General features: G+C 43.2%; 1 protein-coding gene and 1 long non-coding RNA gene across 3 annotated transcripts; one reads left to right on the plus strand and one right to left on the minus strand.

Moving 5' to 3' along the window:
- Positions 1-565: 565 nt before the first annotated feature.
- On the plus strand, positions 566-43901 carry CFAP65 (cilia and flagella associated protein 65). Of its 2 annotated transcripts, none has more exons than XM_020792174.3 (33): positions 566-694; positions 3201-3277; positions 3489-3670; positions 4459-4561; positions 6149-6315; positions 7206-7399; positions 8221-8366; positions 8740-8968; positions 10946-11211; positions 11347-11547; positions 13761-14123; positions 14655-14792; positions 16254-16499; positions 18149-18373; positions 19126-19284; positions 19562-19727; positions 19828-19956; positions 20715-20931; positions 21111-21239; positions 21785-21961; positions 22482-22548; positions 25171-25281; positions 26277-26468; positions 28976-29134; positions 30946-31089; positions 31863-31979; positions 32627-32764; positions 34877-34942; positions 37131-37345; positions 37969-38133; positions 41298-41585; positions 42784-42921; positions 43515-43901. In XM_020792174.3, exons 2-33 carry the CDS (start codon positions 3203-3205, stop codon positions 43642-43644), a joined length of 5442 nt encoding a protein of 1813 aa, XP_020647833.3. In that variant the 5' UTR covers positions 566-694; positions 3201-3202; the 3' UTR covers positions 43645-43901. The 2 variants fall into 2 exon arrangements, with proteins under 2 accessions (XP_020647833.3, XP_020647832.3); XM_020792173.3 differs by having other exon boundaries at positions 596-859.
- A 5943-nt stretch (positions 43902-49844) lies between these two features.
- LOC144584518 (uncharacterized) lies at positions 49845-54391 on the minus strand. Its single transcript, XR_013538817.1, has 2 exons — positions 54265-54391; positions 49845-50385 (listed from the first exon to the last, which is right to left on the minus strand). It is a non-coding gene; the product is annotated as an uncharacterized LOC144584518 (long non-coding RNA).
- Positions 54392-71838: the final 17447 nt, after the last annotated feature.

The raw sequence follows: 71838 nt of genomic DNA on the forward strand, positions 1-71838 counted from the left end.
AAGATTGTCTTCGGACAAACGCTGGCTCTATGGCTTGAAGAGCGGGATGAGCGCCGCCCCCTAGAGTCGGACACGACTGGACAAAAATTGTCAAGGGGAACCTTTACCTTTACCTAAGGATTGTAGCCAGTCTCAGTAACAAATATATATAAAGGGACGCCAGTCCCAGGTGCTCCATGGCAGCGAGAGGGGAAAAAAAGAAAAGAAAAGAAGAGAGGCAGGATTTATTTATTTATTCCATCGCATAATGGAATAATTATGGGTCGGGTCTGTGCAGTTTGCATTTTGCCCAAGCCTTTCCAGGTTGGCTGTTTTCTTGGGAGGCCCAATGGGGGAAACAACCTTCCAATCGATACTTAATTCACCGAGTTACTTAGCCAGCAGGACATATATTATGCACATTGTTCCTGTTGTTCCAGAGCCACTCTGTCTCTAGTGGTTCTCCACCAGGCCCTACTCCTCAGTATCCATCTCTCCCTATACAGTACCTGAGCTTTCCTTATCAGAGTTGCGACCGTAGAAGAACTGTTCCTCGTCGACTGCCGTAGTTGGTTGCTACGGGAGACGACGACGCGGCTTGCGAGTCTTGGTTTCCATAGCGACTCCGAGCGTTTCACGTTCCTCGCTTGCTTTGATGTTCTCTTCTGTTCCAGGAGAGCCTCGCTTCTTGGAGCCGCGGGAGGGGGACATTTAGGTAGGGCTCCCCAGAGCCCACGGCGGGCACTGCCGAGAAGGTTCATGGGGCCTCGGGCGGATGGGATGCTGGGGCCTCTCCCGCTGCTGCTCCCTGCCAGGACTCCCCCGTTGGTGTGGGGGGCTCCCGTGGGCAATGTGCCGGGACCAGGGCAGGAGCCCAACGGTAGGCAGAGGAACTAGGGCAGCGTGAGGCTTGCTTTGCCGAGGCATGGAGCCTTTTACCCCAGCCGCCCTGTCCCAACGACCCCATGATGCTGCCTCTCCTCCAGAACGCCATATTACAAAGATGCCCTTCGATTTGTATTCCTGCTCTGAGCAGAGGGGGTTGGACTTGATGGCCTTATCGGCCCCTTCCAGCTGCACTGTTGTATGATTCACGCTCTCGTGGCTTATTAGGAGGCGCCTAAAGCGGCCAGCAGGATGTGCATCCCACCCATCATCCACCCCTTACACCTTATGCTGTAGCTACTACCGTTGGTTGTGTTATAAGAGCATTCCTTCCTACGAAGTGAGCAGGAGGGGAGTTCAGAAGAGACCAGCAAGCATCCACCCATGTGTTCACCTTCCTGTTCCTTCTACAGTTTGGACGGGGAGGACAGAAATGAGACTATTAGGAGATAGGTAGCACTTTCAGGTGGCTTCATACAGCTTGTGTGTTGTGTTCACTCAAAAGATAGCTCCCACTGAGTGGCAGTACGGTTTACCCTTGAGTTAGGAAACAGGAACATGATATTGCAAGAGGAGGGCTGACTTTGCAAACTATTGCTTATTCAATGTATTCTCAAAGGCTTTCACGGCCGGGATCCGAGGGTTGTTGTAGGTTTTTCGGACTGTTTAGCTGTGTCCGAAGGTTTTTCTTCCTAACGTTTTGCCAGTCTCTGTGGCCAGCATCTTCAGAGGACAGGAGTTAGAACTCTGCCTGTGTTGTAGTGTGTGGGATAGTTGAGTATTTATAGCTGTGTGATCAGTGTTTTGTCCTTTTCACAAAAACCTCCAGAACGGGGCCAAACAGCCTGAAAAACCTACAACAACCAACTATTGCTTATTCCTTTGGGACTGAATTTTGTTGCCCTTCATGAATAAAAAGGTCACATTTCAGAAACAACAATGGTTGCAGTCTTTAGCACTTCAGATAACATTTGTCCTGCTGTTTGGTGCACTGCATGGGTGGGTTGTTGTTGTTGTTGTTGTTGTTTGTGATCAGGCAATCTGATAGCTAGAGTGAATTAATTTGTTCCCAGAGTACTCTATTTGAAGTGCCAATTGAAACAGTGGCTACAGGAAGTTTCTCCATCGGCACAACATACAAGGCAAAGAAAATATTTTTTAAAATTTAATCTAAGTAATTAAGTGCATCAGTGATAGTCTAGCAGAGGCAAACATTCAATAATTTGACTTTCCTTGCCCCTCTACAGAGGAGTAGAGGAAGTATTCAATCTGCCAATATGTTGAAGTGGCTTGCTTATTAAGCCGCTTCACGATAATGGAAATTGACAATGGAGGGAGCTGGACTAAATAGTGTTGCTTGAGATTGGTATGGCATTTGGATGTGAGGATGGCACCAAATGGCATTTCACTCCTCCCCTTCAACTTCAGGTGACCCTATTTAGACCACACCAGCCCATTCAAAAAGGGCTAGTGTAGTCATAGCCTTAATAAATATAAGAAAAACAAAGATTGTTTCCTTTGAGTGAGGGCTTGGGAAAATAGGGTCATTTAAGATCACTTAGAGGTATGTTATGTCATTTGGTGTGATCCTGCATCCACATGGCATATGCAGCTCAAGTAACCCTATTTAGCTTTCCACCCTTTAAAGGGGAAAGAATTAAAATCCCTTTCCTTGTGCCCTGCTGTCTCTTCCTCCTTCTGAGAGGAAGCTTTAAATCTCTCCCTGAAAAGCACAGCACATCAGTGTTGCCCTAATAGGCTTAAAAAGAAAACCTTTCTGTTGCCTCCCTCTCCCCTTTTATGGAGGAGCAGAGGACGTTTTTAATTTCCTTATATCATTAATGGGCTAAGCTGTCTGCTAAGCTATTTAACAATATTGGGGAATAGAAAATAGCAACCCATCTGTTTTGATGTGATCCCAGAGATTTCATGTGCTAGAACTGAACCAAAACAGAATGATCCTACCTGAACCTAAAAAAGAGTAGCCCCTTACAGGGAGTTAAAAAGGCTATTAGGAATGCTCTGGGGAATAGGCTTTTTTTCCTTACATTTCTGTCATATGGTCACCAACAAAAGAAGTGAATCAGCTCTTCCCCAGTGCAGACCAAACAATGGGATGACTCCCCATCTTGTTATACCTTGAATTCTTTTCAACCTTTGTAATACGCTCCACAATTCCATTGGTATGTCTTAGAGTACAACCTTCTCCTGCTACATCAGCTCTAATGTGCTGCAACTTTATTTATTTATTTGACTTCTACCCCGCCGATCTAGACCAAAGGTCTTTGGACAACTTTCTGGACAACTAACGTGTTCTTTGGTTCTCCCAAATGCAGAGATGCTCACCCACATAGAGAGATACTCAGCAAACTCAGACCCACTTCAGAGACTCTGTCATGGTAGTACCAAGCAGGTAAATAAACTTTATTGCTCAAATGTTAAGAGAGCTCAAATTTAAAATCCGTAATGATTTAATTTTCACTGACATTATTTCAGCTATTCCAGATGGCAAACACTAATATGGATGTAGTTTGTCCTGCTCATTCTTTGGATAAGCTTGAATAACTTGCCCTCCTGAATAAGAAATGAATGGAATTACAACGTTCTTTTCCTTATTTCTTCAGAACCTGATGGTGTCTGTGCGGCGGTCTTTAGATACTGCTGTGAAGAAAAGTAAGAAGAATATTTTCTGGGGTATTGAAGTAGCTGAGGTGCTCATCTGGCAAGGATGGTGTTTGGGAAAAGAATTCACCAAGCACCTAATTTTGAGAAATGTGTGTCTGAAAACCCAGAAGCTAAGATTCAGGTGTGTATACAATATAAAAGGCAGGAAGCTCTGTTACATCTCTGCTCTGCACCTATTATTACAGTAGTTAATAATGATGTGCATGTACGGCAACTCTCATCTTGCTATCCAACTGTGTTGAACAAAACACTGTGGATGCAAAACATATTTCATAGGAAAATATTCAGCTATTTTGAATACATACATTTATAAATATATTATGCAGTCTGCTTGGTGCAAACCCTATTGTCTAACCATTAGGCAGCATGCTCCAGTAATTCCCATAAAAGTAATTCCCGTAAAAGTAGTTCCCAGGGAACTCCACAAGACTTGCTTTCGAGAAAGCATATGTTTTGATTACATGTATGCATATGTGCACGCACGCGCACACACACGCAAACACACACACTTATTTACGTTCTGGTTGTTTATTATTAATTTATTTAAAATATTTTTACCTGCCTTTCTCCTTAAAAAGGACCCATGGTGGCTTACATCATTGAAAGACAATATTTAAAGCTGAAAACAATTATTAGTTTTTTTAGTATCCTACTGTATTGTGAATACATTTTTCCTGTACAACCATACTGGTTTTAGTCATAAACTGGACATCTTTTAAAAATTGTCTTAGCATTTTTTCTAATAGATTTTGTGTTTTAGTTTGACAGTGGAAAATATTGGGCTTTCATAATCTTATTTGTTAATTTCATATATGAGATCACACACTTTATAGGTATAATTTTTGTTCTGTTTTACAAAGAGTCTTAGCATCACCTTATTTCTAATTTCTCTGTTTTGTTTTGTTCCAGACCTCCTACTACACGTTTCTTCATCACCATTTTCCCACAGCCCATTATTTTGAGTCCTGGGATGTCTATAACTCTGCCCATTATCTTCCGCCCTTTGGAAAAGGTAAACTAGGGATGTATTTACTTCTTATATAAAGTCATCAACTAAAAGGTGTATTACAGCAGCATTCTGTTTGATCCTCCTCTGACTTGGTGGGGCAAGGAGAAAGCAGAATGGTATTGAACTGACTAGCCTGTGGGATGGTTGAAATGATGTGATGTCCCCTCCAAGACTTGTGAGTTCTACTTCTCCCAAAATTTATTCTCAGTTTCCTTTCACAAATACTGTATACAAATCCCTGTTAAGGCTTAAGTTTCTTCATCTCTGGGGAGGGGGGGGGAATCTGAATCTTGGAAAATTAAGAGAGAACCTCTTATGGGCAGAATACTGGTCCATCAGTAATAGTGCAGTGCCATTTAGCTATCTTGATCCTTTTGGAGAAAGCTGGAGTATAAATGCAATAAATAAATATCCTTAATATTTACAACTCTGGTAAGGTTACAGTCCATCTGCACAATTCTCTCTATAAAACATGATGGGTTAAGTCTGGTTTAAAATTCACATAGAGAAGACTCATTAAAATGAATGGGAGTTGTTAGCTGACATTGGTGTAAGTTCCAGCTATTTTAATGGATCTGCCCACAAACTAGAGACTAAAATTAGATTTATCTCAATGTAATACAGGTTTCCCCTTAACAATTTGTCTGGTCGTGTCCGACTCTAGGGGGCAGTGCTCATCTCTTGTTTCCAAGCCATAGAGCCATTGTTTTAAATACAATTATCTAACAAAATTACAAAATGTAGCAGTTCATGAACTGAAAGCAACATTTGTTCCTGTTGTCAATGTAAAGTGTTGGTAGTAACCAAGTGTGGTGTGGTGATGGGCAGGACTCAAGAGACTGGGTTCACAGTTTTGCTTGGCGATGGAAACTCATGAGGGTTGGGTGGCACTGGTAAACTACTATTGCTTAAATATCTCACCTTGAAAACCCTATAAATGAGATCTGACTTGATCACATGTAATGTGCACAATAACATTTGGAGCCCTTAATGACTAGGACCACAGAGCCATCTTGAGAGTCTTCACCTGTATGAACATGCCTGAATCTAAAGATTGTTTCTTAAAGTACTGGTCTTTTATCCATTAATTAAGATCTGATTTGAGGGTAACAGGAGCAGGGACCTTCTTGATGATGGTATCACAGTTGTGGAATTCTTTTTCCAGGAAGTTCAACAAGCTTCTTCTCTTCCTTTTCTCAGATAATATCTGAAGATTAATTTTATAACTTAGTGTGCTGTTTTTATTTTTTCTGTTGTTTTAATTCGTCTAATTTTTTGTGGGACTTGATAGTGATTTTTTTAATTGCTACCATATGTTTGTAGTTTTTCTGTGACGTTTTATGTTGTCTTGAATTACTTTTATGTAAGCCACTTTGGAAAATATATTTGAAAATGGCCGACACAACTTAAAGAAATAAATTGACTTAATTGCTAGCAGCACTGCTCATGCACAGTGCTCTGTACTTACTACCTCTTAGGATGTGTGATGGGCAGCTCCTGGTAGACATCTGTAAAGGGGCCTGTCTCATCTTTGTGTTTGGTGCAGAAGAGGTGTTCAGCCCGATTGCCCTCTTCTCACTTCTTACGTAGAAAGAATACGAAGATAGCATCACCTTTGAAAAGCCGGAAGGAGAATTCTCTGTCGTGCTGCATGCCAGGCTACCACATCTTGATTTGCTTTTCCCAGAAAGCATCCAGCTTCCCTTATGTGCTGTTCATGACACCACAGAGGCCTCTTTTACCATGTACAATGATGGGTGAGTGTGCTTGACGGTACATTGCTTACTGAATTTGGGGTTGCATGCATTTCCCCCCAACCGATTATGATAATTACAATCTGTAGTTGCATTATACCTGCATGAAATCTGCACAGTTGTTATCTGATAATTCTTGTTTTTCTTTTTCCTCCACATTGCTTTTTCCTTTTGTGTTGTGTTGTATTTTTTTTATAGTAAGCCAGAGGGCAGAGACTGTATTATTTTTACTGATTTATGATCTGCTCTGAAAGTCTTTCTGGCTGAAAAGTAAAATACAAATGACTTATAGCTGAACCATTTCACTTATGCTTAAACATTTCTGCTGCATCATCAAAATCTCCCACAACCTCTGTGATCCAAAAGTGTAGCTAGTTTCTCTAAAGCAGCCATTCTCAAACCCTCCCCCCCACCGCTTTATTTCGCCATGGCTATAACACTATGAAAGAAATATAAACCAAATCAGGATTGCATAAATTGAATAACTAACCTTATAAGGTGTTGTGTGAAGAATTGTTTCCAGTCTGTGACCTCCTTCAAATGTTCCAGAATTCCCCAGGAGGCTTTATGGCCCCCACTGAGAATGGCTGCTCTAAAGGGTCTCTGATGGGGATCCTGTAAGCGATGGCCTGGCAGCTTATGGCCCTTCAGATTTTGTTGGACTTCAGATTTCAGCTTCCTGCTTCAAGCCATAAACTTATGGGCATGGAAGATCTCCTTGTGCATTTTTTTCATTACACCTTCCACGGGAAACAGGGTGGCAGAGTGTGCACCATTGCTTGCATTCTTATTTTGACAAGGTGCACCAGTTTTTCACATATTTTTTGGATACTTTGAGAAATCCTCTACAGTATAATGGGAGGGCTTTGATTTACATTGTACATTTCTTATAGGGATCTGCTGACATGTTTTAGCTGGAAGGCACCAAAGTCTTTCTGCCTTCTGCCTACACGTGGCATTTTGGACCCTGGAGAAAAGTGTACAGTGAAGGTGATCTTTCAGCCTGAGATGGCTCTAGTGCATGATGTAGTGGCAATGTGCAGTTTTGGAGATACTCAGGAGAAGGCCATCAGGCTGAAAGCTGTTGGTAAGAATCATTAGAGTCTAGAAGCAAGGGCACACAGCATGAAATATAAATGTTCCCCCATAAGTTTTATGATTTTCTTGTTTCCTGCAACACTGAAACCATGTGTACTAAAGAAGGCATGTGACTTATGTCCCTACCCTCTGTTCTTTAGAAGGTTATAGTTCATGGTGTTCTTAATTGTCTTAATGGTCGCATGCCACAAGCAAGATGCACCAATGTAAACATTTTGTAAATGCCAGTAGCACTACAGTCATAGTCTTTATGTATCTTCATTAAATTATGCCTAGTGACTTGTGAACTGTAGTGCCTATTGAACAGTTAGATATCGTCTTTAGAATAAAATTCACGAATGTTAGGGAACCTGCTCTTTTTTTCTGAACATCCTTGATTATGGAATACAGTATGGGTACTCTCAACTCCAAAATGGAACCAGCATTCCATTTCCCAATTCTTTTAGGCACAATCTCCACTTTTTGCAATGCTGGCCACTTTCTACATAAATATTGCTCCGTTTCATTATTATGGGGAGTTAGATGGTTCAGATTTTCATGTATGTTATCCTTAATTATATATAATTGGAAGAGCTCTTTTTCTTCATTGCAAAATTTATGGATTGAAAGCTTTTCAGAAGGTAGATTACTAGTCCCAGAATGCTTTCCCTATAATCTGATTTAGCCCGAAACAGGACGATGTTTGGGACTTCTGTGCAAATCCCAATCCACAATTATTTTAGAGTAAAAAGTTCTTATTCTTTCCTAAATTTATTTAGTCTTTGTATTCGCGAAGGCGAATACAACTATTTAGCCTTTCTTTTTCCACAGCTAAACATCCCCATCTGCTGGTGAATGTGCCAGAAGCCTCATGTGAAAATGCCGAGCTTCCAGTTTTCCACGATGTGCTTTGCTTTGGCTCTGTTGCTGTTGACAGCATTTCTGAAAAATACGTGGAGATCCACAATGTTTCTGTGGTATGAAAGCTAATCCTTCAGTTTGATGGAGATACAGTATTCTCACAAATTAAATGTATGCTTACATTCTCAAGAATGCGTAGCCAAGTTCTGCTTTGTCTCTGCATAAGGCAAGCCCATATTTTACAAAAGTTTGCAGCAGGTGGGTCACAGAAAAGTAGGATCTTGTCCAAAATCTGAAGTTTCTAAATATGCCACATGGTGAATCAACCATATGACTTTTACAGCTTCACTCAAGTATTACATGGATTGTGCAATTTGTGTGCAAGTTCTTACCTGTACAAGAGCACCAGACTAAGCTATGGGGAGGGGTGGAAGATGCTGATGAGAGGGATCCGTTGGTGAGAAGGATTTAACCTTGCTTTTTGACCAGGTAAATGCACCATTCAAGATAGAAAGAGTAAAGGATATGACACAACGTGAGAGTGATCCTGTCTTCTCTTGTGATGTTATCCAAGCCTCCATTCTAGCTCGTGGATCATTAGTTATCCCCTTCAAGTTCAGTCCACACACTGTGGGTATGAAGAGTGTGGACTATTTCTCTGTTGTGCCACCTGGGAAAAGTGGACATTCTGTGCTGAAGGTGACAGGATCATGCAAAGGTACAAGGCAAAGAGAATCCATTTGCTTCCCCATGCTATGCTGAAGCATATGTGTTGGTAATTCACTCTGGATTGCAGCAGACCTAGGTTACAAACCATGGTGGGAAATTGGGCTTATGCTACTTTCTGGTCTAGGAATGTGCACAGTGAAAACTTTCATTTTTGTTTTGTTTCAGGTTCTTTTAGGGTGGTGTCCCTTTCTTCCTTTTCCATTCAAGCACTGGCCTTTTCGTTAAAATGAAAGACACCAACTATTTTTGGTTCTTTTGTTTCATATCCACCCATTCTTCCCCCCCCCCCGCACTCAAAATGGCTCAAAAAAGGCGGAGGCAAGGCAACAGATAATCAATCTTCTCCTAACACTGTTAATAGTACATGTGAAAGAAAAATTATTACCAGAACTATTTAGGTACTAGTTTATATAGAAAGTCTCTGGAAGTGCCCACCTGCCAGTACACATCACCACCACAAAGATGCTGCTTTAGCCAAGATACTCCACCGTAACCAGCAACAGTCTTATGTGCAAAGGGGAAAAAACATGCTTGGTCACTAATTATCTAATTTAAAAAGCAGTAAAGCACCCAGAACTCAGAAAAGAGAAAACAGCAAAAATACCCCCCAATGCCTAAAATATGGGATGATTTCTCTTCCCCTGCCATTTAATAACTTCAGTAGGCAGGCCACCAGGCAGAGGGAGGCAACAGCAAAAATAAAGAAAGAGAGTGAAAATCCCCTCCCCCATTAATAAAAGAACAAAAAATGGAAAGGATCCAAGATGGAGGCAGAGCAGGCTTAGAGCAATCCAAGACGTAGGGCACCAGCAGGAGCTCAGCAGGCTCACAAGGAACAGCTAAAGTTTAAAAAAAGCAGTCCTCATTAATTCCCACACCCTTTTAGAGATTCCAGATTCTCATGCAAATTCCAGATTGCAGCTAGTATCCTCAACACAAGACTCACAATGCTATCTGATAAAAAAATTAAGGAGTTTTTACATATAACAGGCAAAGAGAATTTAAATGAAAGAGGGAAGCAGAAAAAAACACCATTTTTGTGCACCTTTCATTTACAAAAATTAATAGTGTTTGAGAGACTCTTTCAAAAATCAATGAAAGAACACAAAGATGGAAGTAAATGCTTTAGGGATGTGCCATTTGGAATTTTTAAACTTCAACTCTAGGATTCTCCATTCTGGGAGTTCAGCCTCACACTTAAATGGGGCTCACCTGGAAAAGGCCTAGCTGCAAGTCTTCATAATCTAACTTCCTATTTTTTAAAAAATCCTGGTTATCTATCTATCTATCTATCTATCTATCTATCTATCTATCTATCTATCTATCTATCTATCTATCTATCTATCTATCTATCTATCTATCTGTCTGTCTGTCTGTCTGTCTGTCTGTCTGTCTGTCTGTCTGTCTGTCTGTCTGTCTGTCTGTCTGTCTGTCTGTCTGTCTATCTATCTATCTATCTATCTATCTATCTATCTATCTATCATCATCACCCCATTATTACAGAGCACTATTTGAGTGGTGTACATCCGTGGTTCTTAACCTTTGTTACTCAGATGCTTTTGAACTGCAACTCCCAGAAACCCCAGCCAGCACAGTTGGTGGTGAAGGCTTCTGGGAGTTGCAGTCCAAAACTCCTGAGTAACCCAAGGTTAAGAACCAGTGGTGTACATATAAGCTCTTAACAAGCACTGGGGCAGCTTCCTTTTTAAACAGCTAGGCCTTTCTTTCTCCAGGTGAGCCCACATTTAGGAGTCTGTAGGAGTGGGTTTGTCTGGTAGAACTCCCTGGATGGAGATTTGTATGAGTTGGTACATTGAGAGATACCCAGGGGACTGGGACCAGGGACTTTTGACCAAGAAATAAATATAACAGCCAGCTCTCAGAGGGAGAAGAGAGAAAGAATTATTGGAACTCCCTTTGTCAATGTCAACTCTAGTGTGAAACGTGGCCTTACTTGTCATTCCAGGTCCTGAGGTTTCTTTCCAGCACCCCTTTGTCTATTTCAGCTGCATTAACCTTGGAGAATACTTAGTGCAGCCCTTAGAGATCATCAATACCTCTGATGTACCAGCCTTCTATCAATTTGACATTGACTGCGAACAGAGTGTCTTCTCCATTGACTGCCCCTATGGGATTTTGGATGGCAGGTCTAGTGTAACACTGAAGGTGACTTTCCAACCCAGCCACCCAATAATTTGCCACCGGCGGGTGGCTTGTCTTGTTCACCATCAGGTAAGAAGCTTAGGACTCTTAAAAGGTAGAGTTGTGTTTACAGTGCAATGTATTCATGAGGGGGAATTTATGAGAGCTGGAAAAGAATGCTGGTCAAGATGGTGATTCTTTCCTTTTATTTCTCGTGCCTCTCAGGACCCACTGTTCCTCGATTTGGTTGGGACCTGTCACACAGAAACAACAAGCCCAGTCATTCTGACACTGAAGCACCTTACCCGCTACAGGACTCACATGGCCAGAGGACTGACCTTTTTCCCACCCGATATCCTAGGCACCATGCTGAAAGAAGGCAAGCTGTTGATGGATGAAAATGGAGCTCTTACACTCCCCCCAGAGGTAAAAGCATGCTTGCTACAAGAGCCAAGTTTACCCAGTCCTGCTGCCTTGAATAGGGTAGTGTGTCTTGTGCACATTCTGTTTTGCATCCACTTAATGGTTACTTGTAATCATAATCTCTAGGATATTGGTATTCAGTCCAGAACATGGAAAGGTTACTCGTTGTGACTGCCATTCCTAGAATCTTCTGTCAGATTCTGTGAGCCATCCAATAAGTAATATTTTCATTCTGTATTCCATACTTTTTTTTTTTAAAGGAACATTTCCATTCTCTGGTAAGAACCAGGGGCTGTTTGCTTTCATGCCTCCCTTTTGGGGCTACATCATTCTGAAATCAAAAAGATATTTAGAACTGCAACATTGGGACTTCTGGCTTGACGTCGTGACGAGACAGCAGCAGGAGGACAGAGCTCTGTCCCCTGGGCTGAATTCTGACCCGTTTTGGGACACCGCAAGGTGTCGGAACCACCCTGGAGGGGTGGTGAACTGGGGGAGAAAGCCTGTTGATCACGGGGGGCGGCGGCCACCCCGGTTCGATCCAGGAAACTCCCTAATCAGCCAATGGGCAGAAATAAGCAGCTTCGGCGAGCTTCCAAGTCGCTGGCAGCCGGCTGAGAGAAGCAAGGAACAGCACCTGGCATCGCTGGTTTTCCATCGGGTGAGAATTCTTTTGCAACTAATTGCCTACGTACCCCTATATATGGAAAAAAAGAATTGCTATCTTATCTCAGTAACTTTTTAAAGTGGCAGAAAATCTGGTGAGAGGGATAGCTGAAGAAAGTAACTTTTTTAAATTACACTTTAAGAATATTTACAACCTGGCGTTATAAGCTTAAGAAACCTTCCTGCAAACTAAGTGTGGACATTGTTTTGTCTATCTAAAGTGTTTGGAATAATTCCCAGAAGAGGTGGCCTTGAACATTCTGTTGTTGCTTAAGGCTGAAAAACTGTTTATCTCCTCGTGAGCTTCTCTTTGTATTTGGCCAGAATTAACCCTAAAGTGGACTTTTCAAAAACTGTTCCTTGGGTCGAATTTGGTTCAACTCTACATAGCCAAAGCGGAACTCCTGAAATGACTCTGGAAATTTGGAATATCTGTTTATAAGCATCTAGGCAGCAGAAACAGAATGGCACAACAAGGACAATTTTGGAATGAAGTAAAATTTATGCTTCAACAAATATTAATGATCGTGACATCTCATTATGAAGAAGCAAAATTATCCAATCAACATCAGAAGGACTATAGTCCACAAGCAACTGAAAACAATAAGGAAGGAAATGGGAGTATCACAGATGATGTATGCCAAACCAAGCAGCAGCTTGAGAAAGTTAATCTAAGAGAAACAACAGTCTTGGACCAGAGGAGAATACTAAGGGAAGACAAAGGGAAAAAAACCAGCAAAATTAACCAAAAAAAGCCTGGAAGACTCATTGAAGATAGACCAAGTACAAAAAATGGACATAAATCAGATCTACAAAATGGTTTTAGAGGACATGAAAGATGACAGCATGTTTAGAGATATAGCAGGGAATGAAAAAAGAGGAACCAGAGAGGGAATTACCTAGAAAGATGAAAAAAGGGAAAACAAGGAAGGGCCCCTTAATATTGGAAACATGTTTATATTTATCATTTGGATCTGTAAAAGGGTATGTTCTATATATTAAAAGGAGAACTAAATTGAAATAAGGGAGCCCAAATCAGGGTAAAGATGTAATATGGTGACTTTTTATTTTAGGCAAACTAAACTAGATATAAAGCTGGGTCATGGATCTGGAACCACTTTCAATAAGAATGTTATTAGAAGATCTTGAGAACTTTATATAATATGAGAGTAATATTATGATAGTAGCTATACTATATACTAAAATCTGTATATGAATGGTTTGAAAGAAGGTTGGAATTTGGGGGGGATAACCGAGAAGACATTGAGATGTAAAAAAATAAGCAAGTATGTAACACGATGTCTGATAAGCACAAACAATGTAGCTAGATTGGAAAATTAATAAAAAATGTTAAAGAAAAACTGCAACATTGCAGGTATTGATGTCATTCTCTCATTCTTTCTTCATTTCTGGAGATGGTGAGATATGAGCTTCTGAGAACAAGAACGCTTACAGTTCTTAGCTGGTTCACCTCTAGTTCATCATTATTGATTCATTATGACATTTGTCTTCTGCTTAGCCAGAGAGATCTCATCTCCTTTTCTTTCTAGATTCTGGAGGATAAGCCCCCTGAGGAATACCCTGTTACTGAGCCCATGGTTGAATATTTCCATGATGGCGTAAGCAGTGATTTCACCTTGTTTCCTCCCCATGTCAGCCTCAGTATTAAGGAGTTTGATTTTGGTTGTTGTGCAAAACTCCAAGATGTAGACCCACTTCCTCTGTGTGTGGCCAATCACACGAAGGGAAAGATCACTGTGATATGGACAAACAAGCCAAATAGCCCTTTCCAAGTGATCCCAGAGAGTTGTGACATACCACCTCTGAAGACAATGGCTTTCCACATCACTTTTCAGCCTCCTCAACTCAATTCCTTGTATGCAGCAGAACTGGAGGGCTTTGCTTTTTATAAGGTGAGTAACCAGTCTCACTTATATATACAGCATTGATGTTGCATCCATGATCATCCTGGGTTTCTAATAATTTCCTCCGGTCTTGTGGATGATCACTCATTACCTCTTGGCCTAGTTGACCTGGGTTGGCAGGGAAGCTGATAATAAAAGTTGTCTCTAGCAAAACATGAATCCAGTTGTCTAGCTATTAAGGAAAGGTATTTAAAAAGATAGGTGCTGTACTTTGAGGGGAGAAAAAATTGATGCAATTTAAGCTGCTTTTCAATTCAATAGTGTTAATTTGCGCAATTGAGATTTCACACAATAACTTCTTAATGTTATATCTGTATCTGTTTTAAGTCTGTTTGCTGCTTTGGGTGCTAATTCTGGGCGAAAAGTGGAGTAAAAATCAAATAAATGAGAAGATAGTAAGAAGGAACTGATTGTAAAATAGAAATAATGCTCACCCAGAAGATTTCTGTTGAAGGTTATTTCTTGCAGATATAAAGTCTGTCTGTAGCATTACCTCACCCCGTTTCTTATCACTCACAGGTGCTCCGACACTACAACAACATTGAGGAGTCCATCACAATGTGCCCATCCTGGAGCTTGACCATTCGCTTGCGTGGACACACATTTCAACCTGGACGGCAACACTTCATTCCACAGTACACTATCGACTGCCACAAGGTGAGAGGGATAGCTTTTGTTCTCTAGGGAGGAAAGTTGCCCTCCAGAGGCAACTGGCTGCAAAATGGAATAGAGGCACCAGGGGGAAATCCCTGCTCATTGTCGCTTGCGTGTCGGCACAAAGCACCACATAGTCTTTGTTTAGTTTGCCTCCAACCTTAAGAGGTGAGTTGTTTCTTCCTTCCATTTTTCGTAATGGGAACCAGTTGTGAGCAGGAGAAGTCAAGCTTTGCCATGGCTACCCAATGGCAAGAACCTGGGTGTACTGAACAGAAAGGAAGCCTTAATTTACTGTCCATGCTGGCTTTCATTCCACTTCTTCACACTCACAAATCTCTCTGGTGACTTGCAGCATGTACTTTCTAGATGAAGAGGAGATTGGGATGTGTTTCCTGTTATCATCCCTCACCTTGGCTGTCTGAGGGAAAATCCTTTTCTTCCTTTGCTAGTCGTGGCTTCCGAGTTAACATTTCCTGAAGAGTGTCTAAATTGGTTCATATATGACGTAGAAGCCAAAGTACTGCAGTGCTTTTAAAACGAATGGGTTTATGTGAGCTTTTCTGGATTACAATCTACCTCTTTAGGTACATACTATATGCCACACGTGGTATGTGTCTGTTCTTGTGGTAGGGTGTATTAATCATGCTGAAATATACTAGCAGGGCCATCTTTCTGGAAATTGCTAAATCGGCTCAGTGACAGCAGAGGTCAGCAGAGGCCCATTTCTAATGGGTTATATTTCCCATTTCTAGATGCATAAAGCTCTAAGTAGTCTATTTTCTTGTTCTAAGAGTATAGCATGCCAGTTTTGTTTCGTTTTAACATTGTTGCCTTTAACACAGACAGGGGATGCCCCTAGCAAATATTTGTACAAGCTTAGGTTTTTGAACAAAACTGCGCTGATTTTGATTCTATTAGAATATACAAAGACATACATCAGCTGCATTTTGATATGCATCAATTGGTCAGGTTACAACCTTCCTTCTGTGTTTGAGCTTAGGAGAACGTGTTTTTACATATCAAGCTGAAACAAATGTGCACAGCACTGAATGGAAAGGAGTTGAGCTGCCTTTTGCACTTCTAAATACTGTAGTCTATGTACATTCATCTTCCTTTATGCATGTGTGTATAGCCTTAGTTAAACCTTGAATCACTTGCTGTCCACATAATTAATTTCTGTGTACATTTAGCCTGCAGAAGACTTCAGAGTTGTAATCAGAGTAGCAGTTCATCCTTAGTATTTATATTTTGTAAGTCCACTCTCACAAAAGTAGAATGAAAGGTGGGGTAGGGTTATTCAGCTCATGGGACTGTTCTTACATGGCGAGGTGCACTTTGTGTAGTCTTCACTGCTTTCTTCATAAAACAGCACCATGGTCATCAACCAGATCTTCAAGGCACTGTGGATGCTTCTTAGAAAGCAACCTCAGATGTTCTATTATTGCTCTTCTTGTCTCTCAGGTCTTCCCCCCAGTGTGCCAGAGCATGACCACCTATCGTAGCATGCTGATCTCCAATGTGGGCAGCACAGCGATCAGCTTCCGCATGAGCCGGGAAAAGTGCCCCTCTCTCCTGGTGAAGCCTAGCTGTGGCTACATTGCACCAGGAGCCCATCAGATTTTGGTCCTCTCCACCTGCCCAGCGGACACATCCCCACAACAGCACATCTTGTCCATGCAGCTCAATTTTTCATCTGAATTCAATGAGGTAGGAACAAAGAGATGAAGATACTTTCATTTGTTCTCTGTATTACTTCCTTGCCTATTTTGATGTCACTTCACTTTGCTTATGCCATTTTAGGACCTTTAGAAAAATACCTTGTTACTATTTTAAAGAAATAAGCACATGAAGTGTCTGCTTTAAGATTTTGAAAAGAATTATCTCTTTTTTCTATTAAAAAAAGGTGGTAGTCAGCAGTTAGAGTGCCAGCTCCATTCACAGTGGCACCCTATGTCATAAACCCTTTTGTTTCTTTAGTTCTTTGATGTGCAGTAAAGCACATCTGTTGTTGTTATGTGTTGTCAAGTCACATAGCAACCATAGTAGGGTTTTCAAAGTATGTGAGATACTCAAGGAGTGTTTTTTTTTTCAGTGCCACTCCCCAGTGAGTTTCCATGGCTAAGTGGGTATTCAATCCCAAATCTCCTATCCACCATATCACATTGGCTCTCACTACTCTCCTTTCAAAAAGGGGTGAATAACACTACTGTTGTCTATCTTTCATATGGTATGTGTAATGTGGATACTCAATCATGTGGGAGTATTATGTGAATATTAGAATATGATTAATACATACTTTCTTAAATGTTTCTCATATTTCTAATTTGCTTATTTATCATGAAATAAGTCCCGAGATGGCTTCCCTGTGCAGTCTGACGTAATGATTGCTGGTGTTGTCCAGTATTTCAGTATTTTGAAATAGATACGCCAGACTGCACAGGGAAGCCATTGAAATCCACAAGCACCAGCAGAACTTCAACAAAAAAGAGGAAAGTGTGAAGCTCAACAAAACTTGGCTCCCAGCTCTCAAAAATACAGTGTGCAAAAGGTCATCGAACTCTACCCAGCCACAAGGACAGGGGATCACTACACACAAAAGACCAGCTAACGACACCCATCAACCACAGTGACAGATAATCTCTTCTCCTTAACACAACAATACACCCACAACAATACACACTAATCACCCATCTACAGAAAAAGACAAAAGCCTATCTCACAGCCATAAATACTGCACTCCCAAGCCAACTACACCAGAGCACAGAGTGCTGTCCTCTGAAGATGCTGGCCACAGAGACTGGCGAAGCGTTAGGAAGAACAACCTTCAGAACACAGCCAAAGAGCCCGAAAAACCCACAACAACCATTTGTGTGACTGTTCAATTCTTCTTGTATATCTTAACTGTGGTTGTGACTTAAGAAAGTCGGGGCTCACAAGGCAGAATCAGCTGCCTGTGACTAGAAGGCAGGTAGATAGCCATCACCGTATATCAGTGTCCATGACACTAGTGGTTCTACATTCTGTGTGGTGATCGCAGGGGTTGCACAATGGGAAAGAAAGATCTTGTCTGCAGTACTCCAAAGAATAAACACTGTGTATTTGGATTACAAGGAAAGGCCTTCCAACATTTTCCAGACCAAACCCATGAACTCTTTTTGATTTGCAATGTAGTTGAAGACAGATGTTTTAGTTTCATGGCACTTTTAGAACTTCACAAATCAAAGACTTATTTTGGCATCCTTCTCCTTGTACCTCCTCCTTGTATTATCCCAGCTTAGAACCCAGCTCAGCCTTGCTGTGAAAACACTGTGGTTGTCAACTTTGGCTGAAGATTCCTGCTGATGTTTCTTCCTCAGGAGATCATCCTCCAGAGCCAGGCTGAGCCTCTCATCTTGCTCTTAGAAGGTGATGGCAAACTGTACTTCAAGCCCACTTGCGTGGGTACCACCTCCTCACGCACCTGCACCATCAAAAACTGCTCAAGGTTATCCGTGCGCTTCAGATGGAAAATTCAGCCGTCAGACAAAAAGCTCCTGTCTGTCCAGCCAACTGAAGGGACTCTGTTGCCCAATGAAGCTTTGGTGAGTAGCATAATTACAGGGAAATATAGCAGAGTTCTCCTTGGGTTAAAAGTAACAGTAAACACTTGCAGTTCCTAAAGTTGTACCGAAACATATTTGCTTCTGCTTGGGGCACAACAGCAAATGGTAGTACACTGCATTTCTTCAAGCATGTGTAGTATTCAAAGCCAGGCAAATTGTTTTGTCAAAGAGGCTACAGATTGGAATAAGCAATGATTGAAATCCTGTTGTGTAACTACACGAGCACAACTCAACGTTGCACTTGTGGTAGCTCCAGTTATGCCAAGGCAGAAGTGCTATTCAAAAAACACATTGGCAAGAGCACTGTGCAACTGATTGTATCAGGAACCACACAATTGATTGCACAATCAGATTGTGCAATCCTTGTTGTTGAGGCATAAAACGCAGCACATTTACTCAAGTGTAACATTGCATTCCACCTAGACAAAGAGGATTCTGGCCAATACTAGTAAATCAGTTACTGTATCTGTTTATTTGCTGCTCTTTCATAACACCCAGAATCTGCTCCCTATGGTAGTTCTTTCACCCTCCTTAATAGTAGGGACAGCACTAACAATTCTACCTGCAAATGTGTTGCTAGATAATTGAATGGTTTTGGATGCTGATAATGTACCGGAAGGTGGGTCCTTTGGGGGGGGGGGTTCTTGACAGTTTGCTCACCCAGATTCTGCACTCCAGAAAGGCTGATATTCTGGCATTCCTTCACCCTGTTTTCTTGCATGTGATTTCAGGCTCAAACATGGACATTCTGTCCTAGAGAGCAGGTCAAGTACCTTCTGCGGAGTTCAGTGACAGTGTGGAGGGATCAAGAGCTCCTGGATGACACAACGCCAAAGAGCATCCGCTATGTTCTGCGGGTTATTGGGGAGGGATCGTTTGGCACTATAACAGTAAGTGACAGCATCCAGGGCAGGAGGTGAGTACATCATCCTGTTTGAGGAAAGTAGAAGCCCTGTCATGGAGCTGTCCTTTAAAGCAAAGCCTAGGTGATATCCTGGCACCTGTGAAGGCATGGGCTGTAGTCAGTACATATTCCTTCTAATTAGTAGTACCTCCACTTGCTAAGCTGGGTTGAATATCAGTATGGATGAAAATGCTGGCCTGAGTAGGTCCTTCTCCTTTGTTGGTTAGTGGACCTGATCTGTCCCTGTTGTGTTTTCCTTGCAGGCGCAAGAGGAACAAGTGGATGTTGGCAACATCTTGGTTGGCAGCACAAAGTCTTGTGAAGTCACTTTATTTAATAATGGGGCCTGCTCCTTACTGTATGTTCTCAGTGTAGAACAGATGATCACTGGACCTTGTGACCCTGAGGAAGTGGCTGCTGACCTGTTAGGTACTTAAGGGAAGCGGAGATCTTCTGGGCTTTGCAGCAACCCGAAATGTCCCATTCATGCTCATGCTGCCTCTTGCCCCCTCCCTGTCTTCCTGTACAGCCATTGAACTTGACCACTGCAGAGGAACAGTGGCTGCTCGGGGGAAGATCTTTTTGCGAGCAACTCTTCGGCCGGTGCGGCGGCTGCACTACACCTGGACCATCAGCTGTGCTATTTCCACCCCCAGAGGTGAGGTGTGTGGCAGGGATGGGGGAGGGAGATCCCATATCAGGCAAAACAGCTTCTTCTTATTTCCCCATGTACTGGACCTCCACGACCTCCCTAAGGTGCCTTGGAAACTGGGTGGTGGGACAAGGGGTCAGGAAGCTGCAAAGCAGAGGAAACGTACTTTGCCCTTTTTAGCTGCTGCTCCCTCTTCTTTTCCCTCATTCCAGCCACCTCCGGAGAATTTCTGGCACTTGACTTCAGAGCCGTCTTAGTGAACCCAAGGAGGTTGTCTTGTAGTCTGTCAAAGTGTGCTCCCCCCTCAGCCTTGTATATCATTTGTGGATTTTAAAAATATATGTACAATTAAATTTTGCAGCAACCTCCATTGGGCAGTAGGGTGGGGAACTATCTATGTGCCATGGCTTGGGCAAAGAGGAGGATACTCGCGTTGTGTCTGTGTGCTTGAAAAGAAGAAAGAAAGAAAGAGTGGGTCTGTATCATGGGGGCTGCAAAGGTAATGGTTTCCTTCAGGGAGGAAAGCACTTCTCTCACTTGGCCTCTGAAACATTTCCCCAAGGACAGTGCATGGTTACCTGAGATTTGAAAAATGTAATGATGTTGCTGCAGAGGTAGCAAGCTGAGGGAAGATGTCTGGCCTATAAAAGGGTGGTGGTAGAGAGACACTTATTGTACACACTGTTTGGAGAGATTCCAAGTGCTTCTGCCTCTGAGGTTTTCCAGTGCACTGACTGTTTTATATGTTTTTTTCCTGCTGCAAGCTTCAACTCCCCTTGGGGAAAAACAGCCGGTTTGCCGTGTGGTAGCAACAGGCATCTATCCATCCATCTGCATCACAGATGCCTGTGGTATCGGCAGTGCCTGTGGTATCAGCAAGCTGCATCTCTGGCGCCTTTTCTCACTGGACACTCTGAACCAGTATCTGGAGCGAGATCCAACACCACAGGAGCTTACTTTCAGGGTGCCTACCCGCCACAGGTAAGAATCTTGGCTATTCTGCTAGACCCTGAGCCTGTAGTCCCTTCGTCTTTTCCCTTCTTACCCAGGAATGTTCCAGATTTCTTCACACTTAGATGTATGTGTGTGGAAACTGGACTCTGAAGATTGTGTAGCTTGCCAGTGTTTTGTCTCGCGCTCCTTTTTTCTTCGACATGCAGCATTCAGCGGATCCCTCCGGTGTACACTCCTGTCATGCTGGATTTTAACTTTGGTGCAGCCCCTGTCGGATGTGAGCCCTCTGTGGTTGTTCTGATGCTGCAGAACAATGGGGTGATACCTGTAAACTGGTTAGTATGCCTCACTCGTGGTTCCAATGTAGTGAATAACTCTAGTAGCCGGTGATGCTAGGGAAAGTTGATGGCAGTGGGAAGAGAGGAAAACCAAACGTGACATAGAATACTTTAATAAAAGGAACCCATGGAGTTAAGTTAGCGGGACCTAAGCAGGGCTGTTGTTGACAGGGAAGCATAAGTCAGAAGCAACTTGGTGGCACATAACAATAGCAACTCTTTGCCTCTATCTCCGATTAGCAAAACAAGAACCAATTGTTCAAAGTAATAAATATTGCAGAATTACGACACACAAGAGAAATCAAGTTCATTTGGTCTAATTATATAATGTATATAGGATGCAGAATCCATATTTTCTTGGCTATAGACATGTCTTCTATAGCACCAAGTACATCAACCTCTGCTCAGGTTAGGGAAGTATTTCCAATTTGACCATAAGTTAGGCTGTTCTCCTGGGCATGGGCTCTCTGTTAGCTTTTCTTTTCATTGGGAAGCTGTTTCTGTTTCTCTCTTTTGTCTCACATTGACCTCTCTCTCTCTAGGGCCTTCTTGTTTCCTTCTGACCAGAAGATTGATATGGAATACTGGGCAGAAAGTGCTGAGTTTGACCCCAGCGAGTTACACCAGATGCGGATCCAGGATAATCATCTTTTTACTGTCTCTCCCAAGGCAGGAAAACTTCTCCCAGGGCAAGAGCAAATGATACACCTATCCCACAGGTATCTATGACAAACAGTGGTTTCTTCTTTTCCCATGCAGAAGCTGATTCCCAAACCGAAATAACAGATTCATTTTCTGTGCAAACTGTGGTTCCCCAGTACGTGGTCCAGCTGCATGTACTAGATCCATTCTGCTGGGATGCTGTCATGGTTGCTGAACTCAGAAAGAAGAAGGACTTGAAGAAGGACTTCCCCCGAACTCCATTCCCAAGCATATTCTAGATTCCTTAAAACTGAATAAGAATGTTAATTCTGCTTTCTCCAGAGCCTGTTTTTTGAACATTTAAAAGTGGGAGCCTGGAGCTCATGAATCGAAACACTTCTAAAGAGCCCTGTTCTTTCCCAGCCAGATATGGCCGTGCTTGTGTTCGGGAAGCTCTTTATGCAACAGTGCTGTTCTTTAGCAGGGAAATCAGTTGTCCCTAATCTGCTGTTTGAGATGAGGTTCTCCAGCTGAAAGCTTGGAATGGTTTCATCTGTGTGTGTTTCTGATGCTCATTATTTATCTTTCTCCCGCCAGACATGATTTCACTGGCACCGACCGGCTCCCAGTCCTGCTGAAGGTCTCTCATGGTCGAGAAATTCTGGTATGCTTTCAGGCAGAGAGATTTAAAAACTGTCTCCACTGAGGAGGGAATATCAGCTTCCCCTAAAGCCAGTTTAAAATTCCTTTGCTGGTGTAACAACAGGAGGCTGTATGTAATATACTGCTGAAATGGCCTTGTCTGGGATGGGGGAAGGCTTCAAGTTTGCCACTTAATATCTGGGTGCTGCCTGTTGCATACCCAAAATGTATAATTCCTAATTCACCAACTACTGTACTTTATTCCATATGACTCTGGTCACTGGATAGCATAACCCTATCAGTTGAAGAGTTTTCTCTTCAAAACTGTCTTCTCATTTTAAGTCTTCTAAAGCCTATCTAACTTGAGCAGAGGCCTTGCTTTTGGTTCACATGTCCTCTTGATCATTTACAATCATACTAGGACATGGCTTATGGAGCTAAGAGCAGATGACCCAACTGCTTCTTCCTCCTGAGCAGAAATGGAAACCATGGTTTTAAAAGACAAACAAAATGTTGTCTTGTGTTTATACTCAAGGGCCAGCCTTGGCAGTAGGCAAGCTTGACTTGGATACTGTACTAAAGGAGTTTTGGAGTTAAACCCTCGGCTATCTGCATTCACACTGACTACACTTCAAAGGTGTCTTCTTTCATGATGCAACCACACTGGGAAAAATGTGGGAAATGCTATGGATTTGGGGCAGGCTGATTCACTATTTTTTTTGTTAATCACGTAACACAAAGGGAAATGTGAATCAGCCTAGAGTCTCCCAAGCGCCCAAAATCCATAGGTTTCCTCCTTGCTGCTGGGGGCTTCTTCTTTTTAACAATGGATCTGTTTGCATCAGTCCAGATGTTGTGGTCACTTGAAATGATGCAGAAAAGCCACAGAAAACTGCTGCACCAGCACACACTCAGGAACTCTGAGCAAAGCCCATTGGCCGTGTTCTGAAGGTTGTTCTTCCTAACGTTTTGCCAGTCTCTGTGGCCAGCATCTTCAGAGGACAGCACTAGCCACAGAGACTGGTGAAACGTTAGGAAGACCAACCTTCAGAACACGGCCAAAGAGCCCAAAAAACCCACAACAACCACTTTCCTTTTTCTTTTTAACAGCTAGGGTAAGCAAAACCTAAGCAAGATCTTCTCAGTTCAGAAATGGCTTGCAAAGCTGGCAGAAGTCTTGCCAGCTTTGCAAAACATGGTGGTGCCAACGCTGATGCACTATAGCACCCAAATACCAAAAATTAAACACCACCCCGAAAATACCAGCCCCTCCCCCAACAAGAGGAGGAAACAACAGATGGAAAGCCCTGCTGCAGCTTGTTTAGGTGGTTCCTTTTAAACACCCACTCCCCAAAGGGCTGTTCTCCTGTCTCCCTGCGTGGCCACTTAAAGCGAATGGACCTGAATTCCCCAGTGCGACTTCACAGTAAATGAATGTGTATGAATTCATAGTTCTCTCGCTGTGTAGTCACACCTTCACTCAAAAGAAGCTGCAGGCAGTTTGCACTTACCAAAGCAAGCAAAACTGTACAGGGAAGCAGGCTCAGTAAACAATCTTCCTCCTTTTCCAGGCTTTATTGTTTAATCATACTGCTGTAACCATGGCATCTTATAGATGATGGTCCAGGCAGTGGTCTCCCAGTTGCAACCTTCCCACATTTTCCCACTGCTTCTTCCATCTTCTTGTCAAAAGAAAGAAAAATCTGCTGGGGAGGAACAGAAGGGCTGCACTGGAGGGAAAGGACATTGGCAGTAAAGCAGCAACACCACTGAGTGGTAGTTTGAGCCCTTTCGTGGACATGTGCTAGAATAACCTGAGAGTAGCAGGGACTCTTATGCTACTAGGTGTTATATTTCTGTTCAAGCAGCACAACTTGGAAACACTGTAGAATTATTTGCGGGAATGTTGGATAGGTGGGTGGAGGACCAAGCACTCCTTGCCCGTGTTCTCCTTGATCTTAGGGCTCGTCCTTTTTGACATCCCTGGATCTGCCTCAAGTACTGATGCTTATTTTGTCTCCCTGGTTTGCCACACTCCCCCAACTTGCCAGTTGCATTCACATTCCCCTTCTGGTCTGATGGGCACCTCTCTCATGCCCCACTGAGCCTCCACTAAGTGCCCATCACCCTCCCAAGATTTCCTGTGAGAGTACTCTGTTCCCATCAGCCTTTTATTTTGATTTTCCTCCCCTTCAGGGACTATCGTAAGCTGAAAATCCAGCCTATTAAGCAGGCTTTGAAAACACAGGCTTAACTGTGCCTTTGTGCAAAGCTTTTGGATGGGCTCCTTTGGCGCAGCCCGTTTGGCACAAGTCTTGATGGCCTCCCTGTGGGGAAGCGAGTGTCCTGGCTGGAGGCATCCTGCCTAGCCAGTGGGCCAGTGTGTTCCAGAGGCTGTGCCTGAAGGAAGGAGCCTGACAAGGAAAATCTTTGAGAAATACTGTATGGAGGTCTTATAGCTGTTCTATTTTCGTGAAGAGGAATGTCTGGTGCTTTCTTTCATGCTTCTACAGTTCTTCTCTCTCTTTTTGCATCATCTCTTTGACTAAAGGAAGTTCAAGAGATGCCTCGTCCATTTGGGTAACTCAGATATATATATGGATCACACATTTTCCCCTCCTATAATTTTATTCTCTACTTGCAGCTGAATTTCATCGGTGTGACACTGTGTCCGGAGCGCCATTACATCCACTTCACCTCAACCAAACATGTTTTCACACCTATTGCAATTGGCACATACGACCCTCCCAAACAGGTGAGGCATCCAAAAGTCTGTCTTTTGCCCATGGCTCTTCCCTTGAGCAAGGCTGTTGACAGAAGGCATCCCTGGGGGGGGGGGAAGGGTCCTGTGTGTATTTGCAGGAGCCTCCTTCAAGAAGGAACTGGAGACTGGGATGGCAGGGGACTGGAGAAGCATCGTGCTGTGGCAGAACATGGTGGTTCAGATGATAAGGCTACTAAAGCAAGCTTTCCAGTCTCATTTGCAGGCAGGAGGGAAGTTGCAGGGGCCTTCTGGTGCTTAGGAGAAGAGGCTGCTTAGCAATTACTTGTTTATCAGTTGTCTCTTGCAAGGAAAGCTTGTTTTTCATTCATTTTTTCATTCATTTTTCCAGCATATGGGGTGTATCTGATGGGGGTGGTGGGATGCCTGCTGTGAAGGGATGCTTGCATCAAAGAACAGGTGGGTTTAGGAATGAATAACAAGCCCACTTTTTTTGCTGGTGGTTTTTGTAGAAATGCTCCTTCAGCCCTTCTTTCGGAGTTGCCTGAAGAAACTGGAGTTTGGTTTAAATCAGTGCCCTGTAGGGTTCAACCACCTTGAACTGTTTGTGCTGAGGAACTGTGGCATTATGCACAGCTTGATTTGTCAGGACCTAACAGTTTGTTTCATTTGCACAAGACAAAGAGTGAGGAATGTAAATAGTCTGTCAAGCGGAATCCTTGTCAGGCATAACATTTTCCTGAACTGTTCCAGATAGTCTGAAAGGAAATGAATGGCTGGTTAGTTGACACTAACTGATATCATAATTGCTCTCTCAAAGTACCTTTGTTGAGGGACAGCTTTGGAATCTTTGCTGGAGAATAAAATTCAGATTACCTTAAAATATTAACCCATCAGAAAATAGTTGCCAAGAATGGGTTGCCTTTTAAGAGAGATTACCTACTAAGGAGGAGTCCTTCCAAATGGAGATGCTTCTGATCCATGTGAACCCAGTCATATGAGTAGCCATAATCTCTCTCTTTTTGCAGATTTATGAGCTGTATAATGGAGGGGCAACAACAGCTGTATACGAAATCCAGGTGGATGCTCTGTTGAAAGTACAGGAAGAAAACCACAAGCATGCAGTGTTTATGTGCCTGAACCCAAAAGGAGAGATTGGTCCAGGCTTAACAGCCCACACTGAGTGGATCTTTTCACCACTGGAAGCCAAAATGTACTCGGTAAGGCTCTTGACATTAAGACCGGGCAATGTCCTTTGGAAATTCATATCCAAAATTGCACTCCAGTTGTCATCTGTCTAGCCCAGTGGTTCTTAACCTTTGTTACTCGGATGTTTTTGAACTACAACTCCCAGAAACCCCAGCCAGCACAGTTGGTGGTGAAGGCTTCTGGGAGTTGCAGTCCAAAACTCCTGAGTAACCCAAGGTTAAGAACCACTGGGCTAGCCTGTTGTATCACTGCTTCTATCCAGCTGAAGTCTCATCAGCTCACATCTGGCTCCTGGCTCCCTGTTAGTGTGGCTCATACTGAGACTTTAGTTTTTCCAGTTTTAACCAGCTATCACTCCAGATTGTACCACTTTCTCTCCAGTCCTTGGCCTAAGGCTGCATTGCCGTGTGGCAGTTTCTAAGAATGTCTGTGTACTGACACAGAGCTGATGTGTGGCGAGTTACAGAATGATTGTTCCTTTCTGCACAATCAGCCCAAACAAGCCCCCAAGAGCATTTTAACCTTTGCATGATATGCTTTGAGATAATTTTCAATAAGAACACAATGTTCCCCTGCATAGAATGGGTGGCTGGTGTTCCTCCACTTTAAAAGTAAGACTAATTAGATGTGTGCATGTGCATGAAAGAAATGGGGAAGCACACAGCCACCAGATAAAAATACTGCAAAGATAATATTTCAGAAAATGCTAACTTGCAACAATTGGATGGCCTTGTTTTATTTTGCCACTTAAAAAAACAAAAGAGCTGGATGAATTTCTGAAAGGCATAGTTGAACTGTGAGGGAGAGATTAAGGTAAAGGTAAACTGTGAGGGAGAGATTAAAGTAAAGGTGGCCTTGACGTTTAGTCCAATCGTGCCTGACTCTAGGGCACGGTGCTCATCCTCCGCTCCAAGCCGTAGAGCCAGCGTTTGTCTGAAGACAGTTTCCATGGTCATGTGGCCAGCACAACTAGACACAGAATACCATTATCTTCCCACCATGGTGGTACCTATTTATCTACTCACATTTACATGCTTTCGAACTGCTAGGTTGGCAGGAGCTGGGACAAAGCGACGGGAGCTCACTCCGTCGCTTGGATTCGATCTTATGACTGCTGGTCTTCTGACCTTGCAGCACAGAGGCTTCTGCAGTTTATCCCACAGCACCACCACGTCCCTGAGGGAGAGATTACCTTTGAGGAATTAAACAACAAACTCATTTTCTAAAGTATGCAGAATGATATATATTTGTGCCAAAGGGAAAAGCTAGCTTTTATATCATTGATGAGTGTCAGAGGATGTATTTATGGCAGGATGGGTAATTTCAGCAGGGCCGGGGGTGAGTTCTACTATGCACAAATGTCCAAATATTGTCTAAAAAGCTGCCCTTCAATTCTTATTTACATCCGTGTGTGTGTGTGTGTGTGTGTGTGTGTGTGTGTGTGTGTGTGAGAGAGAGAGAGAGAGAGAGAGAGAGAGACCCATTGGCTGCATCTTGTCCACAGCTGTGTTGCAGAATCCACCCCACTGTTATAAGAGCAAGAAATGCACTATTGTTGGGTTATTGACATAGTTTTTTCTCCAGAAACATAATATTGTATCATGGTTGCTAAAAATGTATCAGCAAGAGAAGCACAGTCATGAGGAAGGATATGTGACTGTGATGGATAGATACGAAACAGATAACACACAAGCATTCAGGAAACTGGAAGGACCTTTTTGATTGGTTGGCTTATCAACACTGGGTGGATAAAAAACAACAACAAGGGTAATCATGTTGGCCATTAAGACAGATACCAATATTATAGTAATACTTTAATTAGGCCAACCAAAAAGACACAACAGTCTGTGCATGGGATTGTTTGAAATTTGTTTCTAAGAATGCTTAGCTTGATTTGATTTAGGTTTCACTCCTGGAACCTATTTCAGGGTTCAGTTCTGGCTTGGCAAGTGTAAAAATAACACAGAGAGAAGAACACCATCAAATAGGTGAAGTGAGCAAGCTTTCTTTTCCTAGACTAGGCCTATGAACTTCAGAAGGTCTGTTTTGAAGAATCAATTATTGATTGAAACCTTGCAGAGCAAGGTTTCCTTGGGTCCCGATTTGTTTTTCTTTGCAGCTCCCAGAAATCCTGGCCAGCACAGCTCGTGGTGAAGGCTTCTTGGAGTTTTGGTTAAGGTCTGGGGACCAAAGGGTGGGAGCCACTGCTCTAGAGCATCAGTTTAGAAAATCTCTGAGCAATAGAACAACTCTGTGTTGCTTTGTTTCTCTTTGCTTTGCTAACTTCCTGGGGCTTTGGCTCATACGTCTCTTCCTAAAAATAGCTGGCTAGATAAGAGGGTTTAGCTGTGTATGAGCTCACAGGATAGTTGCTAGGCTCAAAGAAAGGCAGATTTTGACACTTGTATCAATCAAAACAAAGCAAACGCCTGCCTGCTGTAGTTCAATATTCTTATTCTTAAAGTAATTCTTCTTATTCTTCCCATTATTTATTTTGTGTGTGTGTGTGTGTGTCTAGGTAGAGGTGCCCATCCACATCCTTGAAGGGGACTCTGCTCTGATTACCTTCCAAGGAATAGGCTTTGATCCACATGTGATGGGAGAGACAGCACAGTTTGACAAAGTGGTGTCTTCTGCTACAACACCAGGCTCTGCCAAATTAATAGTGCCTGGTCTAGTAAGTGTCAGAGGTTGCTGTCCTTCCAGTACCAACCAAGTGAAACCATGGGATTGAGGGAGCTATTGTCCTCTGTGCATAATTACTTTTGAATAGTCTTATTCCCCTCCCGCAGCTACAACTATATTATTGATTTTAGTGCTGCTGCTTAATTTAAACCAGGCATGCCAAATGAATGTTATTTTTCCTTCTTTTTCAAGCCTCTGGCTGGCTATAGTACACAGCTATTCCTAGGATTGTGCAGGCCAGTGTTAGGTTGCATCTGTGCACCTGGATGCTTTTATACTAATTGCAGTACACAGATGGAGCCATCCATCCATGCAATCAGATTTGTACTTAGGTCAAATCAAAATTGGAGACACTGTTGTTGGTATAGCTGTATTGCCACCTGCATGGTGCTAGGAGAAGTGCTGGCTGGCCTGGTGCCCCACAACCATCACCTTGTTCTTGATTTAGAAGTTGGTAGCTCCTGAAAGATCACTGTGGTAGCTCCTGAAAGTGCAGGCAAAGCTGCCATAACCTCCACAACCAAGGAAGAATAACATGTGCTTTGTAAACTTCCAGTTGGTAGCCTACACAGTTCACAAAAAGATCAACACACTGTGCAAATTAAATACCTCTTCCTTGGTCATTCATTTTGAAAGGATGTTATTTTACCAGGACGATCCCAGATGCAGGAGGATGTCCCTGGTGGTATGATGGCCTCACCAGAGGGATCCCCTTGTGATGTTATGCCATGGGCCTTTAAACAGCACTCTGTGAACGGCTAAAGAAGCTGTTTTTAAGTGGCGTAGTGACTGCTGAAAAGGGTCCCCTGCAAAGCTGGGGATCAATGCCACAGATGTACTGTCTGTGGGGACTGCATGGTGGAGTCAGCATGCCAGAACCAGCCATCTTAAGAAGGTGCAAGGCTGATGTGGAAACTTAGCATGTCATCCAGCCAGTTCTCATAGTTCCTGCTTGCAAATATTATGGCTGTGGCACAGAGGCCTCACAACGTAGAACCGTTTTACTGGTAGAGATTATGAGGCTTGCAAAGTCCAGCTCTGTAGCTGAACATTCAGGAATCCATAATAAACCTGGAAGGGAACATCTGTAATGCAGCCTCTTGGGCCCTTTTTGAGGCTGTGTGGCTTCCTTTAAAATATATATTCACTGGGCATGTGGTGATAATATATTGACAGGCCCATGTCTTCTTGGCAGAGAAATAGGTGAGCACATAAGCTTGTCCCTCAGAAAGGCTGAGGTTTTTCCTTATCTTTCTGTGAAAGTATGGCATTTTAAACCGTACTGAATTGCCAGAGACTTTCGGTAGATCATTTGAACCTTGTGGTGAAACTACACTCTGTCTTTTCTTGCTGGTGCCTCCTACTGGGAGAGAATTCCTGAAATTAAATACTATTTGTATTTGAGACAGTTTTGTGAAATAAGCTAGTAGCTAAAATAGTGAGCCATCAAGTCGATTGTGACTTATATGGTGACCCTTTCCAGGGTTTTCTAAGGATCAATGCACTCAGAAAAGATTTACCATCCCCTTCTCCTGGGAGGCAGTCTGGGACTGTACAGCTTACCCAAGACTACACAGGCTGTCCTCCTGGAAGACACTGTGGAGAATCAGACTCCTGATAGGTATACCTGTTCAGTAAGCTGGGTTTCATGTTGGACAACAATTGGTGTATTTAAAAGTCATGTTTCATGTGCTATTTCAGTACCCAATACAGTATTCACTACAAATACTATGTTCCACTGTGGGTTTGGCTTACTTCCTTGATGGAAGGAAAGGGATCACCCTCTGCTTGTTTCCTTTTCAGACAGTTTACTTGTCTCAGCCCCGGATTTGTCTTGGTAACATCCCTGTCTACAGCAAATGCAGCCGCCTTTTCTTTCTCAACAACGCCTCTGAGAATGAGGCCATTGTTTTTGCTTGGCACACTGGGATTTCAAATGCTACAGCGGTGAGTTCCGTCTTCTGTCTCCTTGTTCTTGGCCCTCCTTGGTCACCTCCTAGCTCTTCTGTTTCCTTTCAGATCCTCCAGATTTGCCCTGACTTCTGAACAGGACTGAAAGAACAAATAAAAATACCTCATAAACAGAAACAGAGAAGCCACAATAATAATAATAATAATAATAATAATAATAATAATAATAATAATAATAATAATAATAATAATAATAATAATAATAATAATAATAATAATAATAATAATAATAATAATAATAATAATAATAATAATAATAATAGTCTGCCAGTATGTCAATTCTGACTTATGGTGACCCTTCCCAGGGTTTTCTAGGTGGAAACTATACAGAAGTGGTTTACCCTTCCCTTCTTCTGGGGGGTGCCCTGGGAGTGAGCAGCCTGCCCAAGGCCACACAGGCTAGATCTTCTTCAAGGAGGCACAGTGAGGAACTGAACCCCCAACCTCTGCCTCCACAGTCAAATACCTAAACCACTGAGCTATCCAGCCAACAAGGGATGGCGAATATACATTAAAGAGAGAGGCACATTATGAATTGTGGTATCTTTTGCTCTTCCAATCAAGTTTTAAGCAGATGTATTCCATCACCATAGAGGCTCCCATTCTGTTTCTATAGTGTTGTAAGCCACATGGCCTCCTCTCCCAAATAAATGATCAGACTTGTTTCCGGATGGAGAAGTGACAGCAATATTTGGTGGAAATCCACTGTGAACTGCTATATATTCAGTGTCACATTGCTTTGTTTCCAGGTATTGAATATCACTCCAGAGACAGGAATTGTGCAGCCTGGAGAGAGCACTCACTGTGTTCTCACCCTGTATGCCAGTGAAAATCCATGCTTCTACAATGTGGATCTGATCTGTGAGGTGAGGCTCAGTGAGGACATAAGACAGTTCACTCTTCAATGTCTAAACACAGGAACATTGGCATCAAGCTACAGGAAGCATTAATGTGAACTGAGAGGGCTCAAGTTCTATGGGAGGGGCTTTTGTGGCTGAAAGATGTCTGAGCAGGTTGTATTGGAGGGCTGAAACAGGGAGGCTACTGGTTGTTCCATTTGAATTCTGATGGCAGCAGTGTGGTAGCTGTAACTAGTGGTGTGATGAGGGAAGAAGGGCATGGCTTCTTGCTCAAAGCCCACCTGTATAGCACCTGCCAGGAAGACGGCAGTGGTGTGGCTGCTACATGTAAAACCAACAGCTGATAAAATGATGCATATATGTGACAGAGGAAATGCTATGGAACATCCGGGGTTCCATTCTTGCTCTCCTCCTTTCTATATTTCTTTAACTGCTAGAGTTGCAATTTGCTTTGGGCCCCAATGCTTCTAATTGCACCTCTGTGTGTAGCTGCCTTGCTTCCTCTTTGCTTGGTTGGGTAAGTAAATGTTCCCATGTATGCATTCTGCAAGAACAGGGTATTAAGCCAGGGTGAGAATTTTACCAGAAGTTCAGCTGGAGAAGGCACCCAATCTCTCTCAAATCCTGTTAGCTATAGTTTTTTTGCCCTGTAGATTTTTACTCAGCATCCACTAGATCAGTATGAGAAAGAGCTACAGGAGTGGGAAGCTGAGAAGGCACGACAAGCTGTAGAGTTCACTATCACAGAGAAAGACCTGGATGTAAAGAACAACCACAAGCAACCTTTCAAGGTAAGAGATTCATCCTCAAAGTTCTGGATGCAAAATTTGTGGTTTTCTATTTACAGAATATTCTTCATGCAGACTTCACTCTAAACAGCCGTGGGAGTTGGTACCAGAGCTTAGAAAATTTTGGGGGGGGGTATGGCTTTCAGAAGACTCCTGACAGCATTGCTGGTAGATTCTGGAAGCTGTAGTCTCAAAAGATATCTTTTCCCATTTCTAATTGGATGGCAGATAGGAAACACAGGGACAAACTGTAAATTGGCTAAAGCCCTGTCTGGAGGATTCTGAGAGGTTTACCCCAGAAAAGATGTCTGTGGAGTTGTGCAGCAGGATTCCAGCTGTTATGTGCTACTGCATGCTAGGTAAAGGTAAAGTTAAAGGTTCCCCTTGACAATTTTTGTCCAGTCGTGTTCGACGCTAGGGGGCACTGCTCATCCCCGTTTCCAAGCCATAGAGCCAGCGTTTTGTCCGAAGACAATCTTCTGTGGTCACATGGCTGGTGCGACTTAGACACGGAACGCTGTTACCTTCCCAACAAGATGGTCCGTATTTATCTACTTGCATTTGCCTGCTTTTGAACCGCTAGGTTGGCGGGAGCTGGGACAAGCGACGGGTGCTCACTCCGTTGCGTGGATTTAATCTTACGACTGCTTGGTCTTCTGACCCTGCAGCACAGGTTTCTGCGGTTTAGCCCGCAACGCCACCACGTCCCTGCATGCTACTAAGGGCCTTTTTATAATGTTTAAAAAAAACCTCGAGCTGCAGTTTTTAAATAAAGGAGCAGCCAGACAAGAAAAGAATTCTCAGGCTTTTTTTGTGGACAATTTCCCATGGCTTATCCCTTCTACTCAACATCAAAAAAAAAAAAAAAAAAAGTAGGAGTTGGTTTTACCAGTTCCACTCACCAAGTGAGCATCCATGGCTGAGCAGGGATTTGAACCCAAGTCTCCTGGGTCCTAGTCCATCATTCTATCCACTACACCACACTGAGTATCCCACCATGAAGAGGAGGGAAGGACAATAAGAATGAGATTCCATCTAACTCTTTGAGCTCACACGCAACAAGGAGAGAGTGCTAAACTAAGGCCCCAACACTATAAAGACTTCCCTAAGTCTGAAGCTGTCTGAAGCTCAACATCAAAAAAACTAAGATCATAGCCACTGGTCCCATCACCTTCTGGCAAATAGAAGGGGAAGATATGGAGGCAGTGACGGATTTTACTTTCTTGGGCTCCATGATCACTGCAGATGGTGACAGCAGCCACAAAATAAAAGACATCTGCTTCTTGGGAGGAAAGCAATGCCAAACCTAGACAGCACCTTAAAAAGCAGAGACATCACCTTGCCGACAAAGGTCCGCATAGTCAAAGCTATGTTTTTTCCAGGAGTGATGTAGAGAAGTGAGAGCTGGACCATAAAGAGGGTTGACTGCCAAAGTATGGATGCTTTTGAATTGTAGTCCTGGAAGAGACTCTTGAGAGTCCCCTGGACTGCAAGGAGAACAAACCTATCCATTCTAAAGGAAATTAAACCTGAGTGCTCACTGGAAGGACAGATCCTGAAGCTGAGGCTCCAATACTTTGGCCATCTGATGTGAAGAGAAGACTCCCTGGAAAAGACCCTGATGTTAGGAAAGTGTGAAGGCAAGAGGAGAAGGGGACGACAGAGGACAAGATGGCTGGAGAGTGTCATCGCAGTGACCAACATGAATTTGACCCAACTCCGGGAGGCAGTGGAAGACAGGGGGGCCTGGTGTGCTCTGGTCCATGGGGTCACGAAGAGTAGGACACAACCTAATGACTAAACAACAACAACAATCCCTTCTACTCATCCAAATAACTATCTAGAATTCCACAGGGTGGAAACCAGCTTGGGGAAGAGGCAATTTTGACCAAAAAAATGAGTGTCCAAGGAAGGGTCAAGCCACTGATTGTTGCTCTTTTGTTTAGCATTGCAGTTTCCCAAGTCTCTTTTATATTAATTTTAAAAAATACTCCACAGTTTTATTAAATTCATTTGTATATGTCAATTGCTTTTCTTTATTCCACTCTACACTCTATATCAGTATCGTTGTTACAGTTCTGCCTTCTTTGCTACCATTTTCCTTCCTTTATCTAGGGGGCTCCAAACCCTCTGGGATTTGCAAAGTCTTCTAAAGTGCTTACAGAGGCCCAGAAATACAAGGTAATATTGTCTGAAATATGTTTTCAAAGCACATTTCTCTCAGGGTGACCTATAGGGCAGAGGGTCAGTGAAGTGCTTACTTTCTAGCTGGCATTTTTGATCAAGAATCTAGCCCTTTTCCTTATTTTGTAAAAATGAAATCAGTGTGACAAATAAAAATAATTGTGTGGCAAAGGATGTATTATACAGTGGTGCCTCGCTTAGCAATTGCCTCGTTTAACGATGTATTCGCTTAGCGATGAGGTTTCTGGAGCGATTTTGCGCTCCGTTTAACGATGTTCCCTATGGGGAAAATTCGCATAGCGATGTTCGGGACCTTGCGTCGCTTAGCGATGACAGTTTTAGGTCCCCTGTTTCGCTTAGAGATGTCCTGTTTTTGCAATTTTAAGTGTGTCTTCAAAAACGGTTTTAAATGCTTGGAATCGTTAGTGCACCTTCTAAAATGTGTGCAAACTTAATTTGGCTTTGTTCTGACTCTTCGTTAATTTTTGGTGAATTTTTCCCCTATTGAAATGCATTGAACCCAATTTTGACAGCTGTCAAAATCGGGTTCAATGCATTTCAATGGGGGAAAAAATTCACCAAAAATTAACAAAGAGTCAGAAACTGTTTTAAATGCTTGGATTCGTTAGAGCACCTTCTAAAACATTTGCAAACTTAATTTGGCTTTGTTCTGACTCTTTGTTAATTTTTGGTGAATTTTTCCCCCCGTTGAAATGCATTGAACCCGATTTTGACAGCTGTCAAGATGATATTGTATGTTGTTTTTAATAGGAATGTGCACTAGCACCAAAATTAAGATTTGGAATTTGGATTTGGAATGCAGAATTGCAGCCCTTCAGATCTGGAATTTTGAAAATTTGGAATTTCTGGTTATTTGGAACTCTGTTACAATCAATTTGAATACCATATGACATTATTTTCCACTTTAAAAACAACAACAGGCAAAGCATTTTTGAAAGGTTTCCCTGTGTCCTCTGACACTTTGCCACTGATTGTGTCAAACAAAAAGCGTGTGCATCAACAGTGAGCAGTGTCTAGGTATTAGAAATGGACTGGAATGGGCATCCTGTTTGAACCCTGAACAGTGGGAATGCTGGCAGAAAAAGCCAGCAACATTGGGGAAGCAGAGGTAACCGTCACACTGGGGAGTGGGCAAAGGACCCGGGCAGGACTGGCAGGCAGACTGAAGCAGCCGATCGCCTGCGGTGGGTGGGAATTGTGCCAGCAGCCCTGGGGCCCCGTGCAGTTGAGTGTGGGAGTACATTCCTGAAGTCGCTGTTGGAAAAACGAAAGAGGCGGGAGGAAGGTGCAGCAGACGGAAGCATGGCACACCTCGTCCTTTGAGCAGAGTGCGCCCGTCTCTCTTCCTTGAAGGGGACTTCAGGGAAATCCAGCCGTGGCCGCTTGACATTAAGGAAGACAGGTTTTTCTGCAGATCCAGGTTCCAGGCATGAGTAGTGTGGGCTGACAGTGTCCCCTGCCTGATAAAACGCCCTCTCCTTTGGGCGCACTAGTTGGTGGGCAAGACAGCAGTCCCACGGCCACCCTGGCTAAGCCTCCCAGGCAGACTCCTTCTCAGCCCAGTAAGACAAGGGATCACTCTCTTTTGGCCCCCGGGACTCCTGCACCTCTGCCTCTAGCTCTGCCTCTGCCCTGTCCTTTCTCTGGGGTGGCGTAGAAAGCTTGCCTTGTTGCTGCAGGGGTGTGGGGCTTGGATGCTGGAATATAACCGCTGGCACTGCTGGCAGGAGGTGCCATGCACATTGCTTGTTCCCTCCTGTACTCTGTGACCCCCTCAGTGCCAGCTGGGCCTTCTTTACTAGCTGCTGCTGCATTTGATGGAAAGTTGGCTGGCATTGCCACCTCCCCTGGAATGCACTCCTCCTTCTTCCACAAGGAGGCAACCTGTTGTAGAGTAGGTCCTTTAGCTTGCTGGCCAGGGCCACCAATTCCGGCCAGGAAAAGGCTTTTCCCCCTCTCCGGAATCCCCCCTCCACCTTGACTGTTCCCTTATTATGCCCTTATTTATTATAGCTGTCTCCCGACTAAGGACCTGCATTCCATTTTCCAAGCTTTAGAGGACATCGACCCCTTGACCCACCATGTCCCAATTCTGTTCAGTTGACTAGCTTCCAAGAGCTTCAAACCACTAAGTTTTAATGGCTTTTAATTTCTTCTCTAACAGACTCTTCCTCCCATTAAGAACATCCAGGGGCCTCACCCTCCAGCAAGCCGCAGTGAGAGGAGGAAATTAAGAGACAAAGAGGCCAGTAGGTTGTGGGCCAAACCGGAGCCCCCCAAGCCCTTCCTCATACACCTTGGGGTCACAGCCAGATCCCACTCAATGGATGAGTTCCTGACCAACTTTGCAGATGACTTACCCCAGCACTTCCTGTACCGGTAAGGTAAACTGCCTTCCTTGTTGCCAGTTCCCTGGACATGTTAAGACAGCTGCCTACTCATTACCCAGATGTACTTGTATTAGTATCCAACAGTAGTTCCGTCTAAACACAGCGTGCATGGAAATCACAAAATCTGCAGAAACCAGATCATTCACTACGAGTGCGACCTTACTTGTTGTGCTTCTTAATGCAGATACATTAGGAAAACAATGTATAGGCCAACACAGGACATTGGGTTGAGGCACAATAGCACATGAAAACTTCACACATTCAATTCATAGTGTGTGATATCTAAAGCCAGCCATGTTATTTTGACACAGAAAGCAGAAAACCACATAAGCATCCCTTCTCATCTGGGGCTGTGAAAATACAGCAGCAATAAATTACCAAGCCTTTGCTGCCATTTTCAGCTACCTGAAGTCAACAACCTCACTCTGCTTATCAACAGGGCCAACCCTGCTCATGTGGGAAGTGGTGCTGACATTTGATAACCATTTTGTCTTTTCCAGTCCATTTCTGTAAAGTGTCAGAGACAAACATTTCCAGACATCCTCTGATTTACAACACACTCACATATTGTTTGTAAAGGTCTTTCAGTGTTATTTGTCGTCTGTATTCTAGCCAAACTAAGAAGAAATCAGCAAGCAGTGGTGCCACAGAGAGGACCTCTGTGAACAGGGGCAAAAAGAAGAAAGAACCCACAACCATTCCAAGTTGGACAGAACTAGCAAGCTGTACAGAACAGGAGGCCCAGCTAGTGACGGACATGTTGTCCACAGTAATAAAGTGGGTAATTTATTATTATCCTTATTTTGATTTTATACCATTATGTTTATTGTTTTGAACACTGTATGCTTAATATGTAAATTGGCCAGAGTGGCCTGGTAGCCAGATGGGCCGGTATATAAGCTAGCTAGCTAGCTAGCTAGCCAGCCGGATGGATGGGTGGATGGGTGGATGGATGGATGGATGGATGGATTCTTTACCAGAAATCTTACTGTATGAAAACAGTATAACCACTGGTAACAAGGTGCTCTGAAGGGCATCTGGGTAAGATTCCTGCTGGGAGAGTTAACTCTTTATGAACCTATGGCAAATATGCATCTCTCTCTCTCTCTCTCTCTCTCTCTCTCTCTCTCTCTCTCTCTCTCTCTCTCTCTCTCTCTCTCTCTCTCTGTGTGTGTGTGTGTGTGTGTGTGTGTGTGTGTATTTGTGCTTTATTCATACATGCATTGCTTACAATTCTTTTTTGCATGCTCACTCATTGTAACTGGATGTATTGGATGATGCATGCAAATTATCTTTTGGGAATGGCTCCCAGTGACCTTTTCTTAATGTTGTCCATTTCCCAACACACACTGGGGCATCCAGTTAGATTATTTTTATTCATGCATGGCTCTTTTCACTTTTATGGAAAGTGAAAGAAGAAAGTGTCAAGCAGAACTGCAGTTGAAGGTAAGCAGTCAAAATTAATGATGACAGAAGAATCATACAACTTTTGTGCTGACAGTGAAAACACTGTAGTTAGAGTGAGTTTTTTAAAAGCCCTTTTTATGTTGTAAATTACATACAACTGCATTTCATTTAACAGAACAAGTAATCAACAGTAAATTATGCAAATTTCACGAGTATAAAACACATAAACAATTAAGCATTTTAACTTTATTTATGCCAAAATGTTCTATTGAGAGGCTGGGATTTTACTGTAATAATAGAGGACATTTAGAAACTTAGAATCATAGAAGAATGGAGCTGGAAGGGGCCTGTAAGTCCCCTGAGTCTAAAACCCTGATCAGTGCAGGAATCCATATCTAATATATCTGGCAAATGGTTGTGTAATTTTCTCTTGAATGCCTCCAGCTTTGGACTGCTCACCACCTCCCAAGGTAATTGGTTCCATTATCATACCGGTCTGACAGGAAGTTTTTTCCATTCAACCAAAACCTGGCTTCCTTAACTTGACCCTATTATTACATGTCCTGCACTCTGGGATAATTATGAACAGATTTTACCCCTTCTTTGTATAATGATATTTCAAGTATTTGAAAAGTGCACTCATATCTCCCCTTAGTCTCCTTTTCTCAAGGCTAAACATGCCTAGTTCTTTCAATCTTGCTGCTCTTCTAAGCACTAGTTCCAGTTTGTCAGCATCCTTTTTAAACGGTGGTGTCCAGAACTGGACACAGTACTTAAGATGAGGCCTAGTTATTTTCTTGGAATCATGGAGGATAGGTGACATAACAGATGATTGGAGGGAGGATAATGTCTCTATATTCAAAAAAGGCAAAAAGGAAGAACCACGGAACTACAGGCCAATCAACCTGATATCAATCCCATGGGAAATTCTGGAGCAGATTATAAAATGTTTGCTTTGGAAGCACCTTGAAAACAATGCAGTAAAAACTAGAAGCCAACATGGATTTGTCAAGAACAAATCGTGCTAGACTTAATCTTATCACATTTTTAATTAGGTAAACTAACTTGTAGATGTGGGAATGTTATAGATGTAATACATTTTGACTTCAACAAAGCTTTTGACAAAGTGACCCACAATATTCTGATTAGTAAGTTACCTAGGTGTGGACTGGATAGAACAACTGTTAGGTAGATATATAGTTGGTTACAGAATCAGACTCAGAAAGTGCTTATCAATAGCGCCTTCTCAAACTCTGAGGAGGTAACAATAAATTTCCATAAGGCTCAGTCCTGGGCCCAGTACTCTTCAACATTTTCATTAATGACTTGGATGAGGGAGTGTAGGGTATACTTATTAATTTGTCAGTGACTCAAATTGAGTGTAACAGCTAATACCTTGCAAGACAGGAACAGAATTCTAAAATATCTTGATAGACTTGAGCACTGGACTGAAAACAACAGAATGCAATTTTAGACTGCATTAACAGAAATATAGTTATCCAAATCCCATGAAGTACTAGCTTTGCTGAACTTCAGCCTCTCTCTTGTCTTCCTGTGGGGTCTCCTGTATGTCTTCCTCTGCATGCTATCTGCCAGACTCCTTCTCAAGAATCTGAAAGTGGTTTTGCAGTTCCACTGGTGAAGAGCATTTTCTCCTTCTTTTGCTTGTAAATGTGACCCTTTTCCATTGTGTTTCATCCACTACGTTTGTTGCTCTCTCCTCAGCATTCTCCGCCTCTGCCTTGTCTGTTCCTCCACCTGTAGTGCCTCCTTTGGCGACAGCTGCTCAAGAGTTCTGTCTCTCTATTCTTCATCTTCTCTTATAGCCTGAAGAGTGACCATTTGCTCCTCCAGTTCTTTCCGTTTTCCTTCCAACATGCTACCAGATTGCACTTGCTGCATATGTACACTGTGTTGTTCTCAGGCACGAAAACAAACATTGCACACATGCTGCAGGTCACCACCACTGAAATGTCTTTTCCCTCCATAATCTTCATTTACCTTTTTATTTTCTTCTTTTTGTCTGTGAGAGCCCTTTCCTTTGTCTTGTCTGCCTTGAAGTATTCTGGGAAGGTCCAATAATATATCACTCATGCAGCTCCTCAGAGTGAGCTATGTGATATTGCTGACGTGATTTTATTGTTTTACTCATTGGAGCTTTACAATATATCATCTACATATGATTATAAAGCTTGGATTTAATGTGTTGTTGTTTTTAAACATAGCACTGTTGTCCATATATGGACATCAAAAAAAGAGTCAATGATATGCTTGCATTCTTCTCCCAGGTTTCTTTGTTTTTACTTGCCCTGCTAGAGTATTGCTGGATTTGGAGGCCTGACCCATAAGACACAAAGCTACATAAATATCACACGGGCTATCATATAGGATCGATCTTGGGCCCCAAGAAATACATTCATGGTTGCAGCTCAAGCCAACTAGTTCTCTTGTTTTTAGGGTTTGGCTGCGAAGACTGGATGAGACAGTGGTGAGTTTTCCTAATGTCTAACTAAATGTCCCTCTTGATATTCCAGAGGTTTGCTGGAGGAGACCCAATTCCAAGAAGCCGTGATCAGAAGCCTTGCAGAGCCCACCCCCTACTTCTGCCAGTTTTGGAGTCCAGAGTCAGCCAAACAGAAGCACAGCCCGAGTGGCACCTCCCCAGCAGCTTTCTCTCCAGAGAGCAGCCCTAAGTGTAGGGTTGGAAGTGAAGCTTCCGAGGGGGAAAAGGCATCTCCTGCAGGCAGCTCAGATGCTCAAGAGAGTGTCAGTGTCATTATTCGCAAGGAACACTTTCGTGAACAGAAGGAAGCCATTATGAGGTGAGCAAAATGAATGATCTTGGTGGGAGCTCCAAGCAGAGCTGTATATTTTTGAACTTGTGTGGGCACAGATTTTTTGACAACACTCTTCTCCCCTCCCCCCCCCCCATTCCTACCTGCCTGGAATGTTGTTGGCAGAGGAGAGTGAATGTGTTCACGGAGCTCTTGTGATTGGTCCCCTGCCTCAGTTTTACCCCCTCCCCCCTACATTCACACACTTATTGCCCAACCCTCCCAAAAGTTCAGAAAGCTGTCACCTTCCTCGTGCTTCTGCCACATCCACCACCTCCTTTCTTCTCAAGTATTCCCGAATGTAATGTGTTGCCAAGAAAACAGTGCACTGAAGAAGCGCCTGTCACAGTCATGGGCTGCTGCCACGTTTCTCTGCAAAAGCCAAAGGAGTAAAACAAAACAAACAAAGAGAGCCACTTACTCATAAAAGAGCTCTAACTGGAGGCACTGATGAGGTAGGTCAGAATCCGTCCTTTTCCTTGATACTGAGGTCATCGGTTTCTGACCTGCAGATTCAGTTTTTCTCTTTTGTTTCCCCTTTTTTACTTTTCCCCTTATAAGTCAATGGCGGGGGAGAGGACGCACTTCTTTGGGGGAAAGTCCAGATGCTGCAGCCAGGGACATAACTGAAGTCAATGGGGACAACTTTTCTTTCTTGGAGCACCAAAGTTAAGGGGTGGGGAATCAGGTTTAGCCCCTGATCTCAGCAGTACTCCTGGGGGTGGGGTCAGCTGCATTAATTTCTACCATAGAAGTGAGTGGCTCCCATTGACATCTATGGGAGATGGTAAACACAGTCTGCTTCCCATTTATACAATTGTGAAGGGTCCTAGCAGAGTGGAGAGGGGCAATATTGTTACTAAACTCCTCAGACCCAGGACCTCATAGCCATTTTGTATGCATATTATACCTGCTGGGAGCTTCTGTGGGATGTAGATTTTTGTTTTTATCATATGATCCAGCCATCATTCCTATGAACATGCCCTTTCAACAAATCTGGAATCTGCTTCTGAGACAAAAGAATACCTTCTCAGCTGGTGGGCCTTTGGCTGATTAGGTCTCGAGTCCCGGACATGGTGTTTGCTGCTGTTAGAAAACAAAGGAGCCGGGTGGGCACTCTGCTGTGACACGTTCTGTAAGCATTCTGGGAAACCACAGGGGACACTGAAATGCTCTTTCTTTTCAGGATGCCAGCATTTGCGAATCTGACAGAGACGGTGCTGGACAATACCATCCAGAACATTCTAGTGGAGGCCAGTCGTGGAGAGGTGGTGCTGACAGCACGACCCAGAATCATTGCACTCCCTCCCCTTTTCGCTCAAAAGTGAGTAGATGGGATATAAGCGTGTGGCGTTAAAGGATTGCCCAAAAATCAGCATTTCCTTTTCAGTGTGGGTGGTGGTGACTGGGACTTGAGACAAAGGAACGTCTCTGATGCCCATCGGAGCTGCAAAATCTTTTTAGGTGTGGTTGGCATATTCTCTTTTTCTCTCTTGCAGCCTAATGGATTCCATCCTTTGCAGGGCTTCACCCTGTTTATGGGTCTGCGGGCAGACCAGGCTACTCCATTCTTTGCTTTGCTTTGAAGCCTGGGAGCATCTGCAAAAAGGGGCTGGCATTGGAGAGGTTTAGAGGAGGCTTGGGTAGAGGGAGGTGCATAAGAAAGTAACTAACATGCTAAGCTTAGAGAAGGCTCTAAGGTAGCATCAGTGCTTCTGAAAAGGAAAAGCAGGTTTCTTCTAGGATAGAAGGTTCTCATAGCAGCTGCTACTACACAAGGGCCCCTGACAAAATGCTTGCCTCGCTCCTTTTCTGAAAAGCCGGGACATTGAATCTGGGCCTTAATACAGGCATTTACTATGGTGGCGGTGATGCTGCAAACATTCAAAGGGTTGTTGTTGTTGTTTTGTCTTTCAGAGGCATCAGTCCCATCGTTTCGATGATCCACAAGCCCTCTTTGGCCCAGCCTTCTACCGGGCCACTGGTCAACACCCTCAGAGAAACGAAGGACTGTGAGGGGCAGCGACACATTGTCTTACCCCCCTAGGAGGAGTCAGGGACTTTGATACCACCCAGGTCTTGGGTTTGTGGTAGGCTGGCCCCTGGATATGAGCCACAGAACTGCTCTGCTTTGGAAAGCTACTGCATTGCAGCAGGCTCGAAGGGGAGACGGCTTGCATCAGAACTTGCAGTGGCCCTGCCTCATGCCACAAGGGCAGAAGATCTGATCCTGTGACGTTCGAAGCAAAGTGGAAGCAGTTCCAGCTGTACCGTGTGTGAAAGAGAATGAGGTTTTTCAAATGAGGACGACTCTGCCTGCCTTTTTGCCAGCTGTTGGTGTTGTCAGTGTTCACATTTATTTCCAGCAGGGGGTGTTGCAGGATTCTACATAGTGTTCTAGCTGGGGTTGGTGCAAGGTCTCTTTCCCTTTGCTCCCCACCGTGCCTCCATGAAAATGAAATGATGACTGCCAGACAAAAAAGCCACTGATAACCCAGGTTAGGATGCAACTGCTTAAGATGGAGTGTATGTATGGAGAGATATTTTCCTCCCTTTCCAGCTTTCAGTCAACCCAGTGTTTGACAGTGATGGGCATGACATTCAAAGAAAGGACCAGATGAATAGACTAGAAACATTAACAGAATTAATTAATTAATTAATATATGTGATCAGGTTTTTGGCCCACTCCACTAAGTGCTGTGTTAGGAGCACAGGTCCCTGTGTTGCAAATTTCACAAAGATGCAAGTAGCTGCTCAGCTGGCCTGTCCCCTTCATAGATTCCTTAAAGGTCTGTTGTGAGACCTGTTCCTGAATTTGCCGGGGACATTTAGAAATCAAACGATATTCTTCCTATGGGATGAGTAGAACACTGATGAGTAGAAAAAGGAACATTTTTTTATAATTAGTTTTTTCACTACTTCATTCCTCATTGTGACCTTATAACCCTCTACCATATACTCCTTTGTCTCCTCTCAAGAACCTGCATATATTTATCATGAATTTAGTTATCAGAAGCCTTGATGAGTTCTCTTGTTTATTTCCTTGATTCTTTCCCAGTTTAGGTCTGTCTTTTAAGAAGGAGCAAGCAGAAGTGCATTATGTGAGAATGTGTACTGAAACAATCCCTAGTGGGTGGTTTTTCTGATAATTAATTGTTTCTTTAATTGTTTCTCTATCTTTCCTTTGGGAGGTATTTTCTGCTGCTGCTTTAGAGTAAGAGTGCAATTGGACAAGGAAACAGCTCATAGTTTGAACTTCTTGTGGCACTGTCTGGTGCAAGCTATTTCCTAGCAATTACATGATACACAAGAGGTCACAAAACAGCCTGACCCTGATGAGTGCCCAAGCTGGACCATTTTGGTCCGGTGGCAGGGCTACTCTTTTTTAAGGGTGGGCTGGAGCAGTTCCTGCAGAGACAGGATTGCCCCTCTCCCAACAAAGCACCCCTTTCTGGTGCAATCAGACATGATCCTTTCTTGCTGTCTGATCACACTCTTAGTTACCACCACAGATGTACACTTGTTTGAAAACTGAAAGCAGAAAACTTCATTATCCAACTCTGAGAGGCAGCACACACAAGCAGTAGACCAGTGAACAGGATGCTCAGGTGGTACCTCACCTGGTGCTAGCATTCAGCTTGCTGGACTTTTCTGTAGGGAATCCTGCATCTCATTAAAGAATCTCAAACTTGACTGCAGAAGGATTGCACAGTGCGTTTGCAATACCGCTTTCCTTTTTTTTTTTCAAATGCTAAATTTGTACCAGTGGAACTACAGGTATATAACAATTTACCATAGCTAGCTTGTTTATTTCTTTCAGCAGAAATCTATTCATTGCCCAAACCCACATCAAGGTTTTACTCACCCCATCCTCTCACATGGATAACTAGATGGTGCACAGACATGCTGAAGTACGTTCAGCATGTCCTAAGAGAAGCAAACACACATCATTTCCAAAGCTGATTAGGGACATCTTTGTGCTGGGTTGTAGAGGGATCAAATTTAAATATTGGTCTGGATACACCTTGAGAGTGTGTGGTGGACAACGAACAGCCATGCATTGCTACCACAGATGACTCTTGCGTTTCTGGAGCACAGGCTGGATGGAACTGCAGGAGCACTGGAAGCAATGGCTGCTGCATTCAAACACTTTCAAACAGCAGTTAACTCCGTCAGCACTTCTGCACTTTCCACATTGCCAGTGCTCTCTCAGGTGGGTTTACTTCAGAAGTAACTTCAAGAGCAACATGTGTTTCATAGAATTCTTGTGTCACCACAGAAGGGTAACTCAGTCATCTTAAAATAGAAGTATTCAGGCTGATACTAATTTATTTCAGCGCAGTGACAATGGTTTGCATCTAAGTTCTTTGTTTTGTATGGGGTGGATATTCTGGGAGCCATTATACAAACACAGATTTCTACAATTATTCTGGTAAACCAAATTGTAGCATTTTGGTGGTATTAAAGAAGTACTTCCTATCCCATTTAACAGCAGAGGAGCCAGGACTTTGTCATAAATGTGGAACATGTTTATTCAGCAGTAGTCTCTGCATTGAATTCAGTGGGACATATTTCCTTGTAAGTATGCTCAGGGTGGTCGCCTTAGACAGTGATGCTAAAGTAATACTGTAGCTGAAAGTGGGGAAGTACAATTGCAATTAGAATATGGCCTGAGGTGGTTAAAAGACCTTAGAATATCCTAGGTGCTAAAAAAACCACTGCATTATTACTCCGAGCATCACTATCCTGTTCCTTAGTCTTCTATCTCCCCCACAAACTGGTTTAGCCTATGGGAGGTAGGGTTGAAAGCTCCTATCTCATCACTGCAGCATAGGGTGTGACTATATTGTAATTTGATTCACAGCCTGCATAACATTTGAAATTGCAGTTAGTGCTCACACAGGGGCTGTGGAATTCACTGTTAATAATGGATGTGATATGAGTCACATTCCAGCCCATGCCCCCCTTCTTTCCTTCCTTCCTCTGGTCCCACCTCTGCCCATCTGATGAGAAATCATAATGATGGCTTTGCGATCAGGTGATAGGATGGTCAAGTGCTACTTTCATATATATAAAGATTTTTTTAAATAAATTGGAGGATGATTGGGAGAGAGGAAAGAATTATGTTCCCCCAGTCCTGAACATCACACTCCAAGTGCCTACATCACCAAAACACCACCTACAGACATGCCCCTCCTATCTTTTTAAGAACATATCACAACTAATCACATGTGGGAAAGCACATTCAAATCATTCCATCTTGAAAAAGTAGAATTCTCCCTAGCGGCAGAGAAAGAAAGCCATTTGGGACAACAAAAAGGCCTAGACCAATTCAAATTAAGCTTTGCATCATGTGGGCAGTAAAAAAAAGAATTTACCTGTTTTATAAGCAGAGCAAATCCTGTGGTATTGGACCATGTATGCTTGGCCTGTCCTTATTTCTTAAGTGTCCTTTCAAAATGGAATCTGTGAATTTGGGAGCCTCAGCATCAGATTAGACATGATATTCATTCTGTGAATGCAATTAATATCTACATACTAGTTCTGTTGTGTAAATGGCAGCCTAAGAAGCTTTGGAATTAGGAGGCAAAGTTTAAGTCCTCTTCTTACATTCCTGGCCTTGAAAACAGCAACCTCTCCAAAAGCTGCTGTTTGCATTCTAAGAGACAGCCTTCTCTGATGCCAGTGGGTGCTTCCTTGGAAGTGCAGATGAAGAGCTGAAACTTCCTTCTCAAAGCTGCTCATGTTGTCCTTGCAAACAAATAGTAACAGGAGAACAATGCATAGTAATTGCATTCATATAGTTATGTTATTGTTTTGTCATTAAGTCGTGTCTGACTCTGTGACCCCATGGACCAGAGCACACCAGACCCTCCTGTCTTCCACTGCATCCCAAAGTTGGGTCAAATTCATGTTGGTTGCTTCGATGACACTGTCCAACCATCTTGTCCTCTGTCGTCCCCTTCTCCTCTTGCCTTCGCACTTTCCCAACATCAGGGGCTTTTCCAGGGAGTCTTCTCTTCTCATGAGATGGCCAAAGTATTGGAGCCTGAGCCTCAGGATCTCTCCTTCCAGTGAGCACTCAGGGTTGACTTCCTTCAGAAGGGATAGGTTTGTTCTCTTTGCAGTCCAGGGAACAAACATACAGTTAACATCACCACTATTTCAACTCCCTGGTTCCTGGGGTTACTTTCTTGACAGTGTTTCCACAATAAAACAACCAATGTTGGAGAAATACAAGGATCAGATTGTACCTTGATAACTCATTACCGGATGAGAAACAACAAGGTGCTGTTGTAGCCAGGATTTAACGCCTGGCCTTTGAGCCAGCTCCATATTACAAATCAAAAACCAACCAACCAACCAACCCCTCTGGAAATGCTCTTTGCCAGTGGGCAAAGTGAGAAACAGATCCCAGTTGTTTAATGGGAATAGTCATGCATGTTTTAACCATCCCTTTTGCTCTTATGCTCTTAACAAGTTTCAGCAGTAGATTTCCATATGTGAAAAGTATTGTCTCTATAGCTTGAATAGCTTATCCTGTCTACAATCTCCAGAATCTGTTACAGGCCTGTGTGTGTCTATATGTCTACATGCATGCACCACATGCATTTGGTCTACGTACATGCCATGGCATAGTCACATGTAATCCAATGCTTGTTCTGTGACCAACTATTGTATGCATCCTACCACATCAAAATATGCACTTCTCAGCCTTGCCTGTTACACCGCCCCCCACTCATGGCTGAATCGCTCATGGCTTATTATTCCCCATTAGCCGTGCATTATCTTCTACATACCCAGGCTGTTACATCTAGTAACTTGGTTTCATATCAGTGCTGCCATTATTAGTATTGTCAGTCATTTTATGTCTGTTGAGGCTCTTGTAGCTTTTATAGGGGGCATGGCAGCCAATGAATTCTTTTTCCCTCTCATAGTAAGTTCAGGTTAACTTTTGAACTTCTGCCTGTTACATAGGAACTGCTCGTTAGTTCGGTGGTTTAGGCATCAGAGGTCGGGAGTTCGATTTCCCACTGTGTCTCCTTGACGGGCTGATTTCAGTGATCCACAGAGTCCCTTCGAGCTCTGATGATGATGATGAAGAAGAAGTGCTTTTAAAAGTAATTTTCCAATTCTGCTTCTCCCAGGAAAAAGCTTGGGACGATGATGATTCCTAACAAAGGCACAGGAGCCCTCCCAGACAAAATGTGGCAACCCTCTTCTAGTTGTAGGCAAACTAAATGGTGGCTCATTTGATGCTATGCTCAACTGAATTAATAGACCTTATACAGAAGCCACTTCTTGTTTTTAAATCCTCTTGCCCAAAGAATATGATATGTTGCATTACTGGTTCTTCTGCCTTTAATGACCATATCGAAGGACAAACAGTACTTTTATCTCCAGATAAATGTCTTGATTTTGGAGAAACAATTAATGGATCCATTATTGAAGGGTCAAATTTTATAGTATTTAATTAATCTGAAGAAGACAGAAAATAGCCAATCTATGTCTTTGGATGTAGGGAACCTATTTATGAGTCCTATTCTGCTTTCTCTTGTGCCCAATTTATTCCTCTGCCACAGAAGCAGTCCTGAATACATATTTAGGTCCTACACTTTGATTAGCAGAACTGCAGTATATAGATATTATCTAATCTGGAAGTCCACCCGCCCCAACAACAATAATGCAATAGAAATGCCAACACTTTCTCAGGATCACAAAATGAGGAAATGTGCTGAGAGGGAAAAAAAAGATTAATGCATATGGCTAGGTATTTATAACTTTACAGTATTTAAAACGGGGGTAGACAATTTCTTGCCCCTCCCCCCCAGATGTTGCTGGATTGCAACTAGTATTAGCATAACCAACAATAAGGGATTATGGGAGCTGCATTCCAAAGATATCTGGAGGGACAAAAGTGGACTATCACAGGTTTTAAGGAAACTCAACAGCCTACCTAACCTGTGCCATTAGAAAAAGACAGGGTTGCCTTAAAGGAAGCAAGAGATTTATCTAACATTGGTTTATCCTTACATTATTGTCACAACTATCCTACAGATTTTAGGAAGAATTTAGTTTGGTATGAATCTGTCTTCCACACGTTGCTCACTCCCTCTTGTTTTTTCATCAGTCTGTGACCATGGTGAAAAGCTCCACACTGTTTTTTCATATAATAACCACTGCTGGAAATGAAAATACTTTTTCTCACACACATAACAGCTTTTCAAAAAAAAGAAAAAAGAAAAGAAAAAGAAAAACCCACTCTATATATTGCTAAAACAGTATGAACAGATGTACCCACATTTTGCTGGCAATTTACCACACCCTGCAGCTCTTTGATCGTGAGACAAAGTTGTCCTTCCTTTCGGCTGAGTCTTTACAGCTGGAAAAACTAGTTTTGCCACTACGCGGGCTCTCCATGGATGTTGCTGGCGAATCTCCTTCCCACTCAGCAGTACTCTTATCAGAGTGTGTCCTTGGGTAATTGTCATGGTCACATGCTAGAGAAGGGTCTGTGACATCACCTAGATCAAGCAAAGAATCCTGTCATCCCCTTCTTCCTATGAAATAATATGAATGCATTTTTAAAAGTTTGGCCTTGCTCTCCCAACCTTAACAGGAGGAGATTCACTGAAGTCCTTTCTCTTCTCCAGGAGACAAAGATACTCCAACACGCCTTCCTCTGAATTCCTTAAAAACAGACTGCGTGGTAGGCTGCTGATGCCGGCATTGTTGAATAAAGGCTGCTGAATCTGGAGTCAGCTGTCTCAGAGCAGGCAAGCTTTGCCTAAAAAGAAAAGCAGGAGCTACAGTTGAGCTGAAGAATTAAGTTCCCAGTACAAACGAAAAACCTGGAACTCCCACGTGCCAATATACCACACAGCTTACAACTCCACACTCTAAGTAGCAGGCAGTGACAAGATGGATGCTGCTCCTTCAGGTGGGGAATGCATGATTCATCAGATGTCTTTAAACTACACTTCTCATCACCCCTCAGCACTGCCTATGCTGGCAAAGGATGATGGAAGTGGCAATCAATAAGATCCAAATGATGATGCATCCCTCTCCTCCCCTCAAAATATAGAACACTTGTCCATACTGAATATGCTCAAGATCCAGGTTTTGGCCAAATTGCTGTTATGCTAGTGATACTTAATTTTTAAAGGACCGACACCATTATTTAACTGATTTGTGTCACTTAGTAATACTTTCTTCATTACTTACAGATTAAGTGTGCCAATATTTTACCTGACTTATAATTGAAGCTGTCCTGCTGCCAGTCTTGATACTACAACATGTTTAAGATGATGGCCACACCAATAGACAATACATCTTTGTTACTTAAGCAAAAGTGTTATCTTAATTAAATGCCACCTGCATCAAAATACAATCATATTTAAATCCACCATCCTGCTTCTAAGAAAGGGAAGATGAGACCAACTGGTGAATTTTGCCAATAGTCTTTGGTTCAGTCTGATACTAGAAAAATATGCATCCTACTTTTAAAAAAAATGACATGACAAACGTTTGTAAAGCCAAAGAATATCATAAACATTTTAAAATCATGACACTGAATATTCCAGAAAAAATGACAACATCTTTAGATGGCAGAGCCATCTTGGGTATCATTCTTTATGTTCAGTACAGTGTTTAAAGATCAGGCTCAAACATTTATATCCAAGATGTTGAGCCCTGTTTTTCAAAATGGCAGTGCCAATTTACGATTCATTCATAGTTTTTGTTCAGTATTCCAAAATGGCAGCATTTAAGATTCCAGTTCATCTAGATTCAGCATTTAAGGTAAACCAGAGTTACTCAAAAGCAAAGCAAAGAAGGGTTTTAGATGGTTCAGAAATGCAACATTCTGAGTTTAGTGTGAGAATTCCATCAGTGGTCCCCAACCTTGGGCCTCCAGATGTTCTTGAACTACAACTCCCAGAAGCCTCCACCACCACCTCTGTTGGCCAGGATTTCTGGGAGTTGAAGTCCAATAATATCTGGAGGCCCAACATCGGGGACCACTGGATTAGATAGATCATTTGCTTGATAAATTCAATTCTATTGTAAGTCACTTAATTGGATTTCCCCCCAAAAAACTGCCCTTATCCTAGGAGACAACTGAATTCTTTTAAAAATGTATCTGGTTTATGAATGTGGGATATTGTGTTTGTGTTCCCATAATTCAAAAATGGCCTGATATTTCTGCCCAATATCATGCCTGCATTGCCAGCAGGAAAAAGGATGCTAAGTTTTACAGAGCAAAAGGCAGCCTGAATGTTGACAATACCAATGGCAGCAGTCAAGATGGTCCACAGGATTCCCTGTTCTGCTCACTACCATTCACACTTGTTGAAGAACAGGACTGACAATTGCTTTGTGTTTGGGTGAGAACTGGTTAACTGATGAAAAATGGAGTCAGCTTCTGGGATTTTCCCTTGCTTTATGGCACTTTGTGAATGATAGTTTTTTGAAGAACTGAATTTCCTGACTTCTTAAAACAGGGATTTAAATATATATACACTACACATATGTTCCAGTGGTAGAAGATTCCAGAAAATGAGCACGTGAACTGTAATACGGTTACTGGGAGAAGACAGAAGCAAGAACAGCTTGGATATGGCTGTAGTCCCTCTGTATCAAAATATTGCTGGGAAAAGTACGGTAGAATAGTAGTAAAAGAGGAAAATCTAACATGAGATAGGTTCACCCAATAAAAGAAGCCACAGTTGTTAGTTTGCAAGATCTGAGCAGAACTTAATGGAAAAGACAATATTGCTAGGGGAGGGGGCAGCAGGAAGAGAGAACAACCTAACATGAGATGTTGTTGGTTTGCAAGATCTGAGCAGAGCTGTTAGGACATTTTGGAAGTCAGTAACTCATATAGTCACCACGCATCAGAAGTGACTTGATGGCATGTAGCATTTTTGCAGTTGTTTTCTTAACAACTGTACGGTGACAAGATGAGTGGAATAGGTACCAAAGCTATGCTAATACAGAGGCAGACCACCGCCACTCACAAAACAAACATCAGTAATTTCACAGCTTAAATGTGTGAGATTCTGAATATTTATTCTCTTTTTTTAAAAAAGTCTTTTAAAAAGTTCTTACAGGAAGGAGTTAAATGTTTGGCCAGTGCATATTCGTCTAAAATTGCTGATTCGTTAAATATTCATCCCTTCATATTCGTGGGTTCCAGAGATCCCCACAAATACGAAGGGATGAATATTTCCCCATTTTTATTTGTTCCCCATACAAAGAAGAACAAGAAAAGTCATCCTATGGCTTTTCCATTCTGCCTACTGGCTTGCCGATCAGCAGCCACCTATCCTCACAGCCTACCCCGCACCTCCTTCCTCTCCCCACCTTAGCCCCCCTCACCGACACCCCCTTACCGTAATTGTCACTACCACCGCCGAGGTCTCCATCAGGCCTCCACAACCACAGCCTGTAGAAAGGGAAACTGGCTGCCCTTTGCAAAGATGGCAGTTGCAGCTTCATTTAGGGTAGGGAAGTTGCAGCTGCCATCTTTGGAAAGGGCAGCCTAGATTCCCTTATCCTGCCTTGATGCAGTGAAGGAGGCTGGCAGCAGGGGTGTGGCAGTGCCAGCAGGAGCTGGTGTTTTTTTTTAGTAACCCCCACGAATTGACAAATATATTCGTTATTCATCAGTTCATGGGGGCAACTTCATGCTTCATGAGTTGCAACTTTTGACAACTCACAAAGCAGGACGACTCGCCAAAATGGTGAGTCATCCCCATCTCTAGTCCTGACCAAGGTTCAGTTCCAAAGTTATAATTTTTTGTTTGGGGCACCCCTATTTTTTATTTGGCTTATGGAATGCTAAATTGGGCTGTTGAACAATATCTATTGTTGCACTCCCATACACCAATAATAAGAGAACTCAGTGTGAAGCTGGGTGTTTAGAAAGAGGATCAAAACTTATGGTAGTGCTATGAACTTCCATACCCAGTTACTTTTAGTACAGTACCACTGAACAGCGCCAGTCCCAAAAAGCATTCCTTTTTGCCACATACAGAAAAATAATTTTTGGAAGTATGTATGTGTTCCATACGTAGGTGAGAACTGTTTAGCCTGCCAACCAATTTTTCTTCTCAATTTTTTGTTCAGTTTCTCTTCCTCATGGGATTTGAAAAGCTTTATTTTTTCTCCCGGCTAGTGAAGTTTCAAGAAAAATCACAGAGAAATATAAGAAAATCTATGGCTATAGATGGTGACAAAATTGGGTTGCAGACAAAATTTTGAAAATTTGGTGATAGAATGGCTCTGTAAACAATTACCATTTCATACCCTCTCCTTCTTTCAGCACGGCAACTACTCATAACAATGGCCAGTAACTCAATCAATCAATCAATCAATTTACCATCCTAACATGTGCAGACTGGATTTTCCTTGCTTATGGTCAGACCTAAAGGTTTATTTGTAAAGCCAGTTTTACCTGCAGCACCTCTCATTAATTAACCCCTCAGCTCCAGGTACAAAATATTCTTGCCTGCTTACCACATGGCAGCATTGAAAGAAGGGAGGGGACTCTTTGGGCCAGGTGTGGTCCTGAGACCCTGTTACACATTTAACACCTGGTGGATCTCTCTTATTGTCTGGCTGGGGGGAAAATGGGAGACAGAACAAAAGCAACAAATGGGATTACCTGCTGGGTGCTCTTGCTCTGTGCAGACTAATGATATTGCTTTCCCTCAGCAGTCCAGTTTGTGGTGCTAGGACAGTGTTTCAAGAGTTTCCTTCCTATCAAGACAGGAATAAAGAGGACCATCTACAAGACACAATGGAACAGTGCACTGGATAATGTTTGAGCTGCTTTAAGAACTATCTTTCTGATAACGTGTAACTTTCTTATTTCATGGTGTATACAGTAATTGAAAGAAAACAGGTGATTGTATTGAAATAGACCACGAAAAGATAAATACTGTACTTGAGAATGCTGTCGGGGCATTCTGTCTTGTTCATGAAGATTTTAATAAAATACTGAGTTGTATTTCATGTTTCACCAACTCTTTGAAAACCTAGGATTTCTAATACATTGCTTGGAATGTTTCCATTGTCTTAAAATGAATGTCTATTTTGCACAATGGTCTTAAAAATCTTTAAAAAACAAACACAAAAATCCATCTAGAGAAAAATTCCACTAATACTGTTGACAACATTTCACACGACATTAAACACACAAACCACCACCAACCAGTAATGACCCCCAAATCCCTCTTGAGCAAGAGAAGACACACACACACACACACACACAAAACAAAACACTCCTTTGTTTTCCTTCCATTGTAGTGTCAGGCCACCCTGAAACAAAGGACAGAATTCAGCCAAGAGTTAGCCATCACTTGTGGTTTTTACTGCTGTGTTGTGTCCTTACTTGCCCCATGCACACACTCCTGGCTGTATTGCTCATAAAATCTACAGGCATCTCTGGCAATAATGTACTTTCACCCTCAATATATCTTCTCCTTGACATATATTATAAATATGATCCTAATGATCTCCTCATCTGCATTTCTCACATCCCCCAGCCAGCCTTCCAACTGAGACACAAGGGATTGCATGGCTGTAGTCCCAGTTCTGGCCTTCCAGAACTGATGGACTGACAGTCCCAGCACCCCTCATTGTGGGCTAGGGCTGACGGAAGCTAAATTCTGACAACATATAGATGGCCACAGTAAGGCCCATCACTCTATGGATCCATAGGAAGGGGAGGATGCAGAAGGCAATATTGTCACTATTACACATCGGCTGAACTCCTGGAGCTTGGTGAAGTAAGTCACTCTAGAGCAAGCCCATTGAATCAGAGTGGATTTGGTGAGTCAACTCCTCCATAAATCCCATGGATTCAATGGGCCTGCTTTAGTGCAAGTTACTACACTTAGCAACAGGACGTTAGCTATAACAGGAAAGAGAGGGTGTTCGGGTTGCATGGCTGTTTTTGACAGCAGTTCTCTGGTTTGGGTGACATCTACTTCTGCGCTGAGAGGCTCCAGATAACATGAATTGGCTGCATTTAGGTGCTCTGCTCCCCTTCACAGCATCCTGCTCTGGAGCCCCCAGGCCATAGCTAACAGAACTGTTACTCAAGAGTTTTTTTTTTTCTTAAAGCAGAAAAGGCTGTTTTGTTAAGCTACTGCTGTTAACTCAGTTTAGGAGAACATGTTTATCTCTGTAGCACAGAACCAGGAGCTGTGGCTGATAACAGCACCCTCAAGAACTGTCAAGGCACACCAGGTTTAATAGCTCCTGTCTCCCATCTAAATCTGTGTATTAAAGCGCAACCATATACACATTTATTGTGGAGTAAGTATCATTGTGCATACTCAGTGTGCTATAGTGGATAAAGTGCTGGACTAGGACTCAGGGACCTGGGTTCGAATCTCTACTCAACCATAGAAACTCATGGTGTATATGTGTGACAGCACTGGTAAAACCGACTCCTTAAACATCTCATTTACCTTGAAAACTTTTTTTGGGTTGCTGTAAGTCTGTTCTCACTTGACAGCACACAACGCAACAAAGCATCACTGTTTTCACTGGGACCTAACCCTTAGGGAAGTCTTTATAGTGTTGGGGCCTTAGTTTAGCAGTCTCTCGTTGTGTGTGAGCTCAAAGAGTTAAATGGAATCTCATTCTTATTGTCCTTCCCTCCTCTTCATGGTGGGATACTCAGTGTGGCGTAGTGGATAGAATGATGGACTAGGACCCAGGAGACTCGGATTCAAATCCCTGCTCAGCCATGGATATACACTTGGTGAGTGGAACTGGTAAAACCAACTCCTTACCTTGAAAACCCTATTAGGGTCCTTATAAGACAGTTCTGACTTGACTGCACATAGCACGGTAAATCCTCCAGCCCCTAAAAAGGCTTTTAAAAGAGGGGCATCAGGTGACTATGGGAATACCCCAGATTTGGATGGGGGCGCCTTCCATGAGTGGGAGTCCTTCCATTTGGTGAGGGTGGTCCATGCATTCAACCTGATTGGGGGGGGGGGGATCTTCCTCGCAACCTCAGTGCTATAACCATAAAATGGAGCGAATATGCCAGCCTGGCATTCAGAGGTTAAACCAAATGAAGGCTCTAAAAACATGAGAGGGGCTACAGTGAATGATTGCTGTGAGGCCTGGATCAGGCCGAGGAAGAAGACCCTCTACAAGTCCTTTCATGAACTCCTGGCCATCAGATAGAGTTCTTCTGCCTTCCTCAGTGAGACCCCTGCCTGTGCTTTGGGGGTGTCGCGTCGTCGAGTCACCTTCAGCCTGTGACTGGCTCTAGTACACCCCACTAGGCCTTTCCCAGTGGCAAAGAGGGAGGGGGAAAAAGACTCAAAGTCCTGTCCTTTTTTCGGGCATGAGCGGGACTTGCCAGCCTCGCCCTGCAAGAAAAGAGCAGCCTCGTCCCGCTGCAACCTAGCTTTTGGCTCTTGCTTGACTTGCCATGCCTGCCGGCGAGATCGACGGGCCCTGGTCTCCTCCTGGCCTTCTCGCTTCCCACTCCCACCCCCCTCACCCTCTCGCCCTCCCTCCCTCCCTCCCTCCTGGGCACCTGCCAGGCCTTTCACACCTGAAACAGGATGTGAACGGGTTTGCCCCTCCTTCCCTTCCCTCCGCCCGTGCCCTCCTCTCCCCTTGCCTCTTCCCCCTGGGCTGGACGGACCGCGCCGTCCACCTGCCCGGCTGCTCCGCCGCCCTTCCCTCTCCCCTCTGCCAGCCCTGGGGCAGCGAAGTGAGAGAAAGGCAGGTGGGTGGAAAGCGACAGCTGGTGTTGTTCCAGGGAAGGTTTAAGGAGCATCTCCTGCCTTCCCTCTCGCCCGCCTCTCCCCCCCCCCTCCCACCGGCTCTTTGTGGAGTGAGTTGCCCGGGCTGCGGGCTCTAATCAGCCCCATTAGCAATGGCTCTGGTGTTAAAAGGAAGGGGGGGACTCCTGATGCCCCCTCCCCCACCCGCGTGCCCGGCTTGCCTCCCTGCCCTGCTGTGTCAATATTTGCCCTGAGTAAATGCAGAGCCCATGACAGGTGTGCAGGGGAGAAGACGGCACTCTCTCGTGGTGACAACCCAGCCCTCCGGCTCCTCGTTGTCGTCGTCGTCGTCGTCCCCGCAGCCCCCAACGCCCTGGCCCCCCTCGCTGCCTGCCTGCCAAGCCAGAGCTATTTTTATCGGCCCTATAAAAGTCACCGCAGGGCCAGCATCATCCTCATTTTCCACTCGCTCGGCTGGGAAGGTGAGTGGCTCACCTGGAGCTGCCAACGTGTCACAGACGGGAGCCAGGTGAGACGTTCCCAGGCTGGCTGGCTCAGCAAAGTTTTTCGGGAGGGGGGGAAGAGAGGAGGAGTTCAACAGAGGCTGTCCCAGTAGGGGCTTAGAGGAGGCCGGACACCCCAAATGTGGAGGGCTTCTGTGATGACCTGGGACCATCGCTCAAGAGGTGCAGGGGAGAGGAGGAGATTGACAAGGGCACCTGCTGGCCCGGCCAGGTGAACAGGACGCTTCTTTCTTTCTTTCTTTCTTTCTTTCTTTCTTTCTTTCTTTCTTTCTTTCTTTCTTTCTTTCTTTCTTTCTTTCTTTCTTTCTTTCTTTCTTTCTTCTTTCTTTCTTTCTTTCTTTCTTTCTTTCTTTCTTTCTTTCAAGAAGAAAATCTAAGCATATGCAATTTCTCTCGCATCCGCAACAAGGAAGAAGCCAAATTTTCCAGCCTTCTCCGAGTTGTCCTCCTCCTCCTCCTGATCTCTAGCAGCCTGGGGGGTGCACAAAGTGAGAGTCACGTTTCATGGGATGTGAGCGCTGGGACTCAAGGTTCCATGTTACAGGCAGCATTCTTCCCTCTTCTGGCCTCTTCACAGGTTGAAAGTTAAAGTTATAGAGTCTCTGTAAGGAATCGGAGAGCTTTGCATTTTGCTTGTCAGCTAGGGCCAAGACTTCTTTCTCCCTTTCTCTTATTACTTATTACTGCCCCTGTTTTATCCCCGCACCACACCTTTCTTCCATAATTCCATTACATTCCTTCTTTTCCCATTTTTCTATTCATGTTTTTCCCCCTCCACAGATGCCTAGAGGAGGATGCTCCAGCTGGGGCCTTGGGAGGCCACATGGGACACGCTCGGTGGCAGAAGGAGCCGGCAAGGCGTGGGCTGCCCTCTTGCGCATCGTTTCCACTGGCCTGTCCCTGGACAACTGCTGTGCTTGCCTGGCGTCGAGCCCCACGCACAAGACCTGACGTGAATGTTTTGTTCGTTCGGCTCGCGTTAGGCAGGTCCAGCCTGTCTGCAAAGATGTAGCCGCACACATGTGCAGTGGGAAGGGGGCTGCACCGATGGCATTCACACCCACCTGCACCAGGCTTTGTATGCCCATCCACAGCACTTAGCAGCTATGGCTTTCCACTTATGCAAAACTTAGCCTCTCCATCTAGCCTGCCATGAATAGCCCAGTGACTCTGTAAGGCCTTTTACCAAGTCCACCTTAGGGTGCAGTTGCAATATTTTGAGGTTAGTTATTGTTCATTGTTACCTTTGCTTCACATCACATAGTGATCATGCCTGGGAAGTTTTTTTTTTTTTTTTCATTTTTTGGAGGTTACAAAGACTCTCAGGGATTACTATTTGAAAGCCACTCCAGCTTGCATTTGCATGCCTTCCTCTATTTTAGCTGACTTACAATTTTACTAGGCTACATCCTGTAATGTCTTTGAGCTCCACCCCAAAGGCAAGCATTACAGGGCTCACTGAAACAGAAGCTGAAACTAAACCATTTGCCCCCAAATCCAGAGGGATTCTATGGCAGTGTTTAGGATTCCAGCCTGTCTTCTCAAGATATTTCCTTTCCAGTGCTGGTTCCTTTGCTCAGTCCCATCCCGGGTTACTCGCCTTTTGATTTCATTGTTTCTAGCTGACTACTTCAGCTAATTGACCCATAACATGGAAAGTGTGAAAATAAACTGATTCAGAGTTCTTTGGTTTGTGGAAGAAAAGTAGAAGAGGGGTGATGTGTATTGATGACGGGACAGCAGAGGAACTGAGAGATATTTCTGCCCTCCCCCCTTCATCAAGTTGGATTTCCTGGTAGAAGATCCTAGAGGGAAAAAGAGTGCTTAAGAGAGTCAAAGAAAGGTCACCAGACCCTTATGTATGAATATAGTATTAGATGAGGGATGAAGCTGGGGGCTGCTCAGAGGAAAACTGGTCCCTTCAGCCCTAGAATCTCTTGCAACAGGAGTCTAGAATCTTTTGGAAGGCCTCCATAAAGGAGACTGTAAGGCTTCCCATCTCAGATCTGTTTACATGGGATTCTAGGAAGTTATTAGAGAGAGGCTGTTGAGGGAAGATGAAGCTTAGTCCCTGGTGATATGATCTTCCGCATTAGTCCTCAGCTGCCCTTCCTCTGGCAGAAACTGGAGAAGAGATTTGCATCTGGAAAAGAAAGGGCCAGCAGAACCAGCTCTGTTTTTGAATAAAAATTACCTGGCTACCAGGTGTCTATTTTAGGCATAGCCATGGTGTGGCAATAGAATTAATTTGCTTACCACAACAGGCAAGAGATGAAAATCCAAATGGGTGACAATTCACCCCAGGGATGTGCTCTCTACAGGAAAAGGGCTACTGTTGCTGAGAGTGGGGGAAGGAAAAAGGCTGATGTGAATCTTAGGTGGGTGTTTCCCTAATTGTTTTTTTAAATGAGGCTCATCTGGATCAATCACATCCATGATGTGGGCTTTGGTTATCCAAATCTTCTGAACAGCAGAATAATAGTAGCGGTACCTACAGTACTTACTTTCATCGAATTCAGTGAAACTTGCTGTAGTTTAAGGCTCCAATCCTATGGAGGCTTAGAAGTCCCTCTGAATTTCAAGTGACAAGATGCATTAGGATCAGGTTGCCTATGAATTGCGTGTTTTCCAGATGCTCTTCCTGAGCTCTAGCCACTGTGAATTTTAAAATAGTAGCACAATATTGGTTTGGTCGCATGAACACTCCAACTTGTTATGTCAACAGCTAACAAGTTAGTTTTAAGCATATAGTTTATGTCAAGTCAGCTGATTTCAGGCATCTTTGACCACTGAACAAATTGGATTTTCTCTTACAAAAAGTATTCTAGAAACCAATCAGATGGTTTGCTGTATTAACATATTGTCACATATCTATATTAATGTTCACAAAATATTCAATTTTCTCCAAAGCCCTAATTTTCAAAGTCTATAAGAGATAAACATGTTTCAAATACACCAAGAAGACTATGTGTGCACATCCCCACAGATGTACGCAAATGCACATACAGAACAGCAGTGGGAATGGTCTTTTGCAGAACTTCTAAACACAGTTGCCAGTTTTTTTCTGACAAAGCTCATCTGTTTTTAAATAAGTCCAACAAAGTGAAAGTTTTTAAGAGGAGGGACGAGGGAGCTGCCAAAGCAAAAGCCAGCTTCCAACTGTCTTTAGATCTAGCTGTGTCAGTAAGAGAAAACTGCCCACATTATTTTGCTTCCTGTGTTAGAGGAGCACAACTTGGCTGCAATCCCAATGCAACAACTAGGGGTTTCAACTTCTCAGCTGCAGCCCATAGGTGTGCTTTTAAGACAGCTTGCTCTGCAGATAGGGACAGGTGATAATGCTTATCTTCTGTGGTATATCTGAAGTGCAAGCATTCATCATGACAGTCCCCTGACATGTGCCCTCAAATAGAGTTCAAAAATGTCTTTTTAAAAACAAAATCAATCCTTATCAACAAACAGGTTCCACCACTTTGCACCTCTGCCAGCAGCAGCTCTTTTGCAAAGTGAAAGGGCCTTAACTGCCCACTCAAAGTCAAGATATCACCAATACTTTGCATAATAGGGAAAGGTTACAGAACCATCCCCTGCCCCGGCTATTGTGAGGATGGCAACTAAACTCAGAGGAAAGCTTGAGAGGGGTTTTCTGGCAACATCTTTCTCCCTACTAATCAAAAAGCCCTGTTTTTCTGAATCCTCCACGCCCTGGTTCCACTACACCACAAACCTTCCTCTGTTGATTTCTGCATGAGATGCTTCTGTGAAGGTCAACTGAGCTGGTCACATGATCTTTCCCCCCCCCCCCCGTAACTGACAGCCCCCATCTGAACCTCATGTTGTCTCCCCATAAAGCTTTTGTACTTCAGAGATTCAATATGTATGAATTGTAAAATCAATAATGTATTATAAAAGCATGCATAATGATTTTGCTCTATTGATTTGCCACAGTTCAGATCAACAGGCCATTTACCCTCCAAGCTCTCTATTAACTTATGAATACTGGACAGTAAGGTTGCCTGGTTTGTACTTGGAAATAGTTTTATTATATTATTTTTAAATACGTAGAGCCATGAAGAGAAGATACAATTACTAGATCTTTCATTTGTAATTTTTTCAGGAATCCTCTTGCACATCTTCTTTCCATTGCCTGCTGTGTTGTGGCAAAGAACAGGAACCCTATCTTATAATAATAAGCAGTTTTTTTGAGGGGGTGGGCAAGTTGGCCACTTCAAAAGCCCAGGTGCTGCAGCTCATTTTCTAATATAGGACTGTGTTTCTCTCTCTCTCTTTGGCCCTCCAGATGTTTTAAAATTCCCAGAAGTCCCAACCACCATGGGTAATGGTTGGAGTTTGGTGCTATAGTGCCTCCAGTGTATTAATTGCACAATGGGAGCGTCATAGTCTGCAGAATGTCTTATTTCTTCAATTTTAAAAGGAATCTACCACTATAATGGCTGCACTCAGTTTAGCGCTATGGCATTTCACCAATCTGGTTTGATGTCTTTTCCTTTGGCCTCTAAGAAACTCACCCCTAAGTAAGAGATGGCCATCAACTTACCATTCAAGAAAAAATGTGTGGAAAATAAAGAAAACACAGGCAATTTATTTTTCAAAAGTATAGGACTAGAATATTAACAGTTTCTTGAAAAGGTGTGGATACAATAGTGCTGACAAAATGGGGGAGATGAGAAGAAATGAAGGCAAAGGAGGAATATGTGTCAGAGGAAGGAGGCTAGGAGGGAAAGAGAAGCACATATTGATGTGGAAATGGCAGCAAGCAATGAGTGGGATGCAGGTTAGCTATAGAAGCAAAGAAAAATGCAATACGAGGCACTTATGGAAGACAATGCAGTGGCTTAAATATTTATTTATCAGTTCATTTAAAAAAAATTTTTTACCCTACCTTTCTCTTAAGAAAGTGGCTTGCATCATTAAAGCACACTGTTAAAGCTACAGATATTGAATTATTCAAATATTAAATGAATTGCTAACATTATATTAAGAATGTTAGGTTAAGCATCACTAAAACAAATTTTGAAGCAACAAAATACAAGCCTTCTCATTTTAGAACCTCTCCAAGACAGTCTGTTACTAAGGAAAATCCTGCCTAAAGAGAAAGGTCTTTGCCTGCTTGCAGAAGGATAGCAAAGATGGGGGTCAGCCTGGTCTCCTGTGGGAGTGAGTTCCAAAGTCTGGGAGCAACAATACAGAAGGATCTCTCCTGGGTACCCATAAAATGTACCTGAGAAGATGGCAGGACCAAGAGAAAGCATTCCCCCCCCCAAAAAAAATAATAATCTTAAAGCCTGGGCAGGCTTATAGAGGGAGATGTGGTGCTTGATATAGCTTGGGCCCAGGCCATTTAGGGCTTTATAGATTAAAACCAGCACTTTGAATTGAGCCCCAAAACAGAAAGGCAGCCAGTGGAGCTTTGCTAAATAGAGACTGTTTTGTGGAAGGGTTAAAATAGGAAATCATAACGAAACACAAGTCCCGCCACTCTGTTAATGTCTCACTGGCCACATTTTTTTCTCTCAAGGCTTGAGCTTCTTGAAAATAAAAGCCACTGGGAGGGGAGGAATAAGAGGTGGGTGAAAAGGGGATTAAGATGGGGACAGTCCAGCCATCCTGTGTCATTTGGAGTGGAAACTGGAAAAGTCTATGGAAGAAATGAACACAGTGTTAAAAAAGATAATAAGACTACCCAAGCCCAATACTGTACGGAGAGAGCTTCTTATGTGGTCATGATATTCAACTTGCAGTCCCACCTCCATCCAAAATTCCTTCAATTTCCTTGTTGTGGTGCATCTGCTTATCCCTGGGAGTTAACACTTTCAGGGGAAAGACCTTCTGTGTTAGAAGCTAGGCTATTTACTGTCTATCTCTAGTTGTTGCCTGTTTTTTTTTTTTTTTTTTTAAACCTTCATTATGGTACTCGGAGAAAAATAGAGAGCGATGGAGCCCAGCAGTCCAGTCATTTCTAGATTGTCCTATCAAGCCATTTGAAGTAATGGGTTCAACACTGAAGCCCAGGACAAAAGCCACATGTGTTCTTACACATAGGATAATCTGTCCTCTTTCATTTTTCACAGCCTGTCCAGCAACAGATTCTTCTCAGTGGTGGCACCTGTTTTTAGAATACTGTAATTTAGGGAGTCTGTAGAACTGTCTCTGTAGCATGTGTGGTTGTTATAAAAAATAAAATAAAACTGAAAGCTTTCCTATTCTTGGGAGTTCTGAGTTAAAATGTATCTTTTTATTTGCAGTATTAACTATGGCATCTTTGCAGCTTAATGTGACCATATTTCACATATTTATTTTCTCTTCGTGATTGTAACTACTTTATTATGGTTTAAACTATCTTTTGGACCACACAAACCAACAAATAAGGCTTCAGTCCTATACCCACTTACTTGAAGAGCAAGCCCATTGAACTCAACGAGATGTGCCACTAAATGATCATCAATACCATTACACTGTTAAGCTCTCATTTTCTCCCCAAATTTAACCACGTCCATCTTAATACAGTACCTGTGATAGGACAAAGCATCCTGATTCACAAATGGGATGTTGCTGGTTTTAGATTAAAAGAACCCATGTTTCTTCTGGCTGAAATGCAACAAGAAGCCTTTTTTTTCCTAAATGAAATTGTGGGGGAAGCACTCTCTGTTAAATTTCTATTGTTGTGCAGCAGTTAAAGGCATAGAGCCTTTATTCTTAGAATAGTGGCAATCATATACAGATGTTGCCCCCCCATCTTCTCACATCAGGAGAGGCAAGGAAGCCATGACCCACAGACACAGATTTTCAGTTTGTCTATGAAAGCTGTAGGGCCCTCTTTCTCCTTTGCCTTCTGCCTACAAATTTAGGGGAATGGGTTTTGTTTGTTTGTTTTTCTCTGCCAGTTGTTGTTTGTTGTTTTACTTCCTTCTTTCCTTGCTTATATCCTACTTTCGGTTGAAGGTACAATATACAGTCCTTCCAGCCCCCATGTTTAGGACTACAGGTCAGCAGCCTCCCATGCCCTAAGATTTCAAGGCCAAAAAGTGAAAGCAGGCAGCAGGCCAGTGTGAAGTCCCAGAGGAGACGCCTTGTGATGTCACAGGGAGTAGATCTGCTTCTGAGACAGCTAATGATTGTGGCAAGAGGCGCAAGAGGAAGCCAAGTAAATGGTTAACCAGGTAACATGGCAATCTAGAGCCAGGGGCATGAAATCGCTACCTAACCAGGCAGCAGTGGCAAACAGTTGCTGCTCTTCCCACGTGGCATTACGGACACCCCATATGAGTCACAGGGCATTTTTAAAAAAGGTCTTACACTCCCGATGGGGCCTGTGTGGCAAAGAGACTTATGGGGAATGATGATGATGCTCTACTCCCTGCTGTGCTCCGATGAGCCCAAGTGACTGTATACTCATTCTCAGTCTCTTCTGAGGCCCAGCTTTTTTGTGTGCTGATGATGCACAAGTGTAGTCCACTATACAAATGATTAACCCTGGTGAGAGCAGGGAATGGGTTGAGGTTTGTGCCCAGGCTTTAAACCCACCTCTCGCACACACAAAATAATACTATCACATCTTCCAGTGCCCCTCTCTTAGTGCCCTGAGACAGCTTTCCTTTCCCCAGAGATCCAGAGGAACTTCACATTTCTCTGAGAAGCAAAGGCAGAGCTGGCAATCTGAACTGGAACTGTTTACAAGGAAAAGTGAAATTTCTTGTGATGCTACTGGCTACCATCCCATTTCCAGGCAGAGTCCAAAAGTGCTGGTCGTGATCTCTACAGTAAAACCCTACACAACTTGTAGCATAGGAGCATTTTCCCATAGGAGTCTACCCATGCTTTAAGATCTTTAGGGGCCTGAGTGTGGGCTGCCCTCTCGTGCCTCGTTTCCACTGGCCTGTCCCTGGACAACTGCTGTGCTCGCCTGGTGTCGAGCCCCACACACAAGACCTGGGGAGGACACAAAGAGAGCCTTCTTGGTAGCTGCTCCCAAGGGGTGGAACTCCCTTCCAAGGGAGGCCAAGCTGGGCCTCCCAGCTGTCCTTCCACTTGGCAAACAAAACCCATTCTCTTTAGACAGGCTTTTAGGAAGCAACCGGCTGCCAAGGAGGGGCTTCCAATGTCAAATATTTGGCCTTTTACCTTTCTTAGTGTACTTTAAAAATTATTTTAAACTGGTTTTATTCATTTATTTTACCATATTCTATGTTTGTTTTTAGCAATGTAATATATTGCATTTTAACTGTCTTAAATTGTGTTCTTTTAAATATTTTACAAGCTGCCTTTATTGGGAGAAACAATCCTGGCAGGTACTTTGGGCAGAGAGAGAGAGAGAGTAATTGGACCAATATCAGCCCATGAACTTAATGACCAATTGGGTTTTTAAGCTGTGGTCTCCCTAGCCTGTCTCTCTGATCACTACAATTGACTGTATTGCTACTGATTTTTCCAGATCAGAAAACCAACCAACCAACCTTTGTTCCTCCCGATAATGTCCCCACAGATAAAAAGTCAACCTCTTGCTTCCGTTCTTATCCTTTGCTCATTTTCCTTAGTGTCAAGCCTGCACTTTCCCCCAAAGGCACTCTCTAGTATTTTTCCTATGGTTAGGAGAAGAGGAATAGATGAAGGCAGAAAGTGGTGTCCAAAGAGGTATGAGCGTTATTCTTTTTAAAAGTGTTGACCTGAGTGGAACGAGGAAAATATCATTTGAGACAGCAAATATATATTGGGTTGGTGCTAGCACTTTACCCAGGAACTCTCCAAACACAGAGCTGGCTCTTAACAAACGTCACCAAATGTTTTTTATTTCAGTAAGATGTGTGCATTTGTGTATCTACCAGTGGCCAGCTGTTGTTTCTGGACTACAACTCTTGTCATTCTAGACAGCATAGCCAAAAGTGAGTAATAGTGGGAACATCTGGAGAACCTAATTTTATCCATCTCTGTTCCTCAGTTTTAAGAGTTGCAAGGAATGTAGGGCCCCAATACAGTGTTCTCTGTCACTGTACTCTTTAAGAGCATTCAATACACTATGCAACTATATTTTCCAGATTATCTGTATTTTCAAATTTTGATATGGGATTTTGGGCAAGGCAAAAATCGTGCCCAGTTCATGGAATGTGAAAAGTTGTGATTAAGTTCCCATTTGGCAAGATGAAGCACCAGGATGTGATAACTCTGCAGTAGTTACTAGTTTGGTGTCTCAAACTTGAGCAAACAGAAAACGGGTGCAAATATGAGCTAAATAAGGGTTTAATTAAGTAGCCAGATGCAAAGGAATTCCAGGGTCCTGTTTTTAACAGGTTGACTTAGCACAGTGGTTCCTAACCATTTTTGATATATACACACATTTACGCTAACTTTAATAAAAGGTCAAGGAAGAAATTATTTAACAAGGGCTATAATGCATATAAGGAGACTGGCTACCCCTCCAGAAAACACTTTGACCCTCTTGGGGGTCATGACCCCTAAGTTGGGAAACATTGTCTTAACCGAAGGGGGAAAAGGATTGAGTGGTACAACTTTCCATGCTGGGGTTTCCTTCTAGTCTTCACGCCTACCTTCATCTCAGATCATCCCTTTTACTCCATTGGAAAAAGAATAAATCAGATTACATAAAGCCTCAATAATACAAATCTACGGGATGGCTACATAAATATCAATAAATGACACAAGAAGATAAAAGGTGCACTTTATTTTTAGTAAACATATCCAACACTCCTTGCATAGTGTCTGGTGGTGTACTGAAGTCTGCTACTCCTTATCTGTGCCTGTAATGACTGTCTAACAATTGTTAATCCAGCAGGCTCAGCTTTTGTTAAAATAGAACTATTGTTGGTGGGGGAAGAGAGGCACTATGTTGAAATTATGGAAGCCACATGTTGGTTAAAAAGCACAAAACTGCTACCAAATGGATTTTGTCATTAACTTCAAAATATCGTCGTCGTTTAGTCATTTAGTCATATCCGACTCCTTGTGACCCCATGGACCAGAGCACGCCAGGCCTTTCTGTTTTCCACTGCCTCCCAGAGTTGGGTCAAATTCATGTTGGTTGCTTCGCAGACACTGTCCAGCCATCTCATCCTCTGTCGTCTCCTTTTCCTTTTGCCTTCACACTTTCCAAACATCAAGGTCTTTTCCAAGGAGTCTTCTCTTCTCATGAGATGGCCAAAGTACTGGAGCCTCAGCTTCAGGATCTATCCTTCCAGTGAGCACTCAGGGTTGATTTCCTTTAGAATTGATAGGTTTGTTCTCCTTGCAATCCAGGGGACTCTCAAGAACTTCCTACAGCACCACAATTCAAAGGCATCAATTCTTCGGCGGTCAGTCTTCTTTATAGTCCAGCTCTCACTTCCATACATCACGACAGGAAAAACCATAGCTTTGACTATTCGGACTTTTGTTGGCAAGGTGATGTCTCAGCTTTTTAAGATGCTGTCCAGGTTTGTCATCGCTTTCCTCCCAAGAAGCAGGGGTCTTTTAATTTCGTGGCTGCTGTCTCCATCTGCAGTGATCATGGAGCCCAAGAAAGCAAAATCTGTCACTTCAAAATATACATTACCTCAAAATCCCAAACAAGCACTTTCATGCCTATCAATTTCTAAGGCTGCCAGCAAGCTTAGGGTGTAAGAGAGATCCTGTACTTTAAGTCTTGGAAGTTTAAGAGTTGTGTAAAAAGATTGGATCAGAATTTCATCTGTCATTGCAGCAGGTAGATGGTGAAATGTGTATATGACCAACTTTTGTGCAGCTTTTAAAGCTCTAGGTGGCAAGTTCCTGCTGGCTGCACCTGAAAATCCTACATAGGAATGACATCCACCCATATTCACACCATGACTGCCCAAATCAGCAGCATCCTGAAATTTTCTGGGATTTCAAGGCCAAAACCTGAGACCTAGGTGTCTGCCCCTATGATGGTATGGCAACACGCCCCCTTCTGGGAGGGCAAATGGATTGTAAGTGTCAATTAATTGTTATAGTGTTACCACAGGTTTGCCTCCTGTAATGTGTAGTAGGGGAGATTAAGGTGTACTGCTTGTATACCACCTCATAGGGCTTAAAGCACTCCCTGGGCAGTTCACCATTTAATTATGCAGGGTACATCTTGCCTCTTGGGTTTGTAATATGTTCTGGCTGATATAAATTTAGCAGGAAAGACAAAGCTGTTGGACTTCTGCCTGCCATGGACTGATTAATAGAATAGAGCTGCTGTCAGGTGGGTGGAAACACTGCATGGATTGGTACTTGCTCTCCTTGTAAACATGTTCTTCTGTATTGGTAATCTAGGCAGGAAGGAGGAAGACTAGGGCAGTCAAGTAGAAAAGAGGACAGAGCTCCTGACCCTTCAATCATTATATAAATGATTGCAGGATAGACTGCATCTCTTAAAGGCTCTTGATCAACATAACTGTTTAAAGAGTAAGAAACCTATGCACTTTTGTATACGAGGCTTATCCTCATTAAGGCTTGGCCCATATAGGACACGTTAACCAAAGAGCAGAAAATATCCCCCCTACACACACACACACATATGCTGCCCCCAAGGCCCAGCTTCCTTCAGCAGACAGATTTTCAGGATTGTATATACCGTCAGGAGGCATTGTCAGCGGCCAATGTATCTGAGGTACAAGCAAAAACACGTTCCTCTTCAGAGATATTTGGGTTCTTCACAGTGCTTTTGCACTCTTGAGCCCCCTCAGCTGGAGTGAAATTGCTAAGGAAACAGCCTCGGGTGATGAACCATTTCGAGTTTATGGTGCAGAGCTGCACTTTGGGAGCCTAGAAGATGCTGGCAGTTGTGGGCCTTATTTGCTGTTGCCATGTGTTATGATGTTTGTCTTGTAGGAAGCCTGAGTGAGAAGCTTTCCACAAGTGGTTGATAGTGTGTTTATTTGTAACAGGTCACTTTAACCCCAGACTGGCACCACAACTCCTAGGCTACAACCTACATTGTCCTGATTCGAGAGACTACTGTAGGTGTCCACCCCAGGGAGGGAGAGGTAAAAGTAGGCAGCCAGGCAGGCAGGTAGATGGAGAGGCAGAGAATGACTGTAGTCAGGAAGGCAGTCATGCTGGAGTTAAGCAAACTTAGTACTGCTCATGGGGAATTTCCTTTAATCTGCCTTTGATAATGGGACTGGGGGCATATTAACAGAGTTTGGATGGGGAAGAGGAGAGATAAGGGATCAGAAAAAGGACCATTGTGGTGAGGATAGAGCCGCAATTGGAAATCATGCAACAGCATCTGCTGAGGGTGTCTCCTATATCACCCCCCTTAAGGAATAGAGATGGGCATGAATTGAACTATGAATTAAAAAACCCCATGAATCAGGGTGATTCATGGTTTGGTTCATAGTGCTGATTTTTTCCCCCCACTTGATGCTTCATTTCTGGCAAAATGGATGCCCTGCCCTCTTCCTGCTACCCCTGTCACCTTCCTTCCCTGGTCCTGCCACCTCCTCTTCATCCGCAGCCCCCGCCATCTTTAGAGACAGTGTACTGGCTTCCCTTCCAGGAGCCAAGCCTGTGCATGCACATGCCTTTCAGCTGATGGGTTCCTGTCCCCCATACATGAACCAACCCCCCCCAAAAGAACCCATAAACCAGTTTCTTTTTCCAGGGTTCATGGGTGGTTCATGGCTTATGGATAGCCACAAACCACAAACCATCCTGATTCATCATTTCTCGAGTTCATACCCATCTCTAGTTAGGAACAATTATGAGAAAAACGGAGTTATCTTTATGAAATTCTGATTGCTACTCTTTGACTCCCTGTGGTTGCCAAATAAAAGGCTCTTAAACATACTGACCTCATCTTTGCTGTCCTTCCGCAAGCAGGCAAAGACCTTTCTCTTCAGGCAAGCCTTCCACCAGTAACTGGCTACCTGTGTGTGATTTTCAGATGGACTGTTACGCATTCCTGCTTTGACTGGATTTTTAGTACCACTTAGGTTTTTCATTTTTGTATTTTCCATTTCTCAGAAATGGAGTGCCATTTGTTTTGTTTTTTAAAATTATATACCTATTCTTTTCAGTTTTAATATTGCCATTTTAATGATGTAAGATGGCTCTGTAAACTCAATGTTCTTAGCTTTAAATACAGTATCGCCTTTTAATGTTGTTAACCACTGTTGTATACTTATTGTTTTCAACTTCAGTGTTGTTAGCTGCCTTGGGTCCTTTTCGAGAAGAAAGGTGGGGTAAAATATTTTCAACAAACAAACAAACAAACAAACAAACAAACAATAACTTCTGTTCAGAAAGCCCAAGCCTAAAAGTTTGGGTGAGCTGCCCTTACTCGGGCATATTTTGAAAGCGGAGAGAGAAAGCTGGTCCCTTTGTGTACTTCAACCAAGGATCACTCATTTTTGTTCATAAAATGATTTTTTCCCCTCCTTCCCAGAAAACCAGAAAACTAAGAGCAAGAGTAAACAAGACAAAAATGTTAGTGATTTGTTACTCTTTCTTTCATTTTTACAAAGTAGCCATGGAAGGTTGGTGGATTTGAAATGGGGCACCCATATTTGGTAAGTATTTTAAACCCGTTTTACTTGAAGCTGTTTGCCTTGTTAGGAAAAATGCATAGCGAACTCCATAGGAGAGGAAGCCATTTGCAGTGGGAAAGTTTATTTGTTATGTTCATGAGAAATAACTGTTCCTCTTTTATTCAGATCTAATATGAAGTCCTATGTGCAGTTATGGCCACCATGATTTAATAAAGTTGTAGATGAACTGAGATGGGACCAAAAGAGGACAAGCGAGATGGTTACAGCGTGGGAAGTGGGTTTATTTAACTTGAAGAAGACTCACAAGGGACATAATTGTACACATTTCTGAAGAGATGTCTTTATTGTGCCCCTCTGGACAGGTCTATGAGGTATGGTTTACAGGAATGAAGATTTCAGCAGAAAATAAGAAAAGAGGTTTCAACCACTGTTAGATAATGGAACCAAT

The sequence above is a fragment of the Pogona vitticeps genome, chromosome 1, assembly GCF_051106095.1.
Source record: "Pogona vitticeps strain Pit_001003342236 chromosome 1, PviZW2.1, whole genome shotgun sequence".
NCBI classification, from domain to species: Eukaryota; Metazoa; Chordata; class Lepidosauria; order Squamata; family Agamidae; genus Pogona; species Pogona vitticeps.

Excerpts from the sequence above, each read along its gene's own strand:
- CFAP65 (XM_020792173.3), top strand. The coding sequence starts at position 739 with ATGGGGCCTCGGGCGGATGGGATGCTGGGGCCTCTCCCGCTGCTGCTC. Across the intron at positions 19,957-20,714 it reads TGCTATTTCCACCCCCAGAG|CTTCAACTCCCCTTGGGGAA; the intron begins GTGAGGTGTGTG and ends TCCTGCTGCAAG. Across the intron at positions 34,943-37,130 it reads CAGAGGCCCAGAAATACAAG|ACTCTTCCTCCCATTAAGAA; the intron begins GTAATATTGTCT and ends CTTCTCTAACAG.